General features: G+C 40.2%; 1 protein-coding gene and 1 pseudogene across 2 annotated transcripts; one reads left to right on the top strand and one right to left on the bottom strand.

Moving 5' to 3' along the window:
- Positions 1-369: 369 nt before the first annotated feature.
- On the bottom strand, positions 370-21,026 carry IFNGR1 (interferon gamma receptor 1). Its single transcript, XM_084890578.1, has 7 exons — positions 20,808-21,026; positions 11,659-11,773; positions 10,088-10,251; positions 7,087-7,253; positions 4,706-4,904; positions 2,848-2,975; positions 370-1,437 (listed from the first exon to the last, which is right to left on the bottom strand). The coding sequence occupies exons 1-7, from the start codon at positions 20,896-20,898 to the stop codon at positions 889-891; spliced, it is 1,413 nt and encodes a 470-aa protein (XP_084746704.1). The 5' UTR covers positions 20,899-21,026; the 3' UTR covers positions 370-888.
- Positions 21,027-45,011: 23,985 nt separating this feature from the next.
- Positions 45,012-47,294, top strand: LOC311625340 (elongation factor 1-alpha 1-like; annotated as a pseudogene). Its single transcript has one exon. The product of its transcript is annotated as an elongation factor 1-alpha 1-like (transcript).
- Positions 47,295-72,089: the final 24,795 nt, after the last annotated feature.

The raw sequence follows: 72,089 nt of genomic DNA, 5'->3' as shown, positions 1-72,089 counted from the left end.
TTTGCCTCTCACTGGGAATTCTCTTCACACCTGATGCTTCTGAGGGCTCCCTCACCCATTCCCATGATTTTGACCACCATCTTTATGGTTCCCCAGTCCACATGAAATCAATCTGCTTCCGCCCCACCCCATCCCCAAACAGCTTGGAACAGTGTTCTGCACACTGGGTAATAAATACTGAAATATAGGCATAAAAGGACTGTTGTTGTTGTGTTTGTTTTTTTTTTAAGAATAAGACTATTTTTAGAACTATTTTAAAGATTAGTTATAATTTAAAAATAATTCTATAGCATTAATTCATAAAAATAAGCAAGTGAATAAAAATATTCTAGTTAACTGCCAAAGTGCTTGAATAAATGAATACAAAAATGAATTAAAAATTCTTTATTTAAAAATCTCTAAATACAGCATTCTATAAAATACATACTCTTTATTAATTCTATTGGTATAAATTCAATTTTAAATGCAATTTTGAAAAGCTTCTGAAAGTAAACATTTAAAAATATTTTTTACAGAAACTTATATTAAAAAAAAAGAACCCTGGGAATCACTTACTTCACAGGAAGCAGGGTTAATGGAGAGTATTCAGAGCCCATGTAAATGAAGATGTTCATGTGCAATAACTGTGTCCCCTAAGAAGGGAGACACAGTTTGTTTTTTCAGTCTTTGCAGTTTATAGACCAAATGTGACAGTGGCAGGCTCTTTACACAGTTACCTAAACCAAGGTATTCCATTTGGTTAATATAAAAAAAGACATCATTTCTGAAATCATGATCTTTTCATGAAATCAAGGCAGAAAAACTGTTCAGGATAAGCAGATCCTTCCATAAAGTTGGCACATTATGGAAACTCTTTGGAATCTGCTATAACCAATCAGGTACTCTTTGTCAATCTCTGTAGCCAATCAGGGACTCTTTACCACCTTCATCCATAGGCACATCCACTAGCACATGGGGCTTATCGTAACCAAAGGAGGTAGTAGTGTTTCTCGGCGTTATGGGCTCTGGTTCTCCGGTCATCATTTCAGTTTTGCTACTTGGAGGAGATTCAGAGTCAGATAAGCAGCTGTTGGATTCCACAAGGTCACTATCAGAACCATTTCTGATGTGATAAGAGTTTAAAGCAACGATGCAGGGTTCAGACCGGTTGCTGCCTGAATGGACAGAATCCCTGCTCCTTACTGGGGTCGAAGGGTTACCAAGGTCCACATCAGGAGTGTTTTCTTCAGTGGTCCCCACATGTGTTTCCTTAGGAAGATCTCCGTGCTTTGCTATTCCTGGATTGTCCTCAGTCTGCATACTTGAAATTGTTGCTGGAGACAACTGCTCTTCCCAGATCACTTTCTCATTTTCAGGGACAATTGGCTCATAGATGATGGGTGATACATATTTCGATTCAGATTTTGCCTCTGAAGAGGCATTTTTTACCACAGACATCTAAGGGAAGAGAAATCAATGATTAAAAACAACTAATTATTAAACTTATGGAGCTTCCTCAAAAAATGGTCTAAGGCTAATGGACAATTAAATATACCACTAAACGGCATATTTAGAATAGTATAAATAAAATCTAGTGGTTGCACTTTCTTTATTTTTAATGAAAACATACTACGTTAAGATTAGAAACAATTTTTTAAGTCATTATCTTACCAATATATTTTATTATATATACACACATATATAAAATAGCTGTTTTTTGTGCATTACTTTTAATACATATGAATGTTAAATTTGTAATGGGAGTCCAGCTACTTTATAAAATAATTTTACCATTTTCCTTCATAATTATAATTTTCATTGGCTCATGTAAGTTCTTCATACCAATGATTAAATAAATTTCTCTAATAGTAGATGTTAGCAGTGTTAACAATTTTTACTATTGATAGAACATGTTGAAATAAATAATCTTACATGTCTTCTTGCTTTAAAAATAAAAAGATGGAATGACTAAGTTCGAGGGTGGGGCACGTTTATGGAACTATGACACTTTGTACTCATTGTATGCTTATCTTCCCACTAGGGCTATATGACCAGTTTTACTACTGCTACTCCTGGATATTCAAGTTTATTTTTTCTTCTCTAGTGGGTATAAAATGGCAGACTGTGAAATTGTTTTGTGCTTAATTAATAGTACGAATGAGGACTATAATATGTGAATTGTCTACTACTTGTTCATAGTTCTTATCCACTTTACTTAAATGTAATGTATTCATAATAAATTTAAATGTGCCCTTGGCATATCACAGATGTTATTCCTATCATACGTGATTCAAAAATTGTAATTATTAGCCTTTAAATGTTTTCATCATACAAAGAATTTTAAATGTTAGATATTATAATGTCAAACTTCTAGTTAAGTCTCTCTTTTGGACATCTTTCCTTCTGCACTCCAACCACAGTAAAGTGTTTCTGTATTTTCAAAAGCCATAGTTTCTTAATGCTGGATCTTAGCACATATGGTCCCTCAGTACTGGTTAAACTCCGATCTGTCCCTCATGACCGCTCAGGCTTCACTGCCTCTAAACTAAGTCCTCTTTGACACATATATAAACCTCTACTTTTAAACCTGTCACACAGTACACCCACTGAATACTTATCTTTTTCTCCCGTTAGACTTTAAGCTCCTTAACAGACTTGTCTAACTGTACTTTTGCCTCATGCATAAAAAAGGCACCTGGTGTGTAGTGAAAAATATGTGGTTTTGGATATGTGGTAGATCTGAGTGATTTATGGTAGTGACTTGCTGCTGAACATCATTCTACTTTTTAAAAAGTTTTAGAAAGTAGCAAAAATTTCAAATCAACATTTTAGTGTATATAATTAAAGGAGTATATTTAAATATGTTACCAATGACTTGGGTAATGGGATTCTTTCATTCTTAAAAGGATTTATCTTCTTCAAGTTCCAACATACAACTACCAGGGTAAGTATTACAAAGAGTATGAGAGCAGCACCAACTGGAATCCAAATAGAATCTGAAAGAACAGAAAAACCACAAATTAGAATTAAGATGGAACACTGCTATAATCAAATAGTTATAATGTCTTTGAACTATTCTTTTTTAAAAAATGTTTTTATTGCTTTGAGAGAGAGAGATGAAGAGTGAGAGTAACATCTATGTGAAAAAGCATAGATCGGCTGCCTTTTGCAAGCCCCCTACTGGGGATTGAGTCTATAACCCCAGGCATGGGCCCGACCATGAATTGAACCAGCAACCTCTAAGTGCATGGGATGATACTCAAATAACTGAGCTATACTGGCCAGGGCTGAACTATTATTTATATAGATTACATCAGGTAATACGATCAGAGTGTTACCTGATACCAAAGTCAGGAGAGGTGAGTAAAAAATTATGTCCTTCCTAGATAGCAACATATTCTTCCCAGCTTACAATTCTTAACTTTCTGCGACTATCTTGTTATGACATAATGTGGCTAAAATAGCTTTTTCCTAACAATTTCCTTACAGCCCCAAATTATAGGAAGTTTACAGAGCTACGCTTTTCTCTCAGTTAAAGAGGCAAAAGAAGAACTTAAAGAATATTATTTAAATAATACAATCCCACTCCATAGAATTTTGTTACATTTTATATTTCAAGATTGCAAATACTTATAAAGATGCACAACCACGCACGTGCACGTGTGCACACACACACATACGGGAAAGTTGCAAAGGAATAAAGTCTCCTTGACTTTTGTTTCAGAACACATACATCTATCGTCACTGGTGTGATTTTTCTCTAACGCTGCTTTTTATTTTTACAGTACAATCTTCAGTACTTTTCCCCACAGTCCTCTGTTCCTAATTAACAGTACTTTACATATCATCGTGGAATTTGGCTTCTTTCAAGGGCATTTCATTACCTTTAATTTCTATTCTAAAGTTACTTCTTTGGAATAGTAATTCTGGAAGTTACTACTAAATGAATGCTTGTGTCACACCTGTTACAGGATATGAAAACAAATTATTATAATAGTAAAAGGTAAAATGAGCTACTAGTACATAACGAAACCAGCACTGGGCTCAGAAGCATTGGACAGGCAAGCAGGGAAGCTGCTATGAGCCACAGTTTATAATTTAGGCATCTTTTTTGCCTTTTTTTTTTTTTTTAAGTAAATCTAGGTTATTTGCATTCTTTTCTCCCCCCCCCCCCCCCCTCTCTCTCTCTCAGCTTTTCCTCTTTTTACTTTCCTCATTGGTCAGGAAAAGATGATAAAATAAAAATAATTATTTTAAAATGTTAATCCATTTAAGTCAATCTATACTTATTTTTTAATATTAATTTCCAGTGCTTGTGCAGTTCACATGTCACAAAACTTTAATCAATTAATACTCTTGCTATTCAGTTTTTAAACTTACTGTCCTCAGATGAACATACATGAATACATATCTTGAATATAATCTTGCTGTATTGAATAAACTGATTTATATTATTATGCATAATCCTGAAATGCAGACATTTGTACACAGTTTTATGTGTTTTTATATTTTTCTTTCTGTATGAAAAGGTTTTCACATGGCTTTCCAACCTGATTCTTTCATATCTTTTAAGACCTGAGGAGTGGCCTTATATGTAATTTTGAACTTCTCTGAGGAATAGAACTATTTTTAAAAGAGCAGAGATTATTGAAATTGAAAATTCTCCTTTTTTATATTACCCTATGTTATCACTCTTTATATTTAGGAAAAAATGACAAGAACTTACCTTTTATGCTCTTACTATTCTTACTATCAGAAATGGTAATACAATGTTCTTCGGACATTTCAGTTTTTAGGTTCATTGAAGGTGAGATTCCTTCTGCTGAAATACAGTACTTAAAATTCTGTGAGGACACTGGAATACTAAAGTTGCACTGAGTCTCGTCACAATCATCTTCATCCTCTTTTAAAATTCTATCTATAACCTATATGAGAAAACAAAACACAGTGAAAATTCATGGCTCTTTTTAATCTGCCAAAAAAAACCCAATCATCATATTTATACTGGCAAAACACCTGGAGAAAGCATAGATGTGATGAATGTTGTACATGACTAAAAAGAGTGTTCATATCAGATAATAAGTCAGTTTGTTACTTCAACAGAGCATAATGTAGCCATCAAAATGTTCTTTATAGGGATTAGAAATTTAAAAACACAAATAGGAATGGTTTATTAGTCCTATTTCTGTAACGCTAGAAACTTAGCTGGTGAGAGATAAAAGCATTTTATAGGAAGAATAATAGAGATTTTTATGCAAAAGCTGCAGGATCTCTTGGTAGTAATATGCAGAAGGGACTGAAGCAATCTCTGGGAGTTTATAATTCACTCCACCAGTCGAAGTGCGTGGATCACCTGTGCTAGGGCCTGAAAACTCAAGGGCAGTAGAGTGGTGCTGAACTCAAATAACTTACTGTAGGGTGTAGACAAGAGATAAGAATGAAATGTAAGAAATGTAACGAGTACTGCAAGAGGACATCTATAAGGAAATTGGAGTAACTAGACCACAGAAGAGGAAAGCATCTACTGTATCAGAAAATAATTCAAAGGGGAGATAATATGCTAGTTGAATACTGAAGAATGAGTAGAAATTTGCCAAAGGAGAAAGATGAAGAAAATTCTATGAAAGAGCATATTACTTACAGGAATTAAGAACAGCAAGCGGTTCACCAAAGCATGAATGAAAATAAGGTTGGAAGGAATGGGGAGACGGGGTGCTGGAAAAAACATAAGAGGCCAATTCATGAAGGCCTTGTAGGCCATGCCAGGAAAGAGAATTCAGGCATTATTCTGTAGCTGATGGGGATTTGTTAAAGAGTTTTAAGCAGTGAAGTAATACTGTTCTAGAAACAACTCTGCTAGCAACCAAATTGTTTTAAAATCTAAATCAGATGTTACTCTTCTGTTTAAACTTTTCCAGATGTGTAATATCTCACTTAGAAAAACAAAACAAAAAAAATTCCTGTTTCCCAAACTTTTGACATATGTGTACCCCTTCTAAAATTTTCATAACGCTGAGTACCCTTCGTACTTATGAGAACGTAGAATTAGGCGCAGCTAAGCATGGTGCAGTGCATATCCCCACCAAACTCCGGTGCAACGCGTACCCTCACCAAACTCTTCCCATACCCCTGGGGGTACGTGTACCACACTTTGGGAAACACTGCAAGAAATGTGACCCAGGGACCTCTCTAACCTCATCTGCTTCCATACTCTGCAGCCTTGCTGCTCCCTTCATATGCCCGGTGGCCTTTGGCCACACTCTGGCTGAAACATTCTCCCCATCATGATCCATGGAGCTCACTCCTCATCTCCTCCAGCCCTGGCTGTAGTAACAGCTGGTCCAGCAGGAGAGGTCTGCTCTAACTACCCTACTGAAAGTCACTACCACCCATAGCCCACCCAACCCTCTTCCCTGCTTTTTTCTCCATAGTACTGATCACTTGAGTTTTCTTTGTACTGTTCACTGCTTTCTCCTGGTGCCTAGAAGGCACAGAGCACATGCTTGACAAATATTGTTAAACAAAGGAATGGTAGCACTGTGACAACTGGATGGAATAGAATAATTCATGATCTGCACACCAGACCTAGAATGTAATTATATCCACACAGTACTACTGTTAGCTTTTTCTCTTATAAACAATGACTCCAATATAGTTTTGTGTAATTTTACATTACTACCAATGAGGAAGAAAAGATTAAATTTATTCTCATGTTACCAGTGAAGGAATGAAAATATACAGGCTAATATCTTATATTAGGGCTATTCTGTTACCTAAGATCGGTAAGTCTTGGCTGAATATTCATGATTTTAGAGAAAGAGTGGAAGGGAGGGGGAGACACAGAGAGAGAGAAACACTGATGTGAGAGAGACACATCAATTAGTTGCCCCCCACACCCACCCCGACTGGGGCCAGGACCTAGGCTGCAAACCAGATACATGCCCTTGACCAGAATCAAGCCTGAGACCATTTAGTCCATGGGCTGACATTCTAACCTCTGGGCCAAACCGGCTAGGGTAAGCATTCTACTTTCTTACACAGCATAGGAAAAAACTTGTTAGTGACAGAAATTCTCCAATTTGAAAAAGATGAACAAGAAAGACATACCAGTCCTTCATTTATTCTCTCATACACTTGGTAGTTGGTGTAACAAGTATCTTCTCCAAAAATGACTCCTAGCTCTTTTCCATTTACAACAATTAAAGGATGAAATATATTAACAATGAGTTGGTCTTCCTTGTGACTGATATCAAGTTTAGGTGGTCCAACTTTCCCTGGGTGGAGGGAAGGTAAAAAAGAAGTACAATTAGTTGGCCCTAGAACTTTATGGTACACTAGAGGCGCAGTGCACGAATTTGTGCAGGGTGGGGTCCTTCTGGGTGGCCTGCTGGGATTGGGCCAAAACCCACAGTCCAATGCCACCTGCAACTCCTACCTGCTGCTCCCAATCATCCCAGCCCCACTGTGCCTGCTGAGGGCTTGTGCCCAATGAGTCCCGATCAGGAGAGGCTTGTGCTGCCATAGCAGCATTTGCCAGCTATGAGTCCTGCTTTTTGGAGCCCTCCCAAGGGAGTAGCCTGCAGGATCAAGCTGAAAAGGCTCTCCGACATCCCCCGAGGGGTCCTGGATTGCAAGAGGGCATAAGCATGGCTGAGGGACCCCACCGGTGCATGATCAGTCCAGGGAGGGACCATGGAAGGGTTCCAGGGCATGTCTGGCCCATCTCGCTCAGTCCGATCGGCTGGACTCCAGCAGGAAGCTAACCTACCAGTCAGAGCATCTTCTCCCTGGTGGTCAATGCATGTCATAGCAGCGGTTGAGCAGCCTTAGCATATCATTAGCATACTAAGCTTTGATGGTTGTTTGGTTCTGCTGTTTAATCTATTTGCATATTACCCTTTTATTATATAGGACTGTATAAAATTATCAAAATCAAACCACCTACTCTTTTTGCTATTCTAAAGCAGAGCCACATTTAAACCATTCCAAAAAAATATAGAACAGTGGTTCTCAACCTTGCTAATGCTGCGATCCTTTAATACAGTTCCTCATATTGTGGTGACCCCCAACCATAAAATTATTTTCGTTGCTACTTCATAACTGTAATTTTGCTACTGTTAATGAATCATAATGTAAATATCTGTGTTTTCCGATGGTCTTAGGTGATCCCTGTGAAAGGGTTGTTCGACCCCCAAAGAGGTTGCGACCACAGGTTGAGAACCGCTGATCTAGAAGATTCTAAGTGTACTTAATAAAGAAATGTTTATATCTTCTCAGTCAAGAAGTATTCTTATCTAAACTCCTCTTTAACAGTTTAAATTCATTTCAAGTCCTAAACAAAAATCAGTGGTCATGAATCCAGGTTAAAAAAACAAACAAACAAACAAACAAACCTTGATATAATAGAAGTTATTTTTTCTTTACCTTTGGTTCTGTAGATTAAAAACGAAACAAAAAAAAACCCCAACTGTTTTCACCTGGCCAGTGTGACTCAGTGGTTGAGAGTTGACCCATGAACCTGGAGGTCACTGTTCAATTCCTGGTCAGGGCACATGCTCATGTTTCAGGCTCAATCCCCATTTGGGGAGAGTACAAGAGGCAGCCAATCAATGATTCTCTCTCATCAATGATGTTTCTCTCTCTCTCTCCCTGTCCCTTCTTCTCTCTAAAATCACAGACATATTTTTAAAAATGGTTTTCTAAAATCATGATTTAAAAAAGGCGTTTTAGTTATCTTTAAACCTTTGCAGTAACTTTTTATCTACACACTATGGATATCTTGCATGAAAGCTCTATAAAAATCTGCTGAATATATTCAATTTTAATTGTGAAAGTCAGAACTAGATATTCATTCATTCCAGAAATATTTATGATGTGTCTTTGATGTTGGGGACTTCACTGGTGAACCATTTAACTATTTTTCACATATTTATTGTATTCCTACTGTGTGCCAGGCAGATCTATTTTTACTCACCCATGTATCCTCAGGGCCTACCATATTTTCTGGCATAAAGTATGCCTTTGATAAGTCTTCTGGGAAAAATCTGACATACAGAGGGTATAGTTGTGGATGAAAAAAAAAATCATGATCTCTGGGGAATAAAACTATTTCAAGGGCAAGTAGAGAATGGGTTGTGGAAGAGAACAAGTAGGCACAATCCAGAAAGTAGGAGCAGAAGGAGGCGGTGGTTGAGGTAATGAAGCATGAAGCTGAACAGTAAGGAAGTAAAGCTGGAAGGCAAGGCACTGAAGGACAGGAAGCACAGGGAGCAGTCAGGTGACTAAAGACTTTGTTTAACCAGAAGTGAGGGTATAAGGGAGGACTTTAGTCAAAAAAGGAACTGGCACTGAAGATTCTGGAGTTTAAAGTGATAGTAAAGATTGGGTAAACTATGGCAACAGGATGCTGGAAGCATGAAGAGTAAAAATAACTGGGGTTAAAGAGATTTCAAAATTCTGTTATTTTTTTTTTAAAATATATTTTATTGATTTTGTACATAGAGGAAGGGAGAGAGAGATAGAGTTAGAAACATCGATGAGAGAGAGTCATCAATCAGCTGCCTCTTGCACACCCCCTACTGGGGATATGCCCACAACCAAGGTATATGCCCTTGACCGGAATCAAACCCGGGACCCTTTAGTCCCCAAGCCGACGCTCTATCCATTGAGCCAAACCGGTTTCAGCTGGTATTTTTTTTAAAAGTATGAAGTTGGTATTAAAATTCCCACAACCTTGAGGACTTAAGGTAGACAAGTAAGATAAAGAAGCTGCCAAAGTCCTCAGTGAATGTAACTTATAAAGGAATGACCAAGACAGGAAGGGGCAGGGCAGTGCAGATTCTAATTGGACAGCACTAATCCACATATTGAAATAGAATGGAAATATAATAGTTTAGTAGGGGCAAAGTGATGGGCACCTTTGTCCTATTTTATGAGACTTGGGAGAAGAGGAAGACGCGAATTCCCTAAATTGCTCCAAATGTTTTTTGGGCACTGTAATAACTTTTAACAACTGCTAATAAAAGCAAATATATATATAAATACTCTCAAATTTAAAATCTCAAATGATACATATAAATACTCTCAAATTTAAGATTGTTCTGCTCACCTTTTTGGCACAAAATAAATTCTCCTGACTCTGCATAGGCTGATTCTTCTTGACCAAGCCTAGCTTTAACTCTGGTCCAGAGAGAATATTCTGGATTCTTAATCATGAAAATGATGTTACAGTGATGATGAGACGTATTGCAGGCATCAAACCATTCATCCTCCCTAAAATGAAGAGAAATAAAAAAACACAAAGGCAACTTTTATTAGTATATAAACCTGAACCATCTATGGCTTTGCTTTGATTTCATTCACAGCACGGAGCTGGTAGAAAGAGGTAAATAAGAATACGATGGCCCTGAACGGTGTGGCTCAGTTGGTTGGGCATTGTTCTGTGTACCAAGAGGTTGCTGGTTCAATTCCCAGTCAGGGCACATGCCAGGATTGCAGGCTCGATTCCCAATAAGGAACGTGAAGGAGGCAGCCAACTGATGTTATGCTGTCACATCGATGTTTCTCTCTTCTCCCTTCCTCTCTCTAAAAAAATCAAACTATTCTTTAAAAAAAAGAAAAAAATAATAGGATGAAGAAGCTAGACAAAGTAGGAAGGAAGCCCTTACTCTTTAGTCAAAAGTACTATAATTTCCTTTATAATAAAGAGGCTCAATTCAAATTACAAGCTCTGTACAAATCATATTCCATATGCAATTTTTAAAAATCTGGTCTTTATACAACTCGTTTCCATTAATATGACCATTACTCACTTACAGAATCAAACCATTACAAAGACTAACACCTGTAAAAAGTTTTCTGAAATTTTTCTTTTACTGAATAATACATGTACACTATAGAAAGTTAAGATGTCATTATTTTTAATAGAGAATGGAAAGCTTTATTTATTTATCGTGCCTTAAATCTGTGAAGTCAGCCTGGCTGGAGTGGCTCAGTTGGTTAAGTTTTGTCCTATACAGCAAAAGGTTGCCTGTTCGATTTGAGATCAGGGCACATAACCTGGGTTGCAGGTTCGATCCCTAGTCAGGGCACATGCAGAAGGCATCTGATCAATGTTTCTCTCTCACATTAATGTTTCTCTACTCCCCCCACCCCCAACAGCCCCTTCCTCTCTCTAAGCATGTTCTCAGGTGAGGATTTAAAAAATAAATTAAGCTTGGCTGGTGTTGCTCAGTGGTTGGATGTCAGCCTATGAACCAGGAGATCATGGTTTGATTCCCAGTCAGGGTGCATGCCGGGTTGGGATTCAACCCTCACTGAGGAAGTCAATCAATTATTCTCTCTCATCTTTGATGTTTCTATTTCTCTTTCCCTCTCCTTTCCTCTCTAAAATTAATAAAAATACATTTAAGAAAAATAACATTAATAAAAAATTTTTGAAAAGGTAAAAAGAAATCTGGGAACTTAGTGATACTTGTCTACTTCAATTCTGATAGAAGAACTAAGAGGCAGGAAGTTTTCTGATAAGAACTAATTTGAACGTTAGCACTCTGGAATTCTACAAGCAGTTCAGGAAGTTTTGCCACAACAGAAGGAAGGATAATGGGAGGGAACACAGTTATGAAATATGCAAGGACATAGACAAAACAAGAGTAAAAAGGATAAAAGAGTAACACTCACCCATAGATTTTTACCTGTACAGTAAAAACAGGCTTCTGTGCCATGATTGGGTAATTCCAAGATAGGATAGGATTGAAGTTATAGGACTCTATTGTAAGATTAGTTGGTATAGGCACTGTAAGACATTGAAAAAGTAATATGGACAAAAGTAAGAAATTAATTAACATTATAAAATCTTATAAGAAGCCATGTTAACCAAATATTCATCAGAATAATAAAATTATTTAAATTAGATTTCTAAAAATAATTTCATTGTAAAATGTATAGAAGAGTTCTGATTCATTTTAAATTATTGAAGCAACATTGTGATATAAGGGAAATGCAGATATAATAGAAGCAATAAATTCCTATGTTTCAGGAGTTTTTAAAATAAATACACTGCCTGTTGTAATAATAATCCTCAATTCATTTAATGGAATTTTCTATATATACTACAGATTGTATTCTATGTCTAGAGAAGAACTGGCTACACCAGAGATGGTGAATTTCACTCTAAAATACCACCACCCCGGGTCTCAACTCTACACCCAGCACTATTGCACATCTTTAGTACCTTTCCTATAGCACAAGAACAGATGCCATTGATCATTCCAATTTCATCAACAGTTTGCTCTCTGTAGTGTGTAAGGTTTTTCACAAAACAAACCCAATATTTCTTCTTGCCTTTGCTCTTTTAAATCATTTCATAAAACTTCTGTTGATAAGATATGAGCCACATGACGTCACTTTTACATCTTCTCATGAGACATAACCAAAACTGCGATCTAGTTATTAAAAGTAGTCATTTTCCCCCTGGTCAGTATAAAAGGCTGTCATTCACCATCCCTTGGAAAATTAAACACACAACACACATACATACACCCTCCATTCTCTCCCCTCTCTCGCCCTCTTGTTTCCCCTCCCTTTTTTCTCTTCTTTAGGAATAATGATGAAGGTATTAAATATAATTAGCAATATAATCCCAATTGGAAAAGTCTATTAAACATGATTTACTCATACAATTAAAAAACAAATGAATGGTAATGTGGCCAAGGTTCAGTGGCTTCCTAACATAACTTAACATAGCCCTCTTCAAAAATTCTCAGAGCTACAATTATACTTTTTAAAGCACCTTAGATGATAATGATGATCACTCAGGTTTATATCAAGCAGACCACTCTAAAAAAAAAAATTCCTTGGGTTGGACATTAAGAAATTTGGGTTCGCCCGTCTGGCAGGCTCAGTGGTTAAGCGTGGGACCTATGAACCAGGAGGGCACGGTTAAATTCTTGGTCATGGTACATGCCTGGGTTGAATCATATAAAATCTTTAGAAGAGGGTGTGCAAAAGACAGCCAATCAGTGGTTCTCTTTCATCATTAATGTTTTTGTCTCTCTTTCCCTCTCCCTTCCTCTCTGAAAGCAATATAAACAATAAAATAAAATAAAAAAAAGAAAGAAAAAAGAAATCTGGGTTCTTTCCTGCTATACTACTACCTAGTTATTTCAGATTTCCTCATTTGTCAAGTGAGGTGTTATTTTCACACACTATGTTTACTTTCCGTTGAAGGAAACACCTACTCTATAGCACAGAGCAGGGTAGACTGAGGCTCCCTTAATAGGATTCTTCGACTTTCTGAAATAGACTCGTTTCAAATAGTTTACAATCTAGGATTGAGGCAGAAATAAAAGGTACAACTCTGGGTTCAATTCGATGTGAACATCAAATAACAATCACACATATGAACATAATTTTGCAACCATATAAGAGAGATACCTGATGCTAAGAAAACTCATAATGAATCTGAACTTCCTTCAACAGCCATTCTTAATTTTAGCATCTTTTGCGTCTCCAGAGGCATAAAATTTTCAAACCACCAGGTTCTTGTTTCTTTTTGTTTAGCAGTCTTTTCCTCTTGATTACTCTCTCTAGTTTTGCATTTACTAAAAGAAGAAACTACACAGCACCTTCAATACTTTGCTTAGAAACCTCCTTAGTTAGGTCATGCGGATCACTTTCATAGTGTAGCCAAGCTTTAAGCTTTCTGCCACTACATAACAAGGATCTACCTTCCTGCAGTTTCCAATAATGGCAGGTATCAGGTTTTTCCCTTCCTTTCAAGTCCCTGCTAAAATACTACTTCCAATGAGAAGGACTTTTTAACTGTATATACTCAATCTGAAATTTCTGGGTTTGAAAAGACATATAGAAATCAATCTATATACTAGAATATCAAATAAACTCTATTTATATTAAAGAGGTTACTGAATCATATAAAATCACAAAAAGTCTAGCTGGTGTGGCTTAGTTGTTTGAACATTGTCAAGGTTGATGGATCAATTTCCGGTCAGGGTACATACTTGGGTTGTGGGTTCCATCCCCAGTATGAGGCCAGCAGGAGGCAGCTGATAAATGTTCCTCTCATATTGATGTTTCTATCTCTCTCTCCCTCTCTCTTTCTCTAAATATCAATGAAAACATTAAAAGTAAAAATAAAACTGCCGAAACAGGTTTGGCTCAGTGTATAGAGCGTCAGCCTGACGACTGAAAGGTCCCAGGTTCGATTCCGGCAAGGGCATGTACCTTGGTTGCAGGCACATTCCCAGTAGGGGGTGTGCAAGAGGGAATGTTTCCAACTGTCTATACCTCTCTCTTCCTCTCTGTAAAAAATCAATAAAATATATTTTAAAATAAAAAAATAAATAAAAAATAAAACTAATTTTTAAAAAAAATCACAAACAACATTATTTTTGAAATGTTAGTTTTTAATCTGAATCAAACTGTATTTCCCATAATTTAAGTAAAACCTGGACATGGTTAGAGTAGGACAAGATCTTAAAATCATAGCTTTCAAAGTAATCAAAACAGGTGGCAAGAGGAAGAGGTTTCAATGGATTACAGCAGACAGAAATTACTAGTAGATTAAAGGAGAAACTGTTAAATATTTACACAAAAGGATATCACTTGTGGTTTTAATGCTACGAGAAGAGAAACCATGTGGTTATTAGATACGTGCCTTTGTCCTCTGCTAAAATCACATAGTAGACATAAATTTTCTCATTAAAACTCAGAATTTTGTAGCCTAAAGTTAAAATTGTTACATATTCTGATTGAAATAATTAAGGCTTACCACAAACTTCAATTCATAATAAATTTATCTTATGTAAATAAAACAACATGTATATATAGCAAGAGAGTATTATTCATAGAGGTTAAGGAAAGATCCTATCAGATCACATGAAATAAGATAATCTTATAGATTTCCCCATCTCTTCAAAATGCCCAGATAGACAGTTTCTATAACTGATGTTATTTTCGGATATGGATTCAGAGTTATTTGGTGCATATGTGCACACTACCCAGAGTAATCTAGATATTTTCTGTTTTTTATTTATTTATATTTTAAATATATTTTATTGATTTTTACAGAGAGGAAGGGAGAGAGATAGAGAGCCAGAAACGTCGATGAGAGAGAAACATCGATCAGCTGCCTCTTGCACACCCCCTACCGGGGATGTGCCCGCAACCAACGTACATGCCCCTGACCAGAATCGAACCTGGGATCTTTCAGTCCGAAGACCGACGCTCTACCACTGAGCAAAACCGGTTTCGGCGTAATCTAGATATTTTAGAGTAGTTCTTTCCAGAATTTCTCTAGAAACTAGCAGCTGAAGATTTAACCAAACCAAACACAGGAGAGAAGAATCAGATTTTCATAACACTCAATTACAACAGGGGAGAGGGGAGAGTTCTGTTTACAGTCAAGTGTTTCCTTGGCATAAACTAACAGAATCAAATATGAAAAAAGAGCAAGGGAGGGGATGGAAAATACTAATGAAGATCACATCAACAAGTCCACAAGTAATGAAGTAGTGCCACTAGATGGGACAATGAGGTCACCAAAGACCAAAATACATCAGCCAGTACAGTTCTGGGGACTGTTCATTTCTGGGAAGGTAGGGTGGAGGGGTAAGTGGACAGCCACAGACATCTGATTCATGCTGTACGGATGGTGACAGAGTAAGGGCTAGCTATTACCAGTGCTGCATCCCATAACTGCCCAAAGCACCTGTTGCCTCTACTCAAAGAGGGACAGCCACAGGAGTTCTTCACTGATTTTAACAACAGTGGTCGCCAACCGGTGGTTCGTGAGGTCCAAAAAGTTGGCGACCGCTGGTCTAGAAGATATGTACATCTGTGGCAGAACAGAGCTCCATACTCTGTAGACACCATTCCACAATCTGCTTACCTACCTCTCTATGGGAAGGACAAAAATGAGCAGAAAAAAAAAAAAAGTGAGAATACAGGAGTCAGTAAGTTGTTTTTGTGGATTTGAAGTCACCTGACACCACCACTCAAAAACAAATGCTCCATGTTAAAGCCTCCAGACCCTTTCCTGAATGAGCGACTCTCAGATAAAAGATCGAACACCCTCTCCAACTGAAGATGCAGGGCCATGGCTATTTTCACAAGCATTTCTTCTTACACTGCAAACTGAGACATGATGAGAAATATGATGGTCTTTTTTGAAAAATATCAAATTAAGTGAAGAATATTAAATCAAGACTTTTGCACTTTTTTAGAATATATTTTCTCCACAATTTTCCTCCTAAATGGTTTTTTGATGTTGATAAAATGGCGATTATTCTTAATGTTTTCCAACATTTTCTCTTTTTATTTTTTTCTTGTGTTTTACTGAGATATAACTGACACACAAGTTTAAAGTATACTGCAGAAAGTGACTTATGCTGCAAACTGATAACCACAATAAGTTTAATTAACATTCATCATTCTTGTGATGAGAACTTTTGGGATCTATTCTCTAACACAATTTAAAAAAAACATGTTTTTTAATTGATTTCAGAGAGGAAGGAATAGGAGAGAGAGAAACATCAGCCTGAGCGAGGAGCCTGTGGTGGTTTGCAGGCCAGCCACGCCCCCTGACCACCCAAGCAGAGGCCCAGGTATCTGGAATTTATTTACCTTCTACAACTGAGCCTTCTGCTGGCTCTGTGGTGGCAACCATTTGTTTGGATTTCTTTACCTTCTATAACTGAAACTTTGTAACCTTGAGTGGAGGCTTAGGCAGGCAAGGGCAGAAGGAAAGCTTGGCTTCCTCTGCTGCCCGGGAAACCCAAGCCTCCCTCCTGCTCTCTGTGGCTGTAGCCATCTTGGTTGAGTTTATTTGCATACTTTTCTGATGGGCTGGGGGTGTGGCTGGTGGGCTTGGCTTGTGAGTGTAGCGGAGTGATGGTTAATTTGCATATTACTCTTTTATTATGTAGGATACCATTTAGCAGTGTTAGCTACAGTCATCATGTTGTACATTACATCTCTATATTATTTTCTTATATCTGCATAAGTTTCAGAACTAAGGGTTCGAATGAGGACACCTAAAATATGTGAAGTGTATTTTACCTTTTATGTAATATCGATAGTTCCTCAGCTGGGTCAAGACCCCTAGTATCCCTGCAGTCTTCTCTTTTATTCCTGTCTGTCTTTGGGACCTGTTCTGGTTTTATCATTCACTCTGTGTTTTAAAACAGTGGTCGGCAAACTGCGGCTCTTTTGCCCCTTGATTTTTTAGCAAAGGCCAGCTTAGGAGTACCCTAATTAAGTTAATAACAGTGTACCTACCTATATAGTTAAAGTTTAAAAAATTTGGCTCTCAAAAGAAATTTTAATCGTTGTATTGTTGATATTTGGCTCTGCTGACTAATGAGTTTGCCGACCACTGTCTTAAAACACGGAGCCCAGAAGTGATGTAACAGATATGAACGAAATATTTTCTTCTCTTTTTTAAAGAGATGGACATATGGAATAGTGGCATATACTAACCTTGTAGTTAACTAAGATCCCCCAGATCTTTCACTCAAACCACCACCTCGTGAGGGCCCATCCACTTTTCTGACTTGAAGCATAGGATTTTATTCTTGCCCATTTACCCAATTTCATCAATTAGATGAAATTAGGTTTGCTTGGCATGCCAACGAATTCCAACTAGAAGAGACCCACCTAGTCACTAACTGTAGCCATTTCTCAAGATTCATTCCCTTCTGACTAAGCCATTCTTTGTTCAGAAATAATTTAGGAACTGAAAAATAAAAAAGGACATTTCAGTCTACAGAAGGAAAAAACATAAAAGAGCAAGTTAGCTGCTTGAGCCTATTTGAAGTTTCTTCTATTCTGCATGAGTTTTATTTTATTTTTTTAAGGGAACACAATTTCTCATATATAACTAAAAATTTTACTATTTTTAAATATACTTGTTGTCAGGCTGGTGTGGCTCAGTGGTTGAGTGTTGACCCATAAACCGTAGGTCACCAGTTCAATTCCTGGTCAGGGCACATGCCCAGTTTTTGGGCTCGATCCTCAGTATGGGGCGTGCAGGAGGCAGCTGATCAGTGTTGATGTTTTTCTCTCATCAATGTTTCTCTTTCTCTCTCCCTTCCTGTCTCTCTAAAATCAATAAAAGCATATATATATTTTTTTTAAAAATCAATGGTTGCCCACTGACTTGAGCAAGATATAGTGAGCAGATTATTTTCTTAGTTCAGCACCTGTACTTCTCTTCTGGGAACTCCCCTACTGCCCTCCCCTGAAATGATGTAATTACCATGTGAGCTGGCACCTGACCCAAGCTGGGTAAATCAAAGCCTTCCCTTGGGATTTAGTGATTGGCAAACTTATTAGTCAACAGAGCCAAATATCAACAGTACAACGATTGAAATTTCTTTTGAGAGCCAAATTTTTAAACTTAAACTTCTTCTAATGCCACTTCTTCAAAATAGATTTACCCAGGCCATGGTATTTTGTGGAAGAGCCACAATCAAGGGGCCAAAGAGACACATGTGGATCTCGAGCCACAGTTTGCTGACCACTGGGTTAGAGGAAGCTGCAAACTGTCAAAACCGAAAAGCTGTCGACATCCATGATTCCTGCTAACTAGGGAAAGTGGTCAACACTGAGAATTAAGAAATGGAGAGTCTTGGCAGTTTGACTTTCTGGCCCAGCTTTCTGAGGCCCACCTTTCTATTTAACTCTAGCTTAGATGCTTGGAAATGATCAATTCCTCTTTTTGCCCAAGTCAGGCAAAACTGTGTGTCTATCCTTTGCTGTTACACACAACCATCCCAAAGCACTTTATTAATTAGTTCCTACTTCTCCACTCATCCTATCTCTTCTTGTATCCTCACACACATATTTTAAAATAAAATGCTTAATAGTCCACTAATTCAACATGCTGTTTCATGCGTCTTACTCTGCACACACAACTGTCTCTGCATCTCCAGTTCCAATTCTGGAGTCATCTTCTCATCTTTCCTAACTCCCAGGTCAAAGCCAGGTAACCACATGTTGCTTTCCGGCAGCCAGAGCAGTAAGTTCAAGCTCTTATCGTAATGTATTACAGCTTCCTCTGTGTATGACTAACTTGCTCTAGTAATGATAGTCTGCAGAATATATGTGGAATCTAATGAACAAAATAAACTAAGAAAGCTGTCAAGAGAGGAAGGAGGTTGGGGGGGGGGGGTTGAGTGAAGAAGGTGAAGGGATTAAGCAAAAGCAGCAGTAGCAACAAACATACTACATACTTTGACAGTATGATGATTGCCAAAGGGAAACGGGGGAGGGAGAAGATAGAAGAGGATAAATGGTGATGGAAGGACACATAACTTGGTGGGAATGAACACACAATCTACACTAATAAAAGAGAAATATGCAAAAATGACCATACCTCCATGGCACACACCAGCCAATCAAGAGTTGGTATGCAAATTAACCCAACAAAGGTGGTGGGTTAATTTGCATGAAGAGGCTTGGCTTCTCCACTACAGCCGCAGCCAGGGTAAGGAAGGGCTATTGCACAAATCTTCGAGCAACAGGCCTCTAGTACAGATAATGTTTTGTAGAACTGTACATCTGAAACCTATATGACTTTATTAACCTTTGTCAGCCCAATAAATTACTAATTAAAAAAAAAAAAAAAAAGAACTTGGGAGTCTGGAGCCCAATGGCCAGGTTCCCCACTGAGTTTCAGCAGCCTCTCTACAAACTGGGCAGACCTCTCTGTGCCTCAATTTCTCACCCATAAATGGAGATACCTAGAGCGCCGGCTTTATGGGGTTGCTGTGAAATCAAAATGTGATGAGAATTTGACAACAGTGCCTAGCGAGCGCTTAATACCTGTTAGCTACAAAAATCATGATCCTTGAAAAACAGAAACTAACTCCCCCCTCCCCCTTTGTTTTTTATATTCCCAACAATGTCGGTCCCAAAGAACATGACGTATTTGTTTGCTTGACTTTTCAAGAACAAGCCTAAGGAGGAGAGCTGATAGGAACGCAGCACGCGCCTAACGGGAGCTCGAGGAGGAAGTCACAGAACAAGCGCTTCCAGACCACGAGTTTTGCCAAGGCTGATGAGGGAGGGAGGCTGGACCTCCCTGACCCCACCCAGGCCGGCGCTGGCTGTGGACAGGAAGGAGACTCTCAAGACTAACGGGTTTCAGGTCATTGAAGGTTATCCCCCTTGCAGACGAGGGATACGCCTGCTAGATCGATCGCATCCGCGTTCCGAGTGGCCATGACACCGAGCTCTGGAAAAGGCGTTTCTCAGGCGCGTTTCCAGGGAAATGCCAGGGAGCAGGCGGAAGTCAAAGGCTCCTGGCGCAGAGACCTCCCGGGAGCCAATCTGACAGCAGGACCCACCCGGCGCCCCTCCCAGGCAAAGAACAACTCCGCTCCCATCCGGAGGCTTTGGGGTCCGCCCCAAGGGGGGGGGGGGGGTGCCCTGTTAGACAGTCAGGAGCTGTGGCTGGTTTACAGATGCCGGCCAGGGAAACTTCACTTCATGTTAAAAATGAATGAGAAGAACTCAGGACGTGAGAGGGAGGCGGGCTTTGTTATTTGGTAACAGCGGAGGTGGTGAGAGAAAGGGAACCAACCGAGGTGTGCAAACCGCAGAAACCCGACTCGCCTTCCCCACCGCCGCCGCTGCCGCCGCCGCCGCCCCCGCCCCCGCAGCGGCCCGACGCCCGGAGCGTCCGAGAACAGGCCGCCCCGGGCGGCTGCGGCGAGGCCCCTCCCGGCGGGGCTTCCCGGCCGCCGCGGCCTCCTCCCTCCCCTCCTCCCGCCTCCACCCGCCAGCCACCCGGCCGCGACCCGCAGTACCCGAGGTCGGCTCCGGCTCCGCGGCGCTGCTCTCCGCCCAGCTCGCGGCCTGCGTGGTGAGGGCGACGAAGAGGAGGAGGAGGAGGGCCATGCTGCCGCGGGAGGACGGGGAGCGGCCCCGAGCGGCTGCGGTGTCCCCCGCGGGCCCCGCTGCCCGGGCCTCGCCTCACTTCCGGCCCCGCGGCCCGGAGCTCTGGGAGGCGGCGAGTGGACAGTGCGAGATTAGATCGGGAGGCGGGGCCAGGCCTGGGGGCGGGGCCGGGGCGGGGCTAGGGAGCTGGGCGGGGCCAGGTCGTTTGCTGAGAGGCTGGTTGGATCCAGGGCTGGGAAGCCGAATTGGGAGGAATAGGCAAGGAGAGGCCGATGATGATGTCGAGGTGTCAAGGCGTTAGGGTCAGGACAGTCTGGAGTCGCAACCTGGGTGCAGGGGTTTCTAAGGAACTTGGGTGCAATGGTTACTGTTGGTTGTTGTGTTTCTTTTTATGCTTGGCACCACCTCCCACCAGCCCACTTCCTATTTTCTCAGTATCCTGGGGTTGAAAGCTTTGCCCTCGTTAGGCAGCCACCCAGCCACGTCACTGTTGACTGCCCCAATTCGACTGGCCCTCAAGGCATCTGGCAACTTGAGAGTGTAGAACAAAAACAGCCCTTAAGTGCCGTCTCTCTAATCCCTACATTTGTATTTGAGGAATCTGAAGCGTCGCTGGTGAAATGTTTTATGGAAACTTCCACAGCCCAAATCGATTTGGATTGGCTAAGAAAATACACTGTTCTTGAGGGGAAAATAGCTTGTATTACTTTTTTCAGCAATTAAGTATCAAATATCAATTTATTAAATAGCCTCTCATCATGAGATCTACCTGCTTTCACATCTGCTTGTCCCATCTCACTACAGCCACATGGGGTGTCCATAAAGCTAATTACCTTACCTATTTCAAGTCTCTGCTTATCATGCAAAAATTTGAAATTTCAGCCCACCTTCCCTTCTTTTCATCTTGACCTATATTTTCATGGCACTTAGCACTTTCACCCCACATTCTGCAATATGCATATTGTTGTTTATTTTCTCAAACCCCATAGGGCTGAAACCTTTGGCACTCAATAAGTATTTGTTGACCGGAAGAATACATGATTACACTACAGTTAAGCTAAATTTTAGAGGAAAACCATATGAAAATAGTGTACAAACTTGAGAGGAATTACTAGCTAGATCATATTATTTATATGAATAAAATCCCTTCGCTCAGTATGTCTCCAACTTCAAAGTACAGGTGAATCACCTGGGGTGAGGGGGGGGCTTGTTATAATGCAGATTCAAGTTCAGTAGGTCTGGTTCAGGTTGGGGCTTGAGATGTTATATTTCTAATGAGATACTCAGGGAATGCTAATGCCACTGGCTCTCAGGCCACACTTTGAATAGGATGGCTTTAGCTCCATCTAGTCTGCAATTTTGGGGAGTATTTTGTTTGATGTGTTTATGATGACACTACCTTAGTACATTCAGGCTGCTATAATACTACGGCATGGCTTATGAAAAACAGAATTTTCCCCCCCCTCAGTTCTGAAAATGGGAAGTCTGAGGCGAGGGTGCCATTGTGGACCACTGAGGGCTCTCTTCTGGGTAACAGACTTCTTGCAACCTCACATGGTGGAAGAGGTAGGGATCTCTCGGGAACCTGTTGTATAAGGGCACTAATCCCATTCATGAGGTTTCTACCCTTGTGACGTAAGCACCTCTCAAAGGCCCAACCTCCTTATATCATACCTTCGAGAGTGAGAATTTCAACATGTGAATTTTGGGTGGACATAGCACTCACTATAGGACAGGGACCTTCTAGTCACCGTAAAGATGTACAGATAAATAAGAACTGATCTTTGCTGTTTAGGAGTCTATGGAATAGAACAGAACATAATGTTCAGTTCAGTAAACAATTCTGTGATAGCTATCACTGGTTCCGTTACCCAGGAAGTAGAATCTGACAGAGAGATTAGCATGCAAAACATGCTCTTGTATGGTCTTAGAATCAATCCCTGTGAAAGGGAAGTGAGCAGAGGGAGAAGCTGATCTGTAAAGCCATTGCAACAAAGTCTTCAGAGACGCCTTGGGTCTGGGATGGCCTTTTAAAGGTGTCTTGAGTTGAGATGAATGGCTGGGCCTTCAACTGGATGCAAACCAATGACTGTCCATTTCTTTAACTGAGGCTTCTCCAAAGAATGCTGAGAATTGAGGGTTTCTGCCAGGACTAGGGAGCAGATGGGGCTAAGTCTTCTATTCCTGAAGGGGGATTGGGCCGAGCTTCACAATCAGTGTCTACTATAGAGGACTAGCCTTTTGAGGCACTGTGCTAGTCACTTGTAGACTGAATATATTGATTAGCTCACTAATATTATTGAGTGCCACTGCGTATGTCCAGCACTGCTGCACAGTGAGGTATAGACTTGAGCAAGGCAGATATGGCCCCTGCCCTCATAGCACTTATAGTCTACTACAGGATTAAGCCAGCATTAATCATCCCTAGCTGGCTTAGCTCAGTGGACAAAGCATTGGCCTGTGGACTGAAGTCCTGGGTTCGATTCCAGTAAAGGGCACATGCCTGGGTTGCGGGCAGCCAATCCATGATTCTCTCTCATCATGGATATTTCTATCTCTCTGTCCCTCTCCCTTCCTCTCTGAAATCAATTTAAAAAAACTAATAAAAAACCTAAGTATTAATCAAACTATTACACAAATAAATACTTAAACTATGGCAATCATTATCAAAGAGAGCAATGGATTTACAGGAGCATAAACAGAGACTTAGCTAGTCTAAGTTTTAAGAAAATTGTTTCTTAAGGCAGCTATAATTTATTATAAGGTGAAAGATAAGGGAGAATTAGCCTAGATAAAGCCAGGGTGGGGGAGCGGGGTCACAAGTTAGTAAGAGAGGTAGGAGGATGATCAGTAAAATAAACTTAAAAATTCAACATATAGATCTTATATAGTCACACAGAAGTAAAATGGGCAGTGCCTTTCCTTGGTAAAAATCTAATGCCTAATGCCTAAGAATATCCAAGTATATGTTTGTCCTACTATATCCTCTGGTGAGTTTTTAAAAACTAAGAGAACCAATATGGGATGGATGATACCAAGGCCAAGTGCAAACTGAAGTGGTGCTCAGAAGTTTGAAGTTTACACTAAGCACAGCCTAGAGAAAGGAAGTTTATAGGCCAACTATTTGAAAGAGAATAGAGACTGGTTGTGCAGTGAAAACTGGACACTTGTCTCCTGGTGCTGAGCAATTCCTTCCCCTCTTCTCTAGAACAGAAATGTCTGCCAGTTTGCCTTTAAAGCAAGGCAAGTTTGTGGCATTTAGTACTAAATTCGAACATTCTGTAACTTACAGCCAATTCTCTCCTGCCCTCTCACACTATCCATGTCTCCACACTGTCCCTTTCTTAGCTATGTTTTTGCCATAGCACTTATTATTCACAAATATATAACTACTAAAATTGTGGTAAGCATTACCAAAGAGAACAACTGCACCTAGACAAGTGCCTATCATTCCATTAATATTAAGTAAATACTTAATATTTTACAAAACATCTCCTAGTAGATGGCTTATATATAAGCACTACCTAAGATAGATGCCACATGCAAGTTAGTGACAGTGACAGACATTTTTCATTAGCTGACTGCTAATAACCTTTCTCAATGTCCTTCTATCTTGCTACCTTCCTACTATAGAGACTCTAAAAGCTCAATACTCACTTCACAGCAGTGAAGCATAGTCATATGACACAGTTCCCGTCAATGAGACAGAAGCAGGAGTCTTCCTGTGTGCGTGCATACTCATGCTACAGATGCAACAGGAGAGGGTGCTGGCCTTGCCCCTTTTCTAATCTTGCTGCCCTAAATGTAGGCACATGCTGCCTGGATCTGCAACAGCCATCTTGCAACCAAGGTGCTAATATTAGCATTGAGCAGTTGAATGAATATCTGCAACAACCTACCTCTAGCACAATGGTTGGCAAACTGTGGCTAGAGAGCCACATGCGGCTCTTTGGCCCCTTGAGTTTTTAGCAAAGGCAAGCTTAGGGGTATCCTAATTAAGTGAATAGCAATGTACCTACCTATGTAGTTTAAGTTTAAAAATTTTGGCTCTCAAAAGAAATTTCAGTCGTACTGTTGATATTTGGCTCTGTTGACTAATGAGTTTACCGACCACTGTTCTAGACTCTTATATAGGACAAAAAATAAAGTCCTATTAGCCAAAGCCAATTTGGCTTTCTGTTAATTGAGCTGAAAGTTTTCTCACTCTGCCCAGCTGGTGTGGCTCAGTAATTGAGCAGTGACTATAAACCTGGAGGTCATGGTTCAGTTTCTAGTCAGGGCACATGCCCAGGTTGCAGGCTTGAACCCCAGTGGGAGGCATGTAGGAGGTAGCTGATAAATTATTCTCTCTCATCATTGATGTTTCTTTCTCTTTCTCCCTCTCCCTTTTTGAAATCAATAAAATATATATTTTTAATTTTTTTTCTCAATCAATGCCAGGACAACCTAAATAAAGATTCTTTCAGAGAGTGAAAATAGACCATAATGGAAGGGAAGATAGCTGGGGGGAAGGGGAACAAAAATAAAAAAAAGAAGAAACAACCAGCTCAGGGACAGAAAGTAGAACACTAGAATAATAAGCAAAGATCCCTGGTGAGGAGAGAACAAGAGGCCCAGGTCTTGGAGCTGCAGCTGTAGGCAGAGGTTTGGTAGCACTTTGTATACCGGGAACAATGTTCCCTCCCTGTGGCCCCCTGAGGACCAGCTCACTGGGGGCTATTTCCTCTTTGACTGTCACACACATCTTCACTAGAATCACTTGTCACTAAAGGTAATCTGAGTGTCTTTGTCCCTTGCAGCTAAAAGAGCACACCTAATAATCTCAGGCCCTGTGTGGTCAGTCCCATAGAGGACAGCTACCTTGTTCTTTTAGAAAACACTTCTCAACATCATAAGACACTGGTCTAGATAAACTTGCTAAAAAAAGAACTAGCAACGTAAAGAAGTAGTCAATTTGTCCTCAGTACCTCACACTTCCTCTTTCAGGGCTTCTTCCTCTTCCTCTAAGTGTTTTCCTTCACTGCACTGATGCCCAGTGCCGTCTTGCTGGTTTTTAGATACCCTCAGGCCTCCTTCTTTGAGAACCTGAAACTGCTCTGGTTCACAAGGCTTCAGCTTAAGGATTCATTCCATCTTGATCTTTGGTCAACATTTCGGTACCCAGTTCTTTAATCTGCAGGCAGATTCGAGAGGAAAAGGATCCTGGCTTCTTGCCCTTTGGGTTGTAAATAAATTTCTCCACAGGGTAGACAAGACTAGAGTATCCAGCTTGACATTCCAGGAAATATCTCCATTGTTCTGGGGTGGGTTGGGGGTAGGGGTCATTGCTCCTTAACATAAAAACAACAACGTACGCAATCTGGCCTGAGTGGCTCAGTGGTTGAGTGTTGACCTAGGAACCAGGAGGTCACAGTTCAATTCCTGGTCAGGGCACATGCCCAGGTGTCAGGCTCAGTCCCCAGTATGGTGGGGTGCAAAAGGAAGATGATCAATGATTCACTCTCATCATTGATGTTTCTCTCTCTCCCTCTCCTTTCCTCTCTGAAATCAATAAAAATATATTAAAATAAAACGCAAAGCTCTGGGGAGATAAACCTCTCTGGATTATTAGATAATCATGTATAAATTCACTTCCATGGTTGTCTTTTTGTTTAGATCCCAAGTGTCAGTAAAAATTTTCTCAGAAAATTTAACTGTACAGAAATAAAAGTTTTGTTTTTTTTTCTATAGCCCAAAGTTCCCAGGTTGAACCATTGGCCCAATGTCTTGATCACCACACACACTGTTTAATTGATTCTTGGTCCTGTAGGCATTTGAGTTTGGGACAACTACCTCATATCATCCTGTAAGTAAAGTTAACCTTCCTGTCACATGTCATAGGTGAGGACATCCCTTCTTGCTCCCCTACACCTGGCATGCCCTTTGCCCTTTGCCCCGTGCTAGCTTTAACCTTCTCTGGAGCACCCCAGATGGCATTCTACACATTGTTTCAAGTCTGCCTCTCATATCTGGACAGATTCTCCATGAGGGAGCAATCTCTCTAATGACCAGCACATAATTGCTACTTAATAAATATACCGAATGAACAAATAAATGAGTGAGTGTGTGGCTTTAAAAACCAAGTTAACCTTTAGATACCTACCAAGCTATCATAATCAATACTTTGATTGAGGAATGTATATGTGCTACCATCCAGACCTCTAAAAAGAGTTGAAATATATTAAGTTTGTGTGAATAAAGAATTAATAAGATGATTTTTTTTTGGACTAGAAATCAAACCAAAATGAAATGATAATTTCTTACTACTTGCTATAGATTGAATGTCTGTGTCTCCCAAAATTCATATGTTAAATGCTAACTTTCAGTGTTATGGTATTTGGTGATGGAGCCTTTGAGAGGTGAGAGCCCTCATGAATGGAATTAAAACCCTTATAAAAGAGATCCTAGAGAGCCCCCTTGTCCCTTCATCATGTGAGAAGAAGACAGCTGGCCCTAGCTGGTCTGGCTTAGTGGATAGAGTGTCAGCCTGCAGAGTGAAGGGTCTTAGGTTCAATTCTGGTCAAGGGCACATACCTCGGTTGCATGCTAGATCCCCAGTCCCAGTTGGGGTATGTGCAAGAGACAACCAATTGATGCGTCTCTCTCATATCAATGTTTCTCCCTCCTTTTCACTCTCAAAAAAAAAGAAGAAGAAAACAGCTGGCTGTGAACCAGGAAGTGGGCCCTCGCCAGACAGCAAATCTGCTGGCGCCTTGATCTTGAACTTCCCCACCTCCAGACTGTGAGAAATAAATTTCTATTGTTTATAAGCCACCCAGCCTATGGTATTCTATGGTATTCTGTGGTATTCAACCTGAACAGACTAAGTACAGAAATTTTCTATTCCCAATTATGTAGAGAAAATTTTTGCCTGCATGGAAATGTATAATGTGGATCTGTGTCTTAATCTTGTCACAGAATCCTGGCTAGTGGTTCAGAGTGAGCAAGACAGTCTTTGTTGTAGTCAGTCCATCATCAGACATTTTATGAGACAGTATTATTGTAATACTCTGAAACTGGGTTCAATGTGCTCATTGCTGCTGATTATAGTCTTGGGCATTTACTTAACTTCTCTGTTCCTGTCTTTCATTACCTATAAAGTGGAGATAGAATAATGTATACCACATGGGGTCATTGTGAAGGTTAAATGAGATCATTATGAGCAGTGCTTAACCCCATCCCCTCATAGGTTAGTATATAAACATTAGCTGTGTATTATTATTTGCTAGATCACCCTTATCACAGCAATTTAAAGAAAATAAGCTGTCATTTCCTCTATGAAGAAATTTATGAGATTGACTAAAAATAGCAATATACCTTTGTCTTGTAACAGAAGTTGAGCCAGTTTGGTAAGAAGAGAGCAGGGAGTGGTCAGTTCTGTTTGAAAGGGTGGAGAGTAATCGGGAAATTATTTACAAAAGGAGAGGGAAGACCTTTGAACAAATTCTTGAAACCAGTTTGTATTATCACTTTGTGCTCCTAGCAACCACCAAATAGCGGTGAAGAAAAAAAAAAAAGTTAACAGCATGTCTTTTTCTATAGACAAATATGAAATGACTATACATTTGACAAAAAATGCTTACCACCTTAGATTTCAGTGATTGCAAGTAACAAATCTGTCAGCATCATCAGCTTGCATTTCCCCCATTTTTGCCTTTTATAGCTTTTGCACTTCGAGACTCACAAACTGTGAACCTCCACCTCACCCATTCCTCAGTCATTCATGTTAGCTTCTGGCAGTAGACCGCATACAAGGTTATATTAATTTCAGGTGTAGAATATAATGACTCAATATTTATATATATTGTAAAATGATCATCACAATAAATTTAGTTAACATCCATTCCTATACAGAGTTACAATTTTTTTTCTTTTGATAGAACTTTTAAGGACTATTCTCTTAGCAATTTTCAAATATGCAATAGACAATTATTAACTATTAGAGGCCCAGTGCATGAAATTCGTGCACTTTGGGGGAGGGGTCCCTCAGCTCAGCCTGTGCCCTCTTGCAGTCCAGGACCCCTTGCTCCTTACCGCTCGGTTCACTGCTTTTTAGTGCTGCCACAGAGGCGGGAGAGGTTCCTACCACTGCTGCTGTGCTTGCAAGCCATGAGCCTGGCTTCTGGATGAGCAGTGCTCCTGCATTGAGAATCTGCCCCCTGATGATCAGTGTACATCATAGTGACCAGTCATTCTACTGTTTGGTCCATTTGCATATTAGCCTTTTATTATATAGGATTAGAGACTCGATGCATAAAATTCATGCATGGGGGGAAAAGGGGGACCCCTCAGCCTGGACTGCATCCTCTCCAATTCAGAACCCCTTGGGGGATGTCTAACTGCTGGCAGTCTGACATCCCTCTCACAATCTGGGGCTGCCAGCTTTTAACTGCTCACCTGCCTGCCTGCCTGTTCACCCCTAACCTCTCTGCCTGCCTGCCTGGTCATCTCTAATCACCTCTGCCTTTCTGCCTGCCTGATGCCCCTAACTGCTCCCCTGCAGGTCTGACCGCCCCTACCTGCTCTCCTCTGCCAGCCAGATTGCTCCTAGCTGCTCTCCCCTGTTGACCTGACCACCCCTAACTACTCTGCCTGCCTCCCTGATCACCCCTAACTGCCTCTGCCTCAGCCTCCACCACCATGGTTTTGTCTGGAAGGACGTCTGATCTATCCAGTCTAATTAGCATATTACCCTTTTATTTATTTTTATTTAAAAAAAATATATTTTATTGATTTTCCACAGAGAGAAAGAGAGAGTAATAGAGAGCTAGAAACATCGATGAGAGAGAAACATCGACCAGCTGCCTCCTGCACACCCCCTACTGGGGATGTGCCCACAACCAAGGTACATGCCCTTGACTGGAATCAAGCCTGGGACCCTTGAGTCCGCAGGCTGATGCTCTATCCACTGAGCCAAACAGGTTTCAGCTTACCCTTTTATTAGTATAGATAGCCACCATGCTATACATTATATCCCACCATGCTATACATCTTATAACTAAAAGTTTATACCTATGACTCTTTTACCCATTTGCCTACTCCTCACTAATCTATTTCCTGTATCTATAAAGGAGCTTGCTTATTAAGATAAAAATATAATGAAGCCAACACTACCCCTTAGGCCAAAAGAGGGAGGAATGAGTTCATCATGACCTAAGTGAATACATTATCATCTTTTTAAAAAATTGATCAAAAGAAACGGAATGGTTATGATGGAAACACAGAGAAAAGAAAAAAAAAAAAAAACACATGGAGTTCAGGGATGCAGAATTGCTCAATGTGTCTCCAGAGGAATTCTAGGAAGGATGTCCTTTCCAAATTATGCACATACCTAGTTTCTTTGCCAGAGAATACAGGGGTTCATTTAAAAAGCCCTGCTGAAACTGGTTTGCCTCAGTGGATAGGGCATCGGCCTGAGGATTGAGGGGTCCCGGGTTCGATTCCAGTCAAGGGCATGTGCCTTGGTTGCAAGCACATCCCCAGTGGGAGGTGTGCAGGAGGCAGCTGATGGATGTCTCTCTCTCTCATCAATGTTTCTAGCTCTCTATCCCTCTCTCTTCTCTGTAAATAATAATAATAATAATAATAATAATAATAATAATAATAAATAAAATATATTTTAAAAAAAGTGGGTAGCCCTATCATTTAATAGCTCTAAGACTTTGAAAAATTATTATACCTCTGTGTGCCTCACTTTTCTCATCTATGAAATGTGGATAATGGTCAGACTCATCTCATAGGACAGATGTGAGAATTCAGTGAATATGTATAATGCAATGCCTAGCACAGAGAAAGTGCTTAAGAAGTCATAGCCAGAATTTCTCTTTTCTCAGCATCATTTGATCACAGTTTTATTCTCTTTTCTCTGACCCTCAGTCCCAACACATTCTGTACCCTTGCCCACTTAATTTTGACATACCTGCCATTAACTTTCATTATTTAGGGGGGCTGAAGTGGAGCTTCTGGAGGGTGGTGTTAAGTAAAACCACTTACTATAACTTTTCAGAGTGATGAAACAAGTGTTAGATGGTCACAGGATATTGGGGACTTTCTGACTGTCATGAAATGTTCAGGATCCTTAAACAGGTGCCAAAGACACATATAAGTAGCAGAGTGAGGCCTGTTGGAGACCCAGTATCAGCTGATAGAGTCCTTGCACCCAAAGGGACTGATAAGGACCCATGATGAGTAGCAGGGCCAGGCCATTAGTGGTGCCTCATTCAATCAGCTGAGAATCTTTATAGAACAATCACTGACTTCCACCTACAAGATAGATTTCTATCAGCAAAGAGCCTTTAGACTTGAACTGAAATATTGACTCTTCCTTGGGTCTCCAGGCTGCCAGCTGTCCACAGATTTTAGACTTGCCAGAATCTATAATCACATGAGCCAATTTCTTAAAACCAATCTCTCTCTCTCTCTCCCCCTACTTCTCTGCCCCACTCCCCCTCATCCCCACTCTACTGGTTCTGTTACATGGTGAATACTTACTTATACTATCATGTTTAGTGTTTCACAAGTAATAGACTATGATGCTAGCTCTTTCTGACCAAGCCTAGGAAAGTGTGAGGATCTGCTTTGAATATATGGTTGTCTTTTGTAATGTCTACTCCAGCCCTCCCCTATTGCAGAGCAGTTGCGGGTTTTGGGTAGAGTGGACAGGACTCCTTACTCTAGGCCCATCTACATTATGCAGATCAATTTGCTTTTCTCAAAGTCTGACCATTTAAATGTAAATCTCATCAAAACACATCTTCACAGAAATGTTTGAGCACCATGACCCAACCAAATTGATCATAACCTTAGCCATCACAACTATCCTATTTGTTCTGCATAAGTGCAAAAGATGCTCTCTTTTTTTGGTCAAGATGGATACTAGATATATAGATTCTGAGCACTTTCTCAGGATAATACAATCCATGGGCTCATAAATTTTTCCCACTCACTCAGGTGTTGGTTTTTGACATGAGTCTTCCTATTTAGTTAGGGAGTACTTGTCTCTGAGAAGGCTGAAGAAAGAGGTAGGGCCTGACACAGAACCAAGTTCCAAAAGCAGGCCTGGGATAGTAAGAAAAAGCCTGAAAGTAAGAAAAGACCTAAAAGGAGTGTTGTCGAACAATTGGGTTACTGAGATTCCTCCCTAACTAGTGGGAGTGGGGTGTTTGCAATATATTTAGGGGGAAAAAATTATAAAACTAAAATGGAATATAGAGTGGCTTTTATTGGTCTGGAATTATATTTCTCAGGTTTCAAATGTCCCTTAATCCAGTCCTGAAAAAAGGTGTAGCTGGGAGTTTAGTAGAGTTAAAAGCAGGACCAGTGTCCAGAGTTTCCATTCCATGGTGGAGCTGAGTCCAACGTGGCATTAGGCTATATTCACTCCATCAGTCCATAGTGTGAGTCCCACATGGTGGTGAACCATGTGGGCAAATGCAGGGGAGCTTGTCCAAAGAGCAGGAGAGAAAACTCCCTTTGTTCAGAAGCTTAAATATCAAATCTTCCCGTGCTTCAGTGGCCATGCCTGTTCTGGCCTCTGACTTGTTCTCAGGTGTGACTGACAAGTAAGCATCTTCCCAAGTCACCCTAACCTATCTGGGCAAGCATCTATCGTCCAGTCCCTTCCCCAGCAATCTGGTCTGTGAGGAACAGACTTGGAGAATGTCAACTATAACTTCTCAGCAAAGTGCATGAATGACATGCCTATATTATATAATCTCCCCTTTACTCTTTTCCTGTTAATGAATAACCAGATAGTTATAACTGGTATCAGTTGAACTTGGCCCCAATGACCTCTGGAAGCAAAATATTCAGCAAAAAGCATATTAATATCATCTGCTTCAGGAAGAAGACAATTGTGGGTAGGTCTGTTTTCACACATATTCTGGGTGTGATACCATAGAAAAACTGGAAATCTGAGACAGGAGAAACTAGGGAGGTGAATAGTGTCTTGATCTTGCCTTGCAGGATTTGGGCCCCATTTCTGACTGGGTGAGGATGAAGAACACCCCCACCCCCAATCCTTAAACCACTGTTGGCTGTGCTCAACCTCATGGGGAACAGAGTCTGAGTTTATTGCCTTAAAATTTTCAACAAGTCAGAATTTCATTAGGTTATTGAATGTGATTGTGTTAAACTTAAGTTATCTAGCTATGGCTGGTGTGGTTCAGTTAGTTGGGCATCATCCCATGTAGTGAAATGTTGTCTGTCTGATTCTGGGTCAGGGCATGTGCCTGGGTTTGGGGCTCAATCCTGGTAGGATAATACAATCCATGTGCTCATAAATTTTGATGTTTCACATCGATGTTTCTCTCTCTCATTCTCCCTTCCTCTCTCTCTAAGAAAATAAATTAAAGAGTCTTAAAAAAATTAAGTTATCTATATATTTCTTCTAGGAAAATGGACACAAAAACAGAAATAATATTCTGATGGCAAAAATTGTGCTAATTTTCTTGGGGGGGGGGGGGGGAATGAGAGAGATTTTGAATTAGAGCCTAGAAGTTTACATAGCTATAGTGATGAGTTTCATTTTTAGAAGGTGTTAAATTCTAATCATTACTTCATTATCACTTCAAAAGATTTGCTTTTTCAATTTCTGAGCTTAAAATATGTGTGTGAAAGTATCAGCAGTGAAGAGGAGCTGGGGAGTTGGTTGAAGTGTAATAATAGTTTTTAGCTGGAACACTCACTGTAAACAATGCTTTAGTCCAAATTTATGTGAACAGACTCTTCTTTGTTAAAATAAAAAACGGACTGAACATACACTCTATTTCTTAAAAGATGAAAATTTGGATGTAAAAACCTGTGAACCCAGTCTAATTTGGAGGTTAGGAAATGAGAAAGAGTAAAGCATCTAAGGAGGTTTTTATATGCCACTAAATACATATGGCTACGAAACACTTTTAATGTGGCTTGTCCAAACAAGATATGCTGTAAGTGCAAAATACACATTGAATCTGGAAGACTTAGTATTAAAAAAAGTAAAACACATCACTAATATTTGGTTTTTTTTATATTGATTACATACTGAATGATTATATTTTGAAAATAATGAGTTAAATGAAATGCACTATCTAAATTAATTTCACTTTGTTAATGTAAAAAAACAACAACCATTGAAACCTGAAAAGAATTTTTGTGAGTTTATTTGAGTTAAACTGTCGACATATGCCGGGAAGCAGAACCTCAATGAATTGAGATAAAGCTTCGGAGAATGGCGGGTTACATTTGTATTTATACATTGCAATCAAAGGAGGGATATAGGTGGGTTACATGAAATTCTTTGGTGATAGATTAGAAGGTGGGATAAAGAAAAGCGGAGGAAACCCCTGGGATTGGATAAAAAATAAAATGATGGACACATACTAAGGTGGGTGCAGGAACAATTAACATGATAATGAAGGAATTTGTGGCATTTGTCCTGGTGCCCACCACATTTGGTTGTGTCCCAGGGGCTCCAGAAAAAGGGTAGTTACAAGTGACCCAGACATTTTAAGGGTATGCTATCATAGATGCAAAAAGGCTCAGTTAAGGTAAATGTTGACCTTGTCAGTGAAGATACTGGCCTAGGATGTAACTGCCCACCATAACTGCGTTTAGTTAAAGTTTAATTTCAAACCATCCTCTGTGGTTACTTTAGGTCTCTGAGTTTGCCAGACCGCCATGCAGGCCTCCCCTGAGCTTGTCAGGTTAGCATGTGGCCCCTTTCATCCACAACTTGTTTCTTTATTCTTTTTTATACTTTAAAAAAATATGTTTTATTATTTTTTTTACAGAGAGGAAGGGAGAGAGATAGAGATTAGAAACATCGATGAAAGAGAAACATTCATCAGCTGCCTCCTGCACACATGCCCTTGAGTCTGCAGGCCAACACTCTATCCACTGAGCCAAACTGGTCAGGGCTACCTTTTTATACTTATTGTGGCTAAGAGAAAGTCAAATGACACACATAACTCATTCAAATCTACTGGAGTAGAAAATGATGTCCTTCATTTCTGCCATCTCCTCTACATATCTGTGGTCGTTGTGTTGGTCTCAGGCTCTTTTTGGTACTGCAACAGCTTGCCGTTTGCCACCACATTCATTCCCACCTGGATCCATTATAGAGGAGGAACTGAAGTATGGTAGCAATTATCTCAGGTAGAAACTGCATTTTTTTAAAAATATATATTTTTATTGATTTGTACAGAGAGGAAGGGAGAGAGATAGAGAGTTAGAAACATCGATGAGAGAGAGTCATCAATCAGCTGCCTCTTGCACACCCCCTAGTGGGGATATGCCCGCAACCAAGGTACACGCCCTTGACCGGAATCGAACCCAGGACCCTTCAGTCCCCAAGCCGACGCTCTATCCATTGAGCCAAACCAGTCTTGGCAGAAACTGCAGTTTTTAACCTTAACTTTAACCCTGCTGTTTGGCTTCTGTAATTATTTGCTTGCTAAAACAATAGTAAAGTTATCTTGATTTTCTAAACTTATGTATGCTATCCCAATCAATTGAATACTCCATTGATGGTGATTTGAATACCCATTGATTGTGATCTCACTGGTATGGAAGCACAATTACCCTAAATTGTCTCAGTAGCTACAGATAATGCATTCCAGTTCACTCAGTGGTCCCAGAATCTGGACAGCATAATTATTCTAAATTGCCTCGGTGGCCCCAGATAATGTGTTTCTGTTGATTTAGTGATCCGTAGACCCAAAACTATACTTAATCGTTAGAACTAACTTGCTCAATTTTGCTTCTGTTACTGCTTTGTGCAAACCAGGTTCCTCATTCCAAACCCAAAGATATAATCGATACCTTTGTGATATTCTGCCAATATAAGCCAGATGTGGCAAGCTTTTCAGTGCTGTGAGATCTGGACCATGTTGCCCTTCATACGCTGCCGGCCTTTAATAAATGACTCCATAATTCGACTTCTTAGGTATCCTTTGTGGGATTCGGGATACAATACAACAGAACAATAATTTTTCTTCTATCCTTCTAAGTTCTTCTGGTTGGTCTAATCAAATTGACATAAGAAAGATTACTCTGAGAAAATAACCAAATTTATTATATATGTACATATAGGGATTACCTAAAATTATGAGACCTGTAAACAAATCTGGCAGTTGAGGCACATACATATATCATTCTGGGCTAAGCAGAAGAGTCAGGGGGCACAGACTTCAAAGGGAAAGGAGCAATTCACAGGTAGGTGAGAAGGAGCAAACATTTGGTGAATGATTTATTTGTAGGCCACTCAGAGACAATGGGACACAGAAGGGAGTCTAGCAAACAGACTGCTGGATTCTTCCCTGTCTGCCACACTTAATTCATTTTAAGGTGATAGTTTCCTTCCTTTAGCCTCCCTAACTGGTTTTCTATCTGAATTTCTTTAGACAAGTAAGGAGGGAGGTTCAAAGGTGTGTTTAATTTTTATTATTTTTTTAAAAATTCTGAGTTGTTCCTTTCCTTAAAATTTGCAGCTTAAAAACAATCAGTATCACAGAAGGACTATTTTGGGGTGACAGACAACTTTACTTTCTCATGGAGACCACTGAATGGCTTCTGATTTTTACCCATGAGTCTGCTCCAGCTATAGGCCGAGAACCACACCTCTTACAGCCTGATTCTAAAGTGGAGATGTTTACCTAGGTCCATGGTCTAGTAACTATTTAATATTTCTTTAATCTTTCACATTGCAGTTGACTTGAGCATATACACCATCCCTAAATACTAACTGACTAATATAATAATAGAAACAGAAACATATTGTTTGTTTTACAGCTTAGGAAGCACTTTTATTTATTTTTTAATTTTTAATTTTTTAAAATATATTTTATTGATTTTATACAGAAAGGGAGGGAGAGGGATAGAGAGCTAGAAACATTGATGGGAGAAAAGTATTGATCAGCTGTCTCTTGCACACTCCCTACTGGGTATGTGCCCGTAACCAAGGTACATGCCCTTGACCGGAATCGAACCTGGGACCCTTGAGTCTGAAGGCTGATGCTCTATCCACTGAGCCAAACCAGTTAGAGCAGGAAGCAATTTTAAATAGCCATGATATTATTGGAATCCCACAGTTCTAAACTGTAGATAGAACCATTATTGGTTATTATCATTTTATATAAGTAGTGTGGGGACTAAAACAATTAATACTTTTCCTCCCACCTTCTACGTTCTTCTAGCTGGACTAACAATCAAATTACCGAGATTAGCAAGAGAAATTAAATTTTAATACATGCACATGGGGAATTCACAAAGACATGAAAATTTCAAAGACAGTGGGGGCAACATTGGGTATATATGACATTTTGGGCAAAGGAGAAAAGGGGGTGAATGGGATGTTAGATTTTAGAAGTGAGAATGACTTATAGGTAGCTGAGGAAGAACAGAAGATACGTAGCAGGTAAATTCTTGCTAGGTAGCTCAGAAACAATGGAACCCAGAAAGTATCTAATCAACAGGCCTTTGCCTAAAGCCACACTATTTATCATACTTAAGTGAAATTAGGCTAGTGAACCTGATGCCATAGTAATTAACCTAGTTAATAACAATAAAGGAACAAAGGGAAGGCTAAATATTATAGGCCTGTCATTTGGGCAGCTTTACCATGAAGCTACAACTTAACACTTCCCAGGGAGCCACCAGTCCATTCCCTGCAGATCTTGGGGAGAAGGGACTGAACAGAGGGGAGATAGATGCATGCTTAGTAAAGTTGGAGAGCCTAGCAAAGGTGCTTGCTGTCAGTCCCACCTGGAAACAGAGGTCATTGGCCAGAATGGGTGTGGCCACTGTAAGCATGGGAAGATTTGGAATCTTTGCCTGAACAAAGGAATTTCCTCTCTTGGCCCTCTGGGCTCTTGGCCTGTTGCACTCTGATTGACTCCTGGCTTCCTTGGCTCTAGTTCCTGCATTCACCCGCATGGCTCAGAGCTATATGGACCTCCCACACAATGGACTAATGGACTAACCTGATACTGAACTGGACCCCGCTGCAATATGGAATAGAAACTCTGGACACTGGCTTTGCTTCTAGCTCTACTTAATCCCTAGCTACACTTCTTCCAGGACTGGGTTAAGGGAAATGGGATTTGGAAACACAGAGATGTAATTCCACAATAAAAATCACTCATCCTCCTGTGTGAGTATCAGAAAATTCTTTTCTTCTAGATATTGTAAGGACACCACCCCCAGCACTCAGTGGGAAAAGGAATATCCCACTTCACCAGTAACAAACATTCTAAGATCTCCTTCCTAGAGTAGACTTTTCCATCTGAATCTCTGAAGTACCAAGGGAAACGTCAAAAGTTCTTTGAGTCTTTTGTTTCTTATTAAACAGCTTAAAAATCCATATCCATAAAAGGCAGCTTCAGGGTGGCAAAACTTTGGTTCCTTTCAATGGTAACAGAGGTGTAGATGAATTACCTAATCTTACCAAAGTCCCAACTCAGTTGGCTTTATCCTGAAGGCTGGGCTCTTGACCAAAAGCATCCAGGACTTTCCACTTTTGCAAACTTCCTACTACTGTCTTTTTCTAGGAAAGTCCCCTTAGCCCTGACCTCTGAAAGAAAGCATACCTTTAAAAGTTGCCAAATAACTTAGTCTACTTTCTATCAAAGGCTGTGGGAAGAGGAAAGTGGTGAGCTGTGATAAGTAGATTAGTCATTGTTTCAAGATTGAGGAAGCCAAGACTTTATCCTGGGACTTTGGAGGAGAATGATGAACATTTCCTGATGGTAAAAACAAGTACGCAGAAGAAAGAAGGAAAGTAGATCCCAAGTTTTTATTTTCCCTTCTTCCTTTTGATGCACATACTTCCTAGTATATTTCCCACTGGCCATACTTCTTACTAATTTAACAACTGTTTGTTAAAATTTATTTTTATTTCCAAACATTGTAGTTTACATTCTATCCCATGTTCTAAAGGACTAAAAGTTTTGTCACCTTGAAGCTGCCTTTTATGTTAATATTTTTATTAAGAAACAGAGACTCAGAAAGAAACTTTGACCCTCCCCGCTTTGCTACCAAAGAGATTCAAACAGAGAAACCTGTTTTAGGAAGGGAGCCTTGGCTTAATCACCTTAAGAACATTCATCCTAGCATAGGTCAAGAAGACTCTAAGCTTGCTACCCCATGCCCAGTGCTTCTAAGTTGCCCAGTAAGAATTTTCCTGCCATGTATGTTCTACTCTTCCTCAACTACCTGTAAACTGCCCATTCTCACTTCTGAAATCAAATGCCCTGCCCCCCTTTCTCCTTTGTCCAAAAATGTCATATGTACCCAATGTCGCTTCACTGCTTAGAATTTTCATGCTTATGTGAATTCCTCATGAGCATGTATTAAAAATTGGATTTTCTCCTATTAATCTGTATTAATTTGGTTATTAGCCCAGAGAGAAGAACTTAAAAGGTGGGAGGAAAAGTATTAATTTTCTTTTAGCCCCACATTCTTAACTAAATACTCTGTATAAGTAGTTTTTCAAGAAACCTTTTCTAACACTCAGATGTGACCTTACTTGTCTCTTTTCTTTCTTTTTTTGTTTGGTTGTCCTCCTCCTCCAGCATTTTACCCATTTGCAAAAAGGGTTATGAAAGGCATCCTTACTTCCTTGCCAGGAAGGAAAGAGCCATGACTTTTTCCCCCAGATAGACACTCATAGATGAGTCACATTCATAGCATAACTCTTAGCAGTATATGTCTGATCCTCAAACATTTTCTTGCCAGCCTTTAGCTGCTTTTGGATGTATTTAATATTATATGTGAAAGTCTGGAGGGCTAGTTAGTATTAAGGTATAAACTTTTCTTTTTAACTATATTGCTTGTTGTAGTGGAATGAATTAAATTCTGTACTGAGGAAATAAATTCACAGGACAATGTTTTCTTTTGCTGTTGTCTTTCAGTTACAGTTTGTGTTAAGCATTTAGACAGATCTGAGCAGAGCAAGGACAATGGGCCAGGTACAGAAAGTCACCAGGGTAAGACAATGGACAAAACTGGGAAAACAAGCACCTTGCCTCCAGGCTAACCTTTCCTCCACTAGCATATGGCTGGTCAGACAGTTGAGACTCCTGACCTTTTTCTATTTCTGGTCCTATGGTTCAGAATCTGCCCTGAACTTTCCTCTCGTCTTTTGCAATGTGGGGCAGAGAATAGCCCTTAAGCATTAAGCCTCAGTGCAATGAGGTTCTAACTGCATCAAATACATCTAGGCCTCAGTTGTGTTTAAAATCCAGGCCCAGAAAAGCAGCAGAGCCAGGCAAACAATTCCATAGCTGACTTCAGGATCAGCTGCATTGGCTAATGACTACCTGCCCTGGTGCCCACCAATCAGTAGAGACCACTACTCTGAAAGTATTACCAGAAACGGAACTTGGCCCTTGACGGGTCTGCCCAGGGTCAGCTGGCACTGTGTGCGTGCTTGACTTTGTGCAGGAAAAATTTCACTACACGAGTCTAGGTGAATTTTAGAGGACGTTTATTAAAGCTAGGAACAGTGAAACAAGAAAGAACTGGGGAAATGACCCCAAGCTGGTCTGTTCACAAAGAAGTCAGAAAAGGGAGCTTTGGGGATAGGCTCCGGGTGTTTGCCTGGAATGAACTGCCATTGCCCATTGCCACCCTGGTTGAAGCTTTGTGGGGTCCCTTAGAGTTCAGGAGATGCATGCCTGTGGGGAAAGAAAGGGGAGCGGCATGGGAGTGCTCCTGGGAAGGAGACTATATGCTGGGACTTTTGTTTTAAAGAATTTTAAAGGCTGGGTGTTTAGGGGAGATCTTAGGAGAGTATTTCAATAGACTGTTCATCAGCTTTATGCTGATGTACCAAAATGAGATTTAGTCTCTTCATTTCATCTGTCCTTGGGTATGGTCTGCAAACGGCATCAATTGGATATCTGCTGTCAATTTCCTTGAATAGGGTGATTTAAGCTATTTACCCTCTGATTGGGGAGAAGAAGTGCTAACCATTTACTCTTACGTGTCCCTGGTTTAGGGAAGATAAGATTTACTAGATGGCTGCAACTGCGTGGCATGGTGACTACCTACATGGCTGCAAACTGCTGTACAGCTGTCTGGTCTCAGTTTCCCCACTCTGCTTGTCCTGGCTTCCTGGCTTATCTCAAAAGGACACTCCTGGAAAGCTGATGAATATTATATCCTCCCCCCTGAGACCTCCAGAGCAATACCCTCAAGAGGGAAGACCCAGTGTGTTCGGCTATCTCTATATAGCACACTGGTGCCCTACCCGCCTCCCCCAGGCTCCTTTCCTTGCCTCTCTCTTTATCCTAAGTTACAAGGGCCCTTCTCTTGCCTCTGTAACTTGTTTCCTGAGGCCATTCTTCTACAGTTCACTTCTTCTGTTGTCAGTGGGAAACAGGCTCTAGAAAAAGGCATTTCAATAATCCACGTGACAAGGTGGTTTATGGGTGATGGCCGCCCCTGCCCCTGGGCTTCTAATGTCCCACCTCCCTCCATTCCGCCATGGAAAAAATCCAACCATGTCTGCAGCAGGGCCAAAATAAAACCAGTGTCCAGAGTTTCCACTTCATATGACTCAGTGGTCTGCAGGCCCCAGAGCCCACTAGGCCCACCTGCCCATGAGCTCCCCGGCAGGAGAGAATGCATGATGGCACTGGTGGGTGAGGGCCATCGAGCAAGAGAGAGACAGAGGGCTTTGTCTCCTCTGGTTTTAACCAGGAGCATTTTCAAAATAGCCAATTAACTTCCCAAGATTTTCACTTGCATTGGGATCTATGCCACTAGCAAAAGATCTTTTTCCCAGGTTAAAGTGACAAGTATCTATCGTCCAGCACCTCCCCTGCACCATTTTGACTTTATTGCACATGTGATTACCTCCACCTTTGCTCTTTCCTTTCCCCCAGTGGTCTGCTGGGAATGGACCAGTGGTTCCCTGGGGGAGTGTGAAGCTATAGCTTTCTGGTGACGCAAACAGGCCTTTGCTTCCCAGCTGACCATGCTCAACAGTGTCTCCCCATGTGCTTCCTCTGCCATCAATAACTTCCTAATGACAGTAACATTTTACCTCTGTGACTTTCTAAATAAACTTTCCCTATAGTTTGAGTCTTGACTCTGAATTCTTTCTTAGCCAGAACCAAGGTACTTAGGTTGCTGAACCAAGGCCTCATCTGACTTCACTGCTCTAATGCCCCATGCTGTTTTACTGCCAATAACTTTATTTTGTGTTGGTTTCAGGTATACAGCATAGTAGTTAGACAATCATATGCTTTACAAAGTTTCCCCCCTAAATTTTTAGCACCTACTTGGTACTATTTATCTGGCTTTTTTCACTTAGCAATGTGCACTTGAAATTCATCCAGGTCGCTGCATGCATAAGACTTCATTCTTTTTATTCCTTTGTAGGATTCTGTCTTATGGATGTACAACAATTTATCTGTTCACTGTTTGATGGCCATTTGGGTTATTTTCAGTTCAGGGTGGTTATGAATAAAACTGTATAACTATTCACTTACAGTTGTTGTTTGTTTTGTTTTGGTGTGTGGACATATGTTTTAGTGTCTTTTGAGAAAGTAACTAGAAGTGGGACTCCTGAGTCATATGCTAAATATTTAAATTTTGAAGAAACTGTCACACTAATTCTCAGAGTGCATTCCCACCAGCAGTAAATGAGAGTTCCAGCTGCAACTTGTCCTTGACAGTGCAGTATTTGATGGCTTAGGTTTTTTAAGAATAGTTTTTTATTTATTTACTTTAACTATTTTAATAGGTGTGTGAGGTTATATTTTATTAGAAAGCATTAGTCCTTGGCCCAATTTAATCAGTGTTGGTATTTTTCAATCTCCCATGATTCTTAAATTTAGAGAGACTAAATTAGTTCATCAAATCACCAGAAATAGAGGGGCCTAATCATTCTAACTGCTGGCTGTAATTACGGTTCTTTTCTGTGGAGTTCAGGCAGACCTTTGTGGTTCAGATGGGTATCAGGAGGGCATGTTTGTGCACTGGTCTGGGGAAGTGGGTGAGAGAAGCCTCTTATTGGTATGATTTGCTGAAAGCCACAGGGCTTGGGAAATCCCTGAAAAAAATTTTCCCCCCAGGATGACTAATCAGGATGGATTGCTAGGGAGGAGACTAGAAACCAGTGGACAGTTTAGCAGGGCACCCAGCAATCCAGTCCTGAAGTAACAGTGGCCTGAATTAGGTTGTGTTATTGGTAAAGCCTGGATATGATTTTTTAAAATGAAATGATCTTACCTAATAAAAGAGAAATGTGCAAATTAACCATCACTCCGCTATGCCCACAGCCAATCAGAGTGAGTATGCAAATTAACCCAACAAAGATGGAGGTTAATTTGCATATGCACACGCAGAGCGGTGTGAAGCCTGCTAGTGGGGGAAGGAAGGCTGCAGAGGGAGCTACTGCAGTGGTGCTCCAGACAGAAGTGAGGACTGGCTGGCTCCAGGCGGCCTAGGAGAGGGGACTTGCTGACTCCAGGCGGCCTGGGAGAGGGGACTTGCTGGCTCTAGGCGGCCTGGGAGAGGGGACTTGCCTGCTCCCAGGCGGCTGGGAGTGAAGCAAGGGGCCTATTGCACAAATATTGTGCAACCGGGCCTTTAGTGGATATAATAAAAGGAGAATCTAAGTATTGATGTAAGAGTAAGTAAGGAGTTGATATGCTTGAAGTCTTACATTTAAATGATAGGAGAGGATCTCAATAGTAAAGTGAAACAGCATTTTACAAAATCTCCCTCTTGCAAACTCCAATGGCCAGTAGATGAATTCTCCAGCACATTTTACTTGACTTATCAGGAATGTTAACATAAGTCTCTTGACACACCAGACACTCCCTTCTTTTTCTCTCAACCTGAGGATTCACCTTCTTGCGTCTCCTTCTTAACGCTGCCTGGTCCTTATTTTCCTTTGTTGGTTCCTCCTCATCTCCACCCCTGAATACTTATATCTCTAGCTTGAACCTTTTACTTGAATCCCATACTGACATATCTAACTAGCTACTCCTATCTGATTTGCTGAACTAATTCAGTCTCTCTTAATTTAAGAAGCATGAAGAGATTGAAAAATACCAACACTGATTAAATTGGGCCAAGGACTAATGCTTTCTAATAAAATATAATCTCACGCACCTATTAGAGCAAAGTAAATAAACATCTCAAGCTCAACATATGCGCAACCAAACTCCTGGTCTCTACAACCCCAGGCTGAAGTCTCCTTTAATCTGCCTCTCTTCTTTCCCATGCTCAGGCCCCAAACCCTAAAATTATCTTTTTCTTCTCTTTCTCTGTCATTTGTATCATATCCATCACCATATGCTTTTGGCTCTACCTTCAAAATATGCCTATAATCTGACCATTTCTCCCTGCCTCTACTGCTACCAGCATGGCCGAATCACTATAATCTCCAAACTAGATTGTTCTGGGTCTCCCAGTTTTCATCCTAGACCTCTTAGATCTGCCCTAAAAACAGCAATTTAAAAGAAAAACAGTCAGACTTGTCATTTTCCCACTTAGAATCCTTCAGTGGCTTCTCATTCAGAGACTCCTTACAAGGCTCAATGGCTACAACACACATCAGCAATCAAGTCTTGCTACTGCTCTGAACCAGGACCAGAAACATGATTTGCAAGGCTTGGTACAAAATGGAAATGCAGAGCTCCTTGTTAAAACTTGTAATAATTCCTCAGAGCTGACCTCAGAGCATTCAACAAAGTGCATGGCCACTCTAAGCACAGACCCTAGTCCATGAGCTGGGCCTTTTCTGACCTCATCTTCTCTTGCTCTTATTTACGCGGCTCCAGCTATAATGGCTTCTGAGAGTTTCTTCAACATGCCAGTCAGGCTGAACCTCACATTCTGTTTGCTCTGCTTGACTCTCTCCATCCTAGAAATCTAAGTGGCTCCTTTCTTCCTTTCCTTTAGGCCTCTGCTCAACTGTCCATTCAGAGACATAAGCAAATTCTGAAGTAGAAGTTTGGGGAATAATGTGATGATTCTTAGTCCTATATATAGAGTTACAGAACCATACATTTTAGACGTTAGGGATCATTTAAATGTAGTTTTTTCCTCTAGGATTAAAAGAACAACCAGCTTTTTCCGCAATGGGTTTGCTGCCAGAACACAGGTGTCATGAAAACCACCATTAACTCAAACCCAAGATGGGAAAGGAAAAGACTCACATCAACATCGTCGTCATTGTACACGTAGATTCCGGCAAGTCTACCACTACCGGGCATCTCATCTACAAATGTGGTGGGATCGACAAAAGAACCATCGAGAAATTTGAGAAGGAGGCTGCTGAGATGGGGAAAGGCTCTTTCAAGTATGCCTGGGTCTTGGATAAACTGAAAGCTGAAAGGGAGCGAGGTACCACCATTGATATCTCCCTGTGGAAATTCGAGACCAGCAAGTATTATGTGACCATCATTGATGCCCCAGGGCACAGAGACTTCATAAAAAAACATGATTACAGGCACATCTCAGGCCGACTGTGCTGTCCTGATTGTTGCTGCTGGTGTTGGTGAATTTGAAGCAGACATCTCCAAGAATGGACAGGCCCATGAGCATGGCCTTCTGGTCTACACACTGGGTGTGAAACAGCTGATTGTTGGTGTTAACAAAATGGATTCCACTGAGCCACCCTGGAAAAGATACCAGGAAATTGTTAAAGAAGTCAGCACCTACATTAAGAAAATTGGCTACAACCCTGACACAGTAGCATTTGTGCCAATTTCTGGTTGGAATGGTGACAACATGCTGGAGCCAAGTGCTAATATGCCTTGGTTCAAGGAATAGAAGGTCACCCATAAAGATGGCAATGCCAGTGGAACCACACTGCTTGAAGCTCTGGATTGCATCCTGCCACCAACTCGTCCAACTGATAAGCCCCTGCGTCTGCCCCTCCAGGATGTCTACAAAATTGGTGGTATTGGTACTATCCCTGTGGGCAGAGTGGAGACTGGTGTTGTCAAGCCCGGCATGGTGGTCACCTTTGCTCCAGTCAATGTTACAACTGAAGTAAAGTCTGTTGAAATGCACCATGAAGCTTTGAGTGAAGCTCTTCCTGGGGACAGTGTGGGCTTCAACGTCAAGAACGTGTCTGTCAAAGGTGTTCGCCGTGGCAATGTGGCTGGTGACAGCAAAAATGATCCACCAATGGAAGCAGCTGGCTTCACAGCTCAGGTGATTATCCTGAGCCATCCTGGCCAGATCAGTGCTGGATATGCACCTGTGCTGGATTGTCACACAGCTCACATTGCTTGCAGATTTGCTGAGCTGAAGAAGAAGATTGATCATCGTTCTGGGGGAAAAAACTGGAAGATGCCCTCAAGGTTTTGAAATCTTGTGATGCTGCCATCGTTGATATGATTCCTGGCAAGCCCATGTGTGTTGAGAGCTTCTCTGACTACCCGCCTCTGGGCCGTTTCACTGTTCGTGACGTGAGGCAGACAGTTGCTGTGTGTGTCATCAAAGCAGTGGACAAGAAGGCAGCTGGAGCTGGCAAAGTCACCAAGTCTTCCCAGAAAGCTCAGAAGGCAAAATGAATAATATTCCCAATAGCTGCCACCCCAGTCTTAATCAGTGGTGGAAGAACGGTCTCAGAACTGTTTGTCTCAATTGGCCATTTAAGTTTAATAGTAAAAGACTGGTTAATGATTACAATGCATCGTAAAACCTTCAGAAGGAAAGGAGAATGTTTTGTGGGCCGTTTGGTTCTTTTGTGTGTGTGGCAGTTTTTAAGTTATTAGTTTTTAAAATCAGTACTTTTTAATGGAAACAACATGACCAAAAAACTGTCACAGAATTTTGAGACCCATTAAAATAACAAAGTTTAATGAGAAACCTGTGTGTTCTTTTGGTCAACACTGTAACTTTCTGTTATACTACTTAGGTAAAAGGCTTCAGAATTGCCCATGACCTAGTTCCAGTGTTATATCTGCTGATAAAACTTAACAATTGGATAGTTCTGTTAACATTTTTTTTTTCCTGGGTGGGAACGTCAGGGTTTTTGTGAAATTTCCTCCCTCCACTGAATCACCTGTCTCTTCATGATAAAAGCTATGGGAAAGGGGGAGTCTGTTGATGTAACACTAAATAGGTTAGGACAGGTAAGCAAAGAGTAACCTCGTGTTTGTAAGCTATTTCTAAAGGCCAAATTCTGTAAAGGCCATGTGTTAACATAAAAATTTTGTAGTTAACATCAATACTGAGTAAATTTGTTGGTATGTCAAATTTTAGTTTTCCAGTTTTACTGGAATGTGAATTCACATTTACAAATGTTGAGGTAGTTTAAGAACCTTAAGTGAGGTTTGAATAGTATTGAGCACTGTCTTGCTGCAGTTATTGTATCCAAATTCTAGGAAAAATAAGTTGATGCTGGAAAAAAACAAACAAAACAAAACAAAACAAAACAAAACAAAAAACCCCAAAACAATTGAGGACCAAAACATAAAATAAAAATTAAATGCTTGTCATCTCTGACTGGCTTATTTCATTTAGCATAATATTTTCCAGGTCCCCTCCATGCTGTCTCTAAGGGTAAGAGATTCTTCTGTTTTTACTGCTGCATAATATCCCCTGGTTTAAATGTACCACAGCTTTTTTTTATCCACTCATCTACCACTGGGGACTTAGCTGTTTCAAGATCTTAGCTATTGTAAAGTGATATGTGGAATCTAATGGCCAAAATAAGTTGAGGAACAAAATAGATCCAGAGGCATGGAAACATGGAACAGACTGTTGAATCTCAGAGGGAAGGTAGGGGTGGGTGGGATGAGATCAACCAGAGAACTTATATGCATTCTAGTATATGCATAACCCAAGGACATAGACAATAGTGTAGTGAAGGCCGGAGGCTGGGGGTGGGGTGGGCTAGAAGTTGCCAATGAGGGGGAAAAGAGGACATATGTAATACTTTCAATAATAAAGATTTAAAAATAAAAATGCTTGTCTATATTTACACAATTTCCTGTTGAGTTGATAGTGAAACATTTAGAATAGACACCTCAGTTAGAATTTAAGGAAACAGAGGAATGGTACAGGATAAGTCAGACCACACCAATCTGCTAAGTTTTACAGGTAAGAAGTGTCCGGATTCTAAAGTACTAATTTAGAGGAATGTTTTTAAAGGCAACAGTTAAAGTAAATGAAAGAATATATGTAGTGGAAAGAGCAAGGGCTTTGGACCTGTTCTTTGAAAATAACTATAATTAGGGAAAAGAGAATTTGCTAAAAGAGAAAATAAAGAGAAGCACTGATTCTGGAATCAGACAAATCTGATTTTTATTGTTGGTCAGTTCATTTATTAACTATGCAACCTATCCTTCAAGCCTTATATTTCTTGCCTGTGAAAAGAGGGTAATAATAATGAGGTAATAATAATAATAATGTCTTTTCCATAGAATTTTTGGAAGAATATATGAGATAATACATAAGGTAGTATAGTGTTTTGTGCATAATAAACATTAATTAACTACTGTTCATTATTTATGTAACTTATGGGAAGAAGTACTCTACCAGAAAATACATAAAGCTACATTTCAAAAAAAAAAAATTGTCCTTTTTTCCATAGTCCCAACTTTCAATCTATTCTTTTAATTTGCTCCATTTTAAGGTCATGACTGTTTATGCTGAGACTGTCTGTGGTTTGGTTGAAGGGAAGTTGCACAATATTCTGTATTTGTGCTGACCATTTGAGAAATTTTTCTGTTGTTACAAGGAGTTGAATAACCTAAATCATGGCTTTAAAATGGGAATTTCTGGGTAGTGAGAATAACTAGCATGTTTCTGCATTGTTGTCAGCTGTTCTTTCTGTTTACAATAGAATGAGAAGTGCTTTTAGATTGGTGGTTCTTTCTTATTGTAGAGACCAGAGCACACACGATTCTTGTCCTCTTTACCTCTAATTCTTACACTAGATGCTCATTTATGAAAAACTGGAAGATTGCCGAAACCGGTTTGGCTCAGTGGTTAGAGCGTCAGCCTGCGGAGTGAAGGGTCCCAGGTTCAGTTCCAATCAAAGGCATATATCTTGGTTGTTGTAGGCACAACCCCAGTAGGGGGTATGCAGGAGGCAGCTGGTGATGTTTCTCTCTCATCAATGTTTCTAACTCTCTATCTCTCCCTTCCTCTCTGTAAAAAATCAATGAAATGTATTTTTAAAAAATCCTGAAGGAGGATGGTTTTATTCTCTATGAAAGGCCTGATGCATGAAAATTCATGCAAGAGTAAGCCTTCCTTCCTGTGGCTGCACCCAGGACCCGCACTTCTCTCTGGCGGCTGGCAGGCACCCAGGACCTGGTCAGCTTCCCTCCGCCAGGCTCTGTCTGGAAGGATGTCTGGTCTAATTAGCATATTACCCTTTTGTTATTATAAATTATTTGAAAGAAAGACTTATTAGGGAGAACCTTGTTTTTTTTTTTGTTGTTTGTTTGTTTGTTTTTTGTTTTTAATCAGACATAGTTATTGAGAAAGAAAGACTAAAAGTGCTTTTATTCAGACTTTCTTAACTTTTCCATCCCAAAAGATATGAGGTTTAGATTTGGGGAAAATGTTCCATATAAATGTTCTGTTAGCCACTAAAGAAGTCTTTATTGACTCATTATCCTGAGGCCATAGGTTTCTGGTCATGATTTAAAAAAATAAAAAAAGTATCTCACATGACTCCTTGTAAAAACTGCCTTCCTGCTAGAAGCCACTGAAAGTGAAGCGAGTTGGCCATGAATGAGCTCCCTATCTAGCTGAGGATGGCAATATGGGACTCCTTGTTCTTACAGTGTGCATTAGTCAAATATTTGAGGGAACGAACCATAGAACTGTGGTGGTTTCTTGGAAGTTCTTTTTGCTTGTAGAACGTCCTGCTGGCTGTGACCATTGTTATCACTATGTGTTGGCTAGAATTTACCAGCTGAGCGCTGGGAATACATGTATATTGAAATGAGGATGGTGCCTTGGTTCATGGTCCAAATGAGTAGGCATCACATTAGAACTCAGATTCACATAAGAGTTCTGCCTTTTTCCTATCAGGAAAAAGGACAGGAAAAAAGGCAGAACTCTTATGTGAATCTGATGTTTCTAAGAAATCATAAAGAAATCTGATGTTTCTAAGAAATCATAAAGCCTTGAGTATGAGCATGATTGTTGGTCACTATGGTTAAAAAATATAATTAGAACAAGAATTAAAGAAATATAAATACTTAAGTATAATTAATGTTCTATTCCCTGATTCATAAGTACTGGTTCTTCATTCATCTTTTATTTCTTCATTGTAAAAAATACAATTGTATTGCCTTTAGCTTCCTGCTTTGAGCAGAGGCCACTTTAGGAATACACCCAGGAGTAGGATTACCTTTACATGGTCTGTTCATCTGCTGAGGACTACTGCAGTAATCTTCTAAATTGCTAAAACAGTCCTTCCTGAAGAGCATCATTATTCTCATTTCCCTCTGTTTCTACTAAAATCTAACATTTTTTAATTGCCCTTTTGTCTTTCTGATGCTTTGTTTATCTCAATTTACATAAAGTTTAATTTTGTTTAATTTCTCCAATTTATGGCAAGGTTGAGCATGTTTTTATATTTGTTAGCATTTTGTATTTCTTGTATATAAATTTCATTTATACTTTGTTCATTCTTCTATTGTGTTTCCTGTCTTTTTTTGTTGATTCATATATATTCCTTCTCTGTTCAAGCACAAATCCCTTTTGGACTTTAGGTATCACAAATATTTTCTCCTGATCTGTCATTAATAAGTTTATCTTATCAGTGGTATTCTTTGTTGGAAAGAAATCCTAAATTTTTATGTAAGTTAATCTTTTTTTTTTTTTTTTTTTTAAACCTTATGATTTTTAGCATTCGGGTCTCATTTAAATTATTCCTTCCTGCGGGTGCCTGATACTGCCGGGGATCTCCCTTCTCTGTGGCCAGCACGAAGAGATGAAATTGGTTCTTCGAAGAGGCAGCCAGGGATTGAGAAATAAAGAAATGAAAAGAGTCGATGAAGAAATAGGTTTAAGCTGGTCCCCAGGTGGGTCGACCAGTCTCTGCTGGAGAGACTGACTGACAACCTCCTGAGCCACGCAGCACATCTATTTATACTCCAATCCACCAAGGGAGTTTCACAGGAAAACCAGGAGTCTGGGAGGGCCCAGGTCCCACCACTCCTTCCTCCGGGACAAACATAAGCCAGGAACTAAGAACATCTCTGCACTCCCAGGGCGGGAGTGCAACTGACATGATTCTGCCAATATCCGGGGCCCAGTCAACAACAATCTATAGAATGTCCAGGTGTCTTCCCATTTGGTCCTCTACACCTTCCTCTCAAGTCTGCAAAAATATTCTGCTACTTTTTTTTTTCTTTTTTCTGTTAACTTTGTGGTAAAACCACTGTGGTGAGAAGAAGTAGAATATAGGGAGTAGAACCAGAGGAGAGAAGAGTGACCTGTTCAAGGAAAACAAATTGATCTTGACAAGAAAATAATATTTTTGTTGTTAATCCTCACCTAAGGATATTTTTCCATTGATTTTTAGAGAGAGTGGAAGAGAGGAACATCAATATGAGAGACACGTTGATTGTTTGCCTTCACACATGCCCACTACAGTCAGGGATTGAGCCTGCAACTGAGGTACATGCTCTTGACTGGAATTGAATCCAGGACCCTTCAGTTCCAAGGCCTATGCTCTTTCCGCTGAGCCAAACCAGCAAGAGCAAGGAAATTAAGAGAAAAAATAAACTTAAACACAAATATGCACGTTAGTAAATAAAAGATACTCACTGGATAGTTTAAAATGTGTAAATTTAAGACAAGGAAATTTGAACTATTTAATGAAAAGTATAACAGGGGAAAAAAAGAAACAGAAAGTATGGTCAATGGAAAATATAAAATACAATCACAGAAGAAGTCCTAATACAGTAGTAATTATATTCTATTTAAAAGGCTCAAACTTATCTATCAAAATGCATAAATGTTGTAGAATAAAATAATATAGAAAAGTTGAAAGGCTGAGGGACAAGGATTGGAAGGCAACTGGTCTTCACTATGGACTTTTGGGGCCCAGTTTGTGGTGGAATGATGGTATCAACATTAGTTCATCGTCTTGTGAGGAACATCTTATGTATCTTTATTCCTTACAGAGAGTTGATGCTTAAGCTATGTTTACAGCCACATGGATCTGAACTGTCTCACCTACCTTCCAAGTTCATTATGAGGAATAATCACAGTTGAAAAATATAAATAGAAACATATAATACAGTGCACTTAAAATAGTATGACTTTACATATAATAACCACTTCGTGAGTAACCACTAAGTAAATGTTAATTTGGATGAGCAGTCAGAGTAGGCTACATGCCCCTACAGCAGCATTGTTTCCTATCACTACAGCTGTTACGCTTTGTTTGGAGAGAAGAAAAGATTACTTAGGTCAATGTGAGCCAAATCTTTTAACACAATCCTCTTGTTTGGAATGTCATTTTCAAAAATGTTTTAATTTCTCAATGAAATATAGTGGCAACTATACTTTGGTAAAAACTGCTGTTTGAATTTTAACCCTTCTAGTTTGGCTCTTGCACCTGATTAAACACGGGGGCAGTGGGGGGGGGGGGGGGAGCTATTTACCCTAGCTTTCAGGTGGAGACTTGGAGGCTAAGGCAATTTTCCCTTGCCTGGGACCAGGAGCACAGGAGAGTAATTCCCAATAACTCAGTAACCTACAGAGATAGAAACTGTAGATAACCTCTGAGCTCTGCTTCTATGTTATAGGCTATTGCAAGATAGGGCCACATTCCAATGTCCAGCAGGACGTGACTAGCAACGACCCCGCGTGCTGACCCCAGTCTTTAGAATGTAGTCTTTAAGATTTAGAATTTATGACAAAGGAAAATTCCTTTGGTTTGAACCTTTAAAAGGAATTGCGTACCCCTGAAACGGTGCAGTCGTGTGGAGACCACCTGTGAGTGGTACTCTCGCGGCTGTCCTGGCCAGATATTTTAATACATCTTTGCCTGCTTGTTAATTAATCATCAACCTCCGGTGGTCTTATTTTGAACCCAGGGTTTGACCCCACAACACTTAATTTTGACCAAAATACCACCAATTGTTTGTGAATGAGCTTTACAAAATTGAATGCAGAAGTTTTGATTGTGAAGTGAAAGCTCTCTCTCACCACGTTAAAGAAAATGTACATGCCTTTCTTGGTGATATTTTAGGAAGAGAAAGGAAAAGTGTTCTCCAGAAGAGGATTTTCACTACCCTTGTTTTCCACCTCCTTGCAGGAGTGGAATAAGTCCCCTTTTATTTGACAAGCAAAACTACTCCATCATTTCCAAATAAGGAGTGAAGTTTGCCATGTGCATATCTGGTACCTCTAATCTGTGGATTCAGTCTCAGTAAAAAACAAAGAATACTTTTATTCTATGAAGTCACCAGAAAGTTCAGTTTGGAGTAGACTTAATTAACTCATGCAAAAATGCAGCTGAAGTAACTGATATTTGACAGCAGTGTAAGTAACATATTAACCATTTGCCCTTTGTAAGATTTTGGTTCTAACCTATCATATTAGGTCACCATAAATTGAACTATCTGGTCTGAATTAGTATAACTCTGTAAAATTAGAACATCCTTTACTAATGTAGCTTTATTGCTGTCTTTGGCATTCTTGAATGTTGATGTTAAAATAAATGGTCCTGTGGAATTAAGATCTCTGCACCATTTTGGATGCCTCCATTGCAAAGATTAATAATCTAGCAAGACCTACCATTTAAAGAGTACACTGTATGTTTCAGGTGCATGCATTAATGAATGTAATTCTCCATATAATCTTGCTAAATAGATATAATAATCTTCCCATATAGATGAGGAAACCGAATCAACTGAAACAACTTGTCTACAGCTAATAATTCAAACCACAGAATTCAAACCCAGGTCTGTTTGATTTCAAAGTCAGTGGCCTTAAAGGATGTTTTGCATTATTTTATGCTACCCAGTTCCTTAAGATAAGGATCCCAATAATCAATTATTCTTATACTAGAGGCCTGGTGCACAAAATTTGTACATGGGTGTGGTTCCTAGGCCTGGTTGGCAACCAGGGCTGATGGGGGCTTTCTGGCTGCCAGCTGGGGCTTTCCTTCATTTTGTGGTGCCCCTGGTGGTTAGCACACATCATAACAAGCGATAGAACTCCTGGTGGAACTTCCGGGGGGACACTTTGCATATTAGCCTTTTATAGCTATAATAATAAAAGCATAATATGCTAATTAGAACTTATTACTGAATGACCTTCTGGACAAAGCTGCATCAGTGGGGGCCAATAAAGAGGTGGTTAGGGAGATCAGGCAGGCAGGCAGTCAGGAGAGCCATTAGGAGCCGGCAGTCCTGGATTGTGAGAGAGTGCAGGCTAGGCAGAGAGACCCCTTCACCCCATGCATAAATCTTGTGCACTAGGCCTTTAATAAATATAGATAATGGCAAGAGGTGATCTGCAGAAGGGAGGAGGTATACGCTAAAGCCACAATTCTGGTTGAAGTGGCATGTCACAACCAGGATGATCTGTGACACATGGAGGATTGCTTATAAATTCCCAGGTTCTTTTTGCCAGGCAGCTAGAAAAGACTGGACTTTGGTTAGCCAAGCATTCTGGGTGACATGGACACACAAGCCTTAGTGACATTGAAGGGAAATTTGATTTCATAGGCAAAGACATCTGGGGCATTTATATGACCTGTATACACAAGAGTTCACCTTTGATTTTAGAATCTTCAATAAACTACACAGTGTGAGAACTCCTGATCTAAACCATGGCATTTCCCAGTTTTTCTTAGTTTTAAGAAAACTTATATTAACTGAAATACTTAATTCTAATATTCCCCCAAATATTCTTATGTGTTTCCTACTCTCTAAGTTGGTACATTTCAAATTATGTTTTTGTGCAGCCCTAGGGATTCCACAGTCTCTCCCCAGGGGTGCTCCATTGCTAGGGGAGAAGACAGGGATGGGGCTCTGGCTAGGCATCACCACACCTCCACTGAAGCAACTCCTTGGACACAGTTGTAAAGAACATAAGCTTAGCTCCACTGTCAAGTGATTTGATTTCTTTATGCTCAATGTCCTCATCTGTAAAAGAGTACTAATGAGTCTACGTTATGGATTTCCAGTAATGATTAAATGACTTAATATGTATATGGAGCACTCAGTAATTTTTGGTTATTGCTATTACTATCTTGGTTTTTACTACTGCTTACTTATGCTTCTGTATATAATTGTGTTATAATGGAGAGTGCTAAATTTTTTTTAAATCACTATCGCATGATTACTGAACTTCTTTTATTGTGTTTAAACTCTATTTCTGTTTATTTAATTTTTATTGATATGTTTTTTTTCTCAGTAAATTGGGTTAACTTATTCCCAGAATACCACTTATGAGGCAGTAAACTGTCCTTCCTGAAAAGGGCCAGTTGTTTCTGTGAGAAACTTGAAAATCAGCTTTATTTCTTGGCTCGATGATCTGATAAATGAGATTATGACAACTTAAAATATTTAGTGGTCCTTTCTGCAAATGAGGGAAAATATAACTAAAGGAGTTGGCTAACAGCAAAGGAAAAATAATGCCTATTACTAGTCATTGTGATGTTTCTTACTTTCCTTGCTCCTCATTTCTCTGTTTGAAACATCTGTAAAGTAATTTTTTAAGATGAAAAAAAAAAATCCCATTATTTTTATTGTGCTTTTCCTCATTTTTAAGCTGTAAAATGTATTATGCATACAAACTCATATAAAGAACATAACTTACTGATTTAAAAGGAGAATGAAGTGAACCCCACTATGTGGATATCTTTGGTTTGCCCTTCACCTTGACCTCCTTGCTCCATTCTGCCCATGTTCTGTGCTCTGTATGATCTCTTCCTACTGACTTCCAGTTAGTTTTGACCAATGTAGCACTGCATTAACATATTTTTCTACACTGTGCCCTTACCTTTGTAAGTAATCGCCTTAGTAACTTCCCCTCAAATTAATCTGAGTGCACCATCTGTTTCCTATAATAAACCAGCTCCCTAGGGAGCACCCTCTGATCCTCTAGAGAAGTATGTACCCATCTAATAGCTGTGTTAATCGTTTCCTTGATTAAATAAAATTAATTTTACTACATATGTATATTAAAACATATATTGTTTTGTTTCCTTTTTTGACTTATGTAAATGCATTAACTTAAAGTCTCTCCTGCCACCTTCCATTTTTCTCTCTCTGCTAATTTGGAATCCTATTTCTATATTTTGATTTTATTTTTTTTTAAATATCTTATTGACTTCAGAGAGGAAGGGAGAGGGAGAGAGAGATAGAAACATCAATGATGAGAAATCTTAAGAAATAACAAAGTTGGAGGGATCACAATACCAGATATCAAGCTATACTACAAATCCACTGTTCTTAAAACTGTCTGGCACTGGCATAAGAACAGACATATAGAACAATAGATAAGAACAAAGAACCTAGAGATTTATTCAAGCATTATGCTCAATTAATATTTGACAAAGGAGGCAATAGTGTACAATGGAGTCAAGACAGTGGTGTTGGGAAAATTGAACAGATACATGTAAAAAAATGAAACTAGACCACCAACTTACACCATACACAAAAACAAACTCAAAATGGCTAATGGACTTAAATATAAGATGGGAAGCCATAAAAATCCTAGAAGAAGCCATAGGCAGCAAAATATCAGACATATGTCTGTAGCAATATCTTTACTGATACAGCTCCTAAGGCAATGGAAACTAAGGAAAAAATAAACAAATGTGACTACATCAAAATAAAAAGCTTATGTGAAAGAAACCATCAGCAGAACAACAAGAAAGCCCACTGCATGGGAGAACCATATTTGCCAAAGTTATCACCAGTAAGAGTTTAATCTCCAACATTTACAGGAAACTCATACAACTTAACAAAAGGAAGATAAACAATCCAATCAAAAAATGGGCAAAGGACCTAAATAGACATTTCAAAAGAACACAGAAGTCCAAGAGACATATGAAAACATGCTCAAAGTCACTAATCATCTCAGAGATGCAAATCAAAACAACAATGAGGTAGCATTTCACACCTGTCAGAATGGCTATATCAACAAATCAACAAATGACAAGTGCTGGAGAGGGTGTGTAGAAAAAGGAACCCTCATGCACTGCTGGTGGGAATGCAGACTGGTGTAGCCACTGTTCTCAAAAAATTAAAAGTGGAACTTGCATTTGAACCAGTATTCCACTTCTAGGAATATATCCCAAGAAACTAGAAACACCAATCAGAAAGAATATATATACCCCTATGTTCACAGCAGCACAATTTACCATAGCTAATATTTGGAAATAGTGTAAAGGGCCCATCAGCAGATGAGTGGATTAAAAAACTGTGGAACATCTACATAATGGAATACTACGCTGTAGCAAAAAAGGAGGAATTTTTAACTTTTACAACAGCATGGATGGAACTGGAGAGCATTATGCTAAGCAAAATAAGCCAGTCAGAGAAAGATAAATATTTTGATGGAATATTCTCACTAATTTGTGGAATATAATGAACAACATAAACGATGAACAAAAATAGAACCAGAGTCGTAAAAGCATTAAACAGACTGTCCAACCTATGAGGAAAGGCAAGGGGTGAGGAGGTAAGAGATCAACCAAAGGACTTGTATGCATGCATATCAGCATAACCAATGGACACAGATACCAGGGGGCATAAGTGGGGGATGTGGAGGGCCATGGGGGCTAAGGACACATATAAAACACTTTAATCAATAAAAAGAAAAAAACTTTGGATGCTGTTTAATGTAAGGATATTTACCAACTAATATTGATTATGATGTGGAGGAGTGGGGATGTGGTGATGGAAGGTGAAAAAGAACAAGGCCTTGAGTTTCCCTAGAGGCCGACCTGCTCTAGGACAGGACATCAATCATTCCTTCTTTCCTTTTACATTCTGGCTCAGCACCTTTGCATATGCTGTCCCTGCTGCCTGGTATGGTTTCCCAGGTGCCTCATTTGGTTAAGCACCATTCTTCTTCAGATCTCAGCTCAAAGTATCACTTTCTCACTGACATCTTCTTGGATCTCCCCAGTTGGATACATGCCTTTATTAGGCATTCATAGCTGCACATACCTTGCCTTTGGACAAATCACAAATGTAATTATTCTATTTCTGTAATATTTTGATTAATGTCTAACTGCTGGTAGTAACCTGCATGTTCCACGAGGGAAGAGTTCCTGCATATTTGGCCTGTTGTCGTACCCCTGCTGACTCACACAGTGCCCTGCATAGAGGCAATTTAATATCAATTTGTTGAAGAATGAATGAAGATACTGAACAAATATTTATTTGGTACCTAGTTGGTGCTCTGTGATAGGCACTATGACTACCTATAAGGGCCCATGAGAAAGGTCCTCTGACTTAAGTACTATACTGTGTGGTGGGGGAGAAAAAGAAATACAATGCCTGGTTAGAGGTTACACATAATTATGGGGAGTAAAGAAGATTTTGTGCTGGACATGAAAGATATATTTCAAAGTCTGCCTTTGAAAATCTACTCTCCATTAGCTAAAATGGTATTTGTATTAGGTGCAAGGTCAGGTTTTTAGAAATTGAGATGTAATTGATATAGAACATTATATTAGTTTCATGTGTACAACATAGTGATTTAATAATGGTATATGTTGTGAAATGATCACCACAATAAGTCCAGTTAACAACTGTCATCACACATAGTTACAATTGTTTTTCTTGTGATGAGAACTTTTAAGATCTAACTAACTTGCAAATATACTCTACAGTATTATTAATTCTTAGTTACCATGCTGTTCATTATATTTCCAGGACTTTATTTTATTTTACTTTGTGAATTTCCAAGGTACTTATATCTTTTCATTATGATTTAATTGCACAACATATAAGTAATCACTCAAAAATATTTGAGTTTCCACCTCTAACATTTGTAAGCATTGTGATTTGGGTAAATTAAGTTACTTACCCTCTCTAAGCTTTAGGTTTCCCGCTGTAAAATGTGATAGTAATTTGCACCACCAGACTGTGGTAAAGATTAAATTCAGTAATGGGTATGAAGGGCTCACCAATCCTAGCACTGAAAAAGCAATGACTGGTGACTGTTATTATGCTGAGCATAGCTTCAGTGATGCCTATTCATTAGTGCCTCCCCAGTCAGCAGTTCAAATCCAGGGCTATCTGACTGTCAATTGGAGGTTCTGCCAGGGCACAGTGGCACCCTGTGGCTCAACATGTCCACAATCAAGCTTTTCCTGTCTAGTGGTACCCTGACTCTCCTGTTATTCAGACAGAAACCTTTCCCTTGCTCTCCCTGATAACCAGATTCTGAGGCTTTTCCCCATCTAGCTGCACCTTGCATGTGGCTTCTCCTCGCCTACAGTGAATTTCAGTATCACTGGCAGAATTGCCTCATCTTACCACCCAGCCTTCTCTTGGGTGCATCACTGTCACTGTGTCTTTTCTACGTTGCAAATTTAACCAGTTGCTTCTTTTCTTGAAACTCTTCAGGGGGTCTTGATTGCAGGATGGAATGCAGGGTCCCTCCCAGACTTCTCCTGGCTTTCCTTCCCGAGCACTCTCTCCACCTCTCTCCCTTGCATTCTTACCGTACAGAGTGGGATGGCTGCAGGTTCCTGAATCAGCCACACCTACAATGTAACTGGGGAATATCCTTCATACTCCCAGAGGCAACCCTGCCTCACCTTCTTCACCCAGCAGACACCTACTTATCCTTTAAGGCGTGGTTTAATCATCAACTTCTCTTTGGAAATTTTCTCCCAGGGTAGAGGTGACTATGGTGACTATCATGCCCTCACTTCTGTCAGGACACCCCTAACCCTTTTCAGCTCTGGCCTCATTGCTAGACTGTGACTATGTTTTCCATTTTTGCATCCAAAGGAATGGTTTTGGGGGAAAAGGCAGTTGTTAGATGAATGCTCTAAAAAAAAAAAAATCAAACCACTGAAAACGATTCAATTCATACTAAAACTCTGACTAGGAAACAGGTGGTCTATATTTACAGCTTCTCTGAACAGAATGATCTCCATTTGCATGTGTAGATATCATAATAATACAACTTTGTGCTACACAAAAAATGTCCACTCTGCTGGTGAAGCTATCCAGTGTCTTTCACATGTCACACTGTAAATATTTGTTTAATTCATGCAATGTGCTAGACACTTGTGGGCTTTAAAAAAGCATTTGGTCCTTTTCTGTTCTCTGAAAGAGGATGAAGTCTAGACTAGGAGTTGGCACCAGTGGGCCTGCCAAGAGAATCTGTCTTCCTGCCTGTACTCAGCTCACCAGCCCTTGGGGATCATGTTTAAGCCTAAGACACATCCTCTCCACCTTGGGGTCTATGATGATGTCTCTGCTCTGCTGCACTGAGTCTTCACCCTTCACTGGATCCCAGGGGCCCAGCACTTAGAAGTCCCATAGCTGAGCATATTTTCCTTCTGAACTAACACCCTTCCCTTCCTAACTCTAGTGTGTTAGTTTCCTTTTGGTGTTCTAACCAATTACTACAAACACAGCAGCTCCTAACAACACAAAAATATTGTTGTACAGTTCTGGAGGTCCGCAGTCTGAAATGGGTCTCGGTGGGTTAAAGAAAGGGGAAAGCAGGTTGTGTTCCTTCTGAGAGGCTTTAGGGGAGACTCTGTTTATGCTTTTCCAACTTTTGAGGCCACTCACATTCCTTGGCTCATGACCTTCTTCCTCCTATTCAAAGACAGGTTGAATCCTTTTCACATTAGAATCTTCTCTTCTGCCTCCCTCTTCCACTTTTAAGGATTACACTGGCCCACCTAAATAACCCATAAATAACCAATAATCTCCCTATTTTAAAGTCCTTAACTTTATCAACCTCTGCCACATCCCTTTTGCCATGTAAGGTACAGGTTCTGACCGTTAGGATTGGACATCTTTGGGTGTGGGCATTGTGCTGCTCACCACATCCACCATTCCCATGGCCTTTGTTATTTTTCATCCAAATGTATATAACAGTCTGATTATTTCCCATTCTTTATCAATTACTTTATGAACTTAATAGGTAATGTATTGCTTTTGTTATAAAGATGAGTTAAAATATCAGTATAATATAAAATACGTACAACCAAGCAAATAATTATAAAACCATGTGGAAAGTACGATAGTAAAAGAATGAGTGCCAAGGATCCAAGAGGAAACGGTGCTCCAGTTTTTCCCAAATCAACAGGAAGTTGGAAGGTGCAAGGAAGGCCTCTAAGAGGAGGCTTCTTTGGACAGTATCTTGAGGAATGTGTGGAACTTACCAAACAGAGAGGTGAAGATGCCAGAGAGAGAGAGAACAGCGTGTACACAGGCTCTGGGCTGTGAGAAAATGGTGGGGTGTGGGGAACTGCTGTTAGTTTAGTATCTTTAGGACTTTCTGCTGTGATTGAAATGTTCTCTGTCTGGGATGCCCATCATGGCTGCCACTGCCACAGTGGCTCTTGAGCACTTTAGATGTGGCTGGTTGACAGCAAGACTAATGCAACTCTTTAAACTTAAATTACATGAATTAAATCAAATTAAAAATGTAGTCTTGCTGTCAACCAGCCACATTCTTAACTTGTCAACCAGCCACATTTTTAATTTGATCTAATTAAAGTAATTGAAGTTTAAAGAGTTGCATGTAACCAGTGACTACCATAGTGTCAGCCTAGTTACAGAGCATGGTATCTCTCAGGGGTTAATGGGAGGAGATGAAGCTGGAGAGGTGAGTGGGGTTAGGTTACTGAAGACCTCTCTTGCCATGTAGGTAATTATGAATTTGTCTTTTAGAGATGTGGTTTTCAAATTGTGTTCCATGGAGACCAGTGGTTCCATGGTTACACAGAGTTGCAGCAAGAGCTGGTGGTAGAGGTTGGGGAGATCCAGGAAGGCTAAGTGGGTGCATGGAGGTATGTTCCTCTTTTTCTCACCAACTCATCTCATGATTCTTCTTTAGCTGAGTAGCTCCTGTTTTTATCATTTTAATATATTAGGGTTTTTTATACAGTACTATGGGGGGTTGGGGTGGGAGGGGAGAACAAATGGTGAGAAATGGGATGACAGATTTGCATTTCTGAGAGAAATGGAATGACAGATTTGCATTTCTGAGAGATCACTCTGTCTTGAGGTTGGGTTTCAAATGTGAAGAAGGGACTAGAGGCAGAGAGAAGAATCTAGTGTTGGTTTTAATAGTCTGGGCAAATGGTAATGCTGTCTGAATGGAAAGGAGGGGCAGATTTAATGGGGAATTTAAGTAGAAATGAGTAGAGTGAATAGAAATGTCTAGGGAATAAAGGAGGAGAAAAAGTGAAGAGAACTAAGATGATAATGTAGGGCCCTGTCCACTTACACCTCAGACTACTCACTACTTGAATGCATTTTTATCGTGGCAAATAAACTGAGAGCTGGAGCCACATGGGCTACTGATTATAGACTGGCCCTTCCAGGCTAACCTGGATTGTGGATAGCACCTTGCTGTAAGAAGGGAGGTGCAGAAATGACTTGGAGAACATGTGGATGCACCACACAGCCTGTCACTATCTGAACCAGCAACACCCCAGACAGGTGCTTTCCAGGTGGCCTGTGGACCTTCAACACTACAAGTTCACAGAGACCTGAAAGGGGGGAGGGGGAAGGGGAAGTGGGGAGGGGTCAGGAAATGCATTTTCAACAACTCACCAAGTGATACTCATGAACCCTGGGGCTGGAAACCCACATCTCTAGAGATGGTTTGCATAGACTTCCTGCCCTTAGTGCCAGATAGAAACTCAGATTCGGGTAGAGATGTTGAGAATCAAGCCCCAGAATAATATCAAGTGCCTTGCGACCTTCAACTTCTGTCTGTATTCAGTGGAGAAGCAGCAGCAGGGCCCGTTCTGAGCCCCAGGGAGCCCAAGAGCTGATGTGAGCCTCAGCGCAGTGTGGAGGAGGGGCAGTGCCCTCCCCGGTGTGAGTGGAGCTCCTTTGTTTGCAAGTAAGCACCTGTGAGACACACCTGGGCACATGAACTTTACAGGAAAGTCTAAATCCTGCGTAAGCTGCGGGCCACAGTTACCAAGAAAGTATGTGTCATCCTTTTTAATGTGATCTGACCTGCCTGTCCAGTGGGTGAGGTCTGGAAGAAGTCAGGTTACAAATGGAGATGAGGAAGCTGAGGTCTTCACAGTTCTGTTTTCACATGTTGTCTAAGACAACACAGCTGCTAGGTGGAATTCTAACCCAGGCCTGCCTACCTTCAGAAAGTGAGGCTTTGCTTCTGCGCTTCCACATGATAAAGAGTTTCAAAGTTCTAAAGGTTTTGAACATAATTAAAGAGTGGGCTACTCTCCAAGGTTGAACTCATTGTTTTGGCAAGGCTTCCACTGACGTAACTCAGGAAACTTCTAGGGCCTAGTTTTTAAATGCGGTGAGCAAGAGGTTTATTCATTATTGATACAGAACTGAGTACAGACACACTTTGCTTAAACTCTTTTCTAATTTTTCTCACAGTACTTTCGCAAATCATTTATTAATGCAATTCTTATGTAAAAAGAAAAGAGGCAGAAAAATTACATGTCCAGGAAGTCAAAGCGTATTTTGTTTTTCCACCTCGCCCCCCTCCCAAACACTTTATAAAATTTAAATGCTACTGTATAGTTTTGCAACCTTAAAAGACAGGAAAGACTTGTATTGTAAATGATGAGCAGCAAAGCGTTTTGCGTAAATAATTAACCACTTCCCTGAAAAAGTTTTAAGATTTCTCTAGAGACAAGGTGAATCATAGCAAGTAACCTAAATACTCTTCAGTTTGGAATAAGTAAATAGTTCAAGGCAAAGTGACTGTTATGCTAAAATGAAAAGAGAAGATGTAAGAAAGAGACTTAACAAGAAATTGTCAAGAACTAATGGGCACAAACTTCCTTTTGGTGGTTATGAAAATATTCTGAAATTAGACACTTGAAATTAGATGGTTGCATAATTCTGTGAATTTACTTAAAACCATTTTACAGTTTAACAGGACAAATTTTATGTTATGTAAATTATATCTCTGTGCTGGAAACCAAATCAGTTTCAGCTGGGAAAGAGATGTTGACAGGAAGCCAGGAAGGCTGGTCAACAACCTCAATTGCTTTAACCTTTAGTTGAGATTATGTTAAGTTGAAGCAGCTGTTAAGCCTCAATAAAAGGGGATGGCAGGGCCAGAGCAGTCGTAGTTCTCCCACTAGAGTTGGACTACCGCCTGGCCCCCCAAATCGCCAAATTGAATTTCTTCAAGTCTCTCTTCATTTGTGTGCGGCCCTTCTCCAGAACCTGAACCCTGAATTGGAACTCTTTCTGCGCGGGCCGTGAAAGAGACTCCAATATCTCTGTAAAGGTGTTATTAAATAAAACAGTAGTAAGAGAACACAAGAAGAGTCAGTAGCAAAAGACACACACACAGAGAGACCTCAGTAGCAAAAGACACACACACAGAGAGACCTCCCCCCACCCCCCCTCCCCCCAAAAAAACCCCACAAACTTTCTATCTAGAACTAACAGGTTTTAAACTAAAAATTTAAATGATAAGATGGTTACTGTTGAGGCCCTAATTAGTTACATGAGAGATCTTTCTTTCTTTTTTAATCTTAGAGAAAAAGAGATAGAGGGGAAAAAATATATATATACTAGAGGCCCGATGCAAGAAATTTGTGCAAGGGCCTTGGCCCCAGTCCCTGCCCGCTGTTGCTGCCGCCAGGGGCCTCTACTCTGGCCCCCCACCCGCTGTGGCTTTGTGTGGAAGGAAGGGCATCCCAAAGGACATCCGGTCTAATTAGCATATTAAACTTATATTATTATAGATATGCTAGAGGCTCAGCATGCACAAAATCATGCACAGTTAGGGTCCCTAGGCCTGGCCTGGCCTCCGTCACATGGCCTCTGCCACCCTGAGATGCTATGTGACGCTCCCTGCCCTGGGACGCTCTGCAATGCTCGTGGCCCCTCGACTGCTCCACGAGGCTCCCCCCGCCCTTTGACTGCTCCATGAAGCTTGCTGCCACCCCACGAAGCTCGCCGCTGGATGCTCCTCAAAACTCCCCCAACCCCGCCACTGCTCCTCGAGGCTCCCCAAACCCTGCAACTGCTCTTCGAAACTCCCCAGCCCTGTGACTGCTTTGAGAAACTCACTGCGCCAGCCCGGGTGACTGCTCTGCTAAGCTCACAGCCACCTCGCGAAGCAGCCCACTACCACCGCTCAACAGTCCCAGTCCTGTCTGCCCCCTGTCCCCCCTCATGGTGAGCGACTTGGGGGTGCGGAAGAGGGGGACCAAGAGGTGGTCCATGCCCTTCATGGTGACCAGTCGCCTGCTCGGTCGTGACGCCACCTAACTCTTCGTGTATATTAGGATATACACATGTATGTAAAGAAAATCATGACTGGAAACAATTAAAAACTTGTAAGATACAACTAAAAATAACATATAAGTAACAAGTTTCCAGAAGAACAAAATACCTGGGTTTTAAAGTTCATATAAGCCCTAGTCAGTTTGCTCAATGGTTAGAATGACGGCCCGTGACTGAAGGTTCTATTTTGGTGAGGGCACATACCTTACTTAGTTGCAGGCTTGATCCCCGGCCCTAGTTGGGGGTTTGGGTGTGTGAAGCAGCCAGTTGATGTGACTGTCTCACATAGATGTTTCTTTCTAGCTCTCCCCCTCCTTTCCACTCTGAAAATCAGTGGAAAAAATAACCTCTGGTAAGGGTTAACAACAACAAAAAATTCATATAAAAATGCAAGGGCAGGCTTCTGGTCAAGATGATGACATAGGTAAATGTACTTAAACACTCCCACCACCACATCAAATTTTACAACTAAAATATAGAACAACCATCATTCAGAGCCACCTGAAATCCAGCTTTACGGAAGTCTAACTTGGGAATTAAGGGAGAAGCACCTGGAGACCGGAAGGAAGGACAGAGATGCAAGGTGGAACTGGGGAATTGGCTGGTCCCACACCCATGTGTGGTGGTTTAAAATCAGGAGAGAGATCTTGGCTGTGAAGGTTTCCTTGAGGAACAAGGGGTCCCAGGCTCATACCAGGGCTCCCAGCCCAGGGTTCTGGTGCTGGGAGGGGAGGTCCCCACTTCTGGCTGTAAAAGCCAGCGGGGATTGGGGCTCAGTGACACAGAGGCTGCTGGAGTTCCAGGCAGTTCCCGTTAAAGGGCTGGCATACACACTTACTCGACTTAATCTCTCTATCTTCAACCCTGGGGCAGCAGCTTGAAAGAAACCTGAGATATTCAGGGAGGGACTAACTTTTCTGGAATCAGGACAAGAGTTAGAGAGCAGTTTTCTCCCAGCAGAAGTGGTGCATTATATTCTTTTTTAAAAAGTATTTTTTATTGATTTCAGAGAGGGAGAGGAAGAGAGAGACAGAAACATCAGAGGGAGAAGAAGAGAGAGACAGAAACATCAATGATGAGAGAGAATCATTGATCAGCTGCCTCCTACATAGCCCCCTTATACACACACACACACACACACACACACACACACACACACACAAACTGGGGACCAAGCCCACAACCCAGGTCTGTGCCCTCGACCGGAATTGAACCCGGGACCCTTCAGTCCACAGGCTGATGCTCTATCCACTGAGCCAAACCTGCTAGGGCGGTGCATATATTCTTTAGAGTTAGTGTCTCAGGATTCTTCGGATAAATTCCCAGAAGTAAAGTTGCTGGCTCATAAGGCAGTTCTATCTTTAATTTCTTGAGATAACTCCATACTACTTTCCACAGTGGCTGCACCAATCTACATTCCCACCAACAGTGCACTAGGGTTCTCTTTTCTCCACATCCTTGCCAAGGCTTATTGTTTGTGGATATTGATGATAGCCATTCTGACAGGTACAAGGTGATATCTCATTGTGGTTTTAATTTGTCTTTCTCTGATGTATGATTTCTTAAATATGCTACAACTTGTGTACACCTTGAAAACATTATGCTAAATGAAAGAAGCTGGTCACAAAAGAGCACTTATTGTATGATTTCATTTACATAAAATGTCCAGAATAGGCAAATTTATAGAGACAGAAAATAGATTAGTGGGTGCTTAGGGCCAAGGTGGAGAAGAATGGAAAGTGATTGTTAATAACTCTAGGGTTTGTCTTTTTTAGGTGATGAAAATATTCTAAAGTTAGATTGTAAAGGTGGTTGCACAAATCTATGAGTTTATTTAAAAATATTGAACCATACACATTATGTAATTACTTTATGTATGGATGGGGCCCTGAGGCAGGGGTGTGGGTGTTGGGGTGGGGACACAATCAGCCCTCCAGGCGGTGGTGGTGGGACGCCCTTGCCAGCTCGGAATCTGGATCCATCCCACGGACATTTGCGCCGGTTGTCAGGAGCTACCTGGCGGTGACTTTTATATGTTTCTTCCGTGTGGAGGGTCTAGGGAGGGGAAGTGGCCACGGTGCCCGAGGCTGACTTCTAGGAAGCCAGTGGTGCTGTGGGGATAGTGCTGGCGGTGCTGGTCCATCAGTGCCTGGCCTGTTCTCCGGAGATTGGACCTGCAGGACTACTGAGGGAGTGAGGGGCTGCTTCCGGGCTGGTCTGCTCCCTGGTGGTCAGTCATAGCGACTGGTGGACTGGTAGTTCTGGTCACTTAGGCTTTTATATATAGGAAGTCCTCGGGTTACATCTGACTTGACCTATATGCAATTGACCGAACAGAAGAACGACGAATGTCTGTGATGCTCACTGACCACCAGGGGGCAGACGCTCAATGCAGAAGCTGCCCCCTGGTGGTCAGTGCACTCCCACAGGGGGAGCACCTCTCAGCCAAAAGGCCTGAGCCGAGCTCAAGGCTGGCAAGCGTCGCCCGCCTCCAGGCACTAAGGATGTCCGACTGCCAGCTGTCGGATGGACATCCCCCAAGAGCTCCCAGACTGGAGAGGGCACAGGCTGGGCTGAGGGGACACCCCGCCCTGTGCACACATTTTGCTTATTTATTAAAAAAAAAAAGTTCCATATTTCAATGTATGTACATATGTGCTTTATGTTTTTTATTACTTATTTACCACAAGTAAAGGTCAGGAATTGTTATCTTTCATTTAAATTTTTTTTTACGGTTTCACTTCATTACTGCTGTGTATGTGCTCCATGTGAGAGACATAGGTGCTTATGTAGGTGGGTTCTGACTTACAGTGAAGATTGCATTATGTCATGCCATAGGAACAGATCTCCGATGTAACCAGAGGATCTACTGTATATATCAATAGATAAATTAAAAAATGCTTTTGAGATTTATGGTATGTGACATATATCAATGAAGATATTTAAAAAACTTAAACAGAAATGACAATAATGCAAATTATGCAAGTTATTTCACTTTCCAGAATCCTATTAATTAACTTACCTATGACTTGCTGGTTCTGATCCTTAGGCCACATGATAATAACTCTGCGCTTCACTAAGAATTTCCTGGACACATTCCAGATGGGACTCCTAAGCTGGGAGCCTTAGAAAGTCTGCATTCACTTTTGATCAACAAAATTGGTCAAAGGAATTAATTTACTTAAAAAATACAGGCTTTCGGTTAAAATCTTCCAAAATGTAATGTTAATAGAGGAAATTAATAACAGGGATTTTTTTTGGTCATGAAAGCAAGGCCTGCGGGAGATAGTACCAGAGCACTCAGGAATTTGTCAGGCACTAATTGAGCTCCTTCTATTTGCCAGAAGTTAATAGGCACTAGGAAGAAATGATTTCAGGCTGGATACCTGCCTGGAAGTAGCTTACAGTCTAGGGAAAGAAACAAACACATTGAAGTTTCCATGTTGGTGCAAGGAAACTGAGGACACAGGTCGGTCAGCCATAGGCAGGGGAGGCTCTCTGGAGGACCTTCCAAGAATGAACCAGGTTGGGGGAAGAGTGGGGCTGTGAAGCACAAGCATCTGGGATGTGCATTCCAGGGAGAAGAAACAGTAATCCAGAAAGGGCGACCCAATGTCTGCAAAACCCCACGCAAGATTATTCTCTTCTGCGACGCTGTGTTCAAGCGTCTTTGAAGAAGGAACTCATTTGGAGAAGCAAAGTATCTGAGCTTGAGAAAGAAAAGCCTTTGACTCAGTGCTGTTTCCTCCTTAAGAGGTAAGAGAGAACTTACTTCGTCTCAGAGAACTGCTTGAATATGTGTACTAGAGGGAAAACAATGTTAGTCTTCATTTGTCTTCCTTTCTCATCTCTCTTCACATTCAGGTAAATTAGAAAACCAAAGTTCTTCATCATAGGAGCAGCAATATACAATATTTATATACTTAAACTTAACATAAATTTTACATTTCCTTTTATAACATTTCCCCCAAAACATACACAGAGCAGTGTATTGAAACCCCATATTCCTGTCAAAAACAGGGAAATATCATATATTTTTTAACTATATATATTCTATGTTAGTATTTGTTTTCTGCCTCTTAAATTGAATTTCTATTTACTATGGCCAATACTGTATTTATTTCATGTGTTTTCACAGGTTTTGAAGTATTTGGCCAATTTTCTTTCTCTTTGCCTCAGTTTTCATAGCTGAAAAATTTCTGGATTAGACTAGAGATGATCTTTAAATGTTTTCAAAGTTAACATTGTTCTAACTAAAAATTGAGTTGCCTCCAACCTTGTAATAACTGTTTTAATCCACCAGATGTCAATGCAACCTAGCAACCTATTTTTTGGTCACTTAAGTCTCTTAGATCCCAGACTTAAAAACAGGAGAATAATAGTAAGTTTTATATCTGTTATTTATTTTTGTTAAAAGATAAATGTAAAATATACTTGTCAAAAAAGTCAATAAGCAAGCCTATTCTACTTCAAAGACAATACGCATAACTCTACTAGAGTTAATATTTTTGCAAAGGTATCAAATTCTCATGGCTTAAGTTTAAAACTCAGTTTCTCTTCTGAAATCAACACTGGGAGACTATTTCCCATCAGATAAGTAATGGCACCAAAATTTGAAAGTCACTAAATTATTCAGTCACTCAATAATATTTAAAAATTTGAGCTACTGAGGAGAAGATGTTCAAAATGTTCAGTGGTAATGACTCCTCCAAAGAATATTGTATTGAGGTAAACTATATATAATATGAAGGTTAAACTATTTATTAACTTATTGATTTAATAATCTGCTTCATTCAGATTTAACTCCTTATGATTAATATTTATTCTGCAGATAAAAAGAAACACCTTTTTCTCTTTGAAAAAAGGGATGATAAAAGTAATGTTAAATATAGCTTGACATCATGTTTAAATCAGAATGTTAGAAAAAAATTGGTTTATTTTATTTTTCATTAAAACTTCAAGTGTAGTAGGGTGAGAAAACTGCTGGTGTTAAAGTTGTTTAGTTTTTAAAATTCTACCTTTTGCTTGTGAACCATCTGTCTATATATATAAAAGCCTAAATGCTAAGCGTCTGAACAAGCAGTCAACTGAATGATGCACACTGACCACCAGGGGGCAGATGCTTCAACCAGTAGGTTAGCTTGCTGCTAGAGGTCCAGCTGATCGGGACTGGGTGAGATGGGGCTGGACACACCCTGAGCCCTTCTGCAGTCCCTCCCAAGCTGGCCAACCTCCCACAGGCACTGGGCAAGATGGCCCTGATTGGCCCCAATCACTAGCCAGGTGGAAAGACGCCTCCCATGTACAAATTCATGCACAAGGCCTTTAGTTGTAAAAATATGTTCAAAATGTTTGAATTTCAAGCAAACACACACACATACACATGTCAAGTACATCTTAATTTTAAAAAAATCAAAAAAGATGAACAGTAGTGAGGAAGTTAGTAGGGAATTAAACTAAGGTTAAGTTTTATGAAAACTCATGTAATACAAGGGGAGGAAGCAATGTTCTTATAACAGAAAATTAATGTAAACACATGAGTGAATGCTATTTAAACATATTTAATGTAACTTTATTGGTGATATTATGATATACTAGAGGCATAATGCATGAAAATACATGCAAGAATGGGCCTTTCTTCCCCTGGCTGCTGGCATCGCCTTCACTCTGACCAGAGTCACCTTTCCGCCTTTCCAAGCTGCCCAGAAGCCAGGAGCAGCTGGGGCAGGGTGGAACGCTTGGTGTCTGCATATGCAAATTAACCCACCATTTCTGTTGGGTTAATTTGCATAGTCACTCCTAATTGGCTGGTGGGTGTCATGAAGGTATGGTCAATTTGCATCTTACTCATTTATTAGTATAAATGTGTTTGTGTATATTTATAGCTATGTCTATATTTATATAGCATATTTATAGCTATATCTATATCTGTTATATCTATCTAGCTATATTACCTTGACTGTTACCCCAGTAAATTCAATGTGTAAAGTTGTTATATATTTTTAAAGTTTTAAAGTAACTTTATAATTATAAAATAAATTCAATGGGTAAGATCAAAAATAAAACTCCATCAATCATATTTAAATTCTTCCCATGGATTTTAAATTCACACCATAGAATTTAAATTTATACTATGGACTTAAATGCATGCCACTATATTTAAGATTTATTTTCAAGAGGTTTAAATTATAAGCTTTTATAACTAATTACATTCATAATGAGTTGTGAATAAATTAAGAACACAAGTAAATTATTTTTAAAGCAACATGCTTTTAATCTAATTAAGGCTCAATAATTTTAAAATAAATTTTTAAAATTTTATTTTTATATATTCCATTTGAATGCGTCTTATAAGATTTTGTTTGTTTGCTTTTTTGTGTGAAATTATCCATGGATTGGATAGTTTTTAGGTGTTTGAGAGTTACTGAGAAGGTTAGTGTTCATATGAACAATGATCAACTGAAAACTTATAGAATCTTTGTGGGGAAAATAAGGCTAATTCCATCTGGAAGACTGACTTGAGCCTGTTGGTATAAGTGGGTAGCAATCGAAAGAGTAGGGCCTACAAAACTCCAATATCTGTTTAGATCGATAGATGTGTTTGTATACAACTTTGTATCATTTGATAACTTTCTGGTTAGGCTTCTTTTAGTGTGCTGAAGAGCTAGGATTTGGATCCATTAATGTTTCTATCTATAGTCTTCGAAACTTTACAGCTTGTGAATAAAATAGGTAATGTTTCCCCATAAAATCAGCCATGAA

Source organism: Pipistrellus hanaki (assembly GCF_964339955.1).
Source record: "Pipistrellus hanaki genome assembly, chromosome: 7".
NCBI lineage: Eukaryota > Metazoa > Chordata > Mammalia > Chiroptera > Vespertilionidae > Pipistrellus > Pipistrellus hanaki.
Note: the sequence above shows the minus strand (reverse complement) of the source record. Positions and strands in the feature narration are given on the sequence as shown.

What these genes read in the sequence shown, in the direction of transcription:
- IFNGR1 (XM_084890578.1), bottom strand. Translation starts at nt 20,898, where the DNA reads ATGGCCCTCCTCCTCCTCCTCTTCGTCGCCCTCACCACGCAGGCCGCG. An exon ending in GTACAGGTAAAAATCTATGG is followed by an intron (nt 10,252 to 11,658) that starts GTGAGTGTTACT and finishes TCTTCATTTTAG; the next exon opens with GGAGGATGAATGGTTTGATG. An exon ending in ATTTATTTTGTGCCAAAAAG is followed by an intron (nt 7,254 to 10,087) that starts GTGAGCAGAACA and finishes CCCTCCACCCAG; the next exon opens with GGAAAGTTGGACCACCTAAA.